This window comes from Anguilla rostrata, chromosome 11, assembly GCF_018555375.3.
Source record: "Anguilla rostrata isolate EN2019 chromosome 11, ASM1855537v3, whole genome shotgun sequence".
Lineage (NCBI taxonomy): Eukaryota > Metazoa > Chordata > Actinopteri > Anguilliformes > Anguillidae > Anguilla > Anguilla rostrata.
In genome coordinates this window covers 15,349,088-15,411,425 of record NC_057943.1, presented here as the reverse complement: position 1 = coordinate 15,411,425, position 62,338 = coordinate 15,349,088, and the positions used below count along the sequence as shown (strand labels likewise).

The following is a 62,338-nucleotide window of genomic DNA, read 5'->3' as shown; positions in this document are numbered from 1 at the left end:
GCGCTCTGTAGTGCTTTAAAATTGGCCCATAGTGTCTGCCCTGCCCCAACCCTAAGTCTTAATCAGTGAAGTGAATATGAAGCTGGATGCCAATGTATGAATCAAGCTGTGAAGGTGAACAGCATGCAGTGTGGAAAATGTCTTTCTTGGCCTGGGTTCAGTCCAGTAGTGGTTCATAATTAAATGGCTTCTTTTTCTTCTACTCAAGCACACACTGCCTTTTGGCAAGTTCAACGGTCACCAGAATCCATTTAAAAATTATTAGTTGCATTCACAACCTTCAGGTTTATATCTTCAGAGAACATAGTTTTATTAGGGCTTTTTAATCTCAATATAAGTGCTGAGCATTTACATCACAATATCTGTGACACCATATTCTGAACCAGGCGAGTACTCCTAAGATTCTGTAGTCATGTGTGACCATTCTATAAATAATCACAATAAGATACAATGCGGTTATTTATTTTTGTTGTTAGGCACTATTCTGCATATGGCCTCATGTTGAAGAATGTGCCGGAGGTGAAATTCACGGGCCCTGGTCTGTGAAATGAAAGTACAGTCTTTGTTTGAGAGATGTCTGGAGAGGAGGAGGAGTGTCAGTGAGAAGTTAAATGGGACAGTTGCACAGCAGGAGAGGAAGTGTGAACATAAGCAGCGGGACAGTTTCAGGGATAAATCCTTGGGGAGGGGGGCAGTTGAGCCAAGGTGATCTCCATGTAAATAGAGTGAGCCGGAAAAGGAGCGTTTTTGGGTTCGGTGCCGGGTGGAGGGGATTACCACGTCCATTATGAGTCTTCTTCTCCACATTCCCCCGTCTTTGACGCTGCGGAAGGTCCTAGAAGATTTACTCCTGACCTGGTGGTCCGCTTGTGATTTCAAAGCATTTGCTGTCACTGTTGTAAACAGTAAGGAAGTTTTTCATCATGCTCTGTAGTTCTATAAATGAGCTGGGAATCTGGGAGAGGCGGGCGAGCCGTTCAAGCTGCCGTGCGCCATCGTCATGGTGCTGGAGATGAGTGACAGTGCAGCTATTGGGGCCGCCGGGTGGTGTGCCGCTTGATCAAAGGCCAGTCATGTGAAGTTATGCAGCCAATGGGGCCAATCACACAATAACGGCCATTTCAGGAGACAGCGATAGGCTGCGGAACCATTCTCACCTAACCATTTTAATTATTTTCCTCTGCTGCACTAAACTGCCTCGCCTCCATCTCCTCTATGCCAGCCCCAAAAGAAAACTAAATTAACTCTTTTTAGCCTTCCAGTGAGGATGAGGTAATCCAGATGGAGGGACATTCATTTTCATTGTCTGGTCTTGGTCTTAAGACTGAGTATGGTAATCACCTTTCAGCTAAGTCTGGGATTTGAAATGGGCTGTAAGAGAGAACGGCTGTTTGTTCTACACGTTGAGTGTTAGGGGACAGAAGAGTAATTAAAAGGAAGGATGGAGAGGGAGGAGAGTTAGTTGGCCGAACAATGTAACACAGCACAGGAAATTGATTTAGGGGTGCCAGGGTGATCCTGGCTTGCCACCGAAGTGGCTGAAACCTTCATTTGTCGATGCAGGCTCACAAGACCCATTGTAAGGATTATTGAGGGGAATACTCCTGAACCCCTCCACCACCTTCCAACCAGGGCAGGTAACACAATATCCCAGGAGGAGGTTTGTGGGTTTAACCTCTGACCTCTGACCCTTCTCAGTGGCTGTTCAACTGGGTGTGAAATCATCAGATACCTGGGTTAAACTCAAAATCCCTGCTAACTATCTGCAGCATTACACACCACTGCAGGAAGGCCCTGGGAGTGCAGGGAATTCAGCTTTTCTTACCACCCTTCAGCTCTTCTGAAATCAAACATGGTGAAGGAGCTCTATGGTTATATAACTCACACTACAGAATAAGAATAGGTTCTGCATTTATCAGCGAGCCATCCTTGCTGGTAGGGCAGAAGTGGATTTAAGCAAAGTGGGGGGTGGAGAGCCCTGGCTGGAAGTATGTGATTGGATTAGTGAGTTTGGCCAGGGGGTAACCTGTTGGGCCCTGGGGAGTCTGCCGTTGCAGATGTGTGGATTACGTGGGAAAGGCTCACACGTGGGGCGTGTCCGCAGAGCGAGGGGGCTGCCACTGTTGCCGTGGCTGATCCGCACTATGCGCGCAACACCTCTGGGAGCCATTTGCGGAGCGTCGCTCACAGGGCTTAGGCCCAGGCGCCACATGGAAATGGGAAATTAGCTGGAGGCAGCGGGTGGGGGAGCGGCAGGCCGGGGGTTTTGGTGCTGTGAATGCTAGAATGTTTGTGCAGGCTTGAGGGGATTCTGATAGGAAACAGGCCGGAGGGGGGTGGAGGTGGGGGGATTGGTCCATTTTGGGTACTGGAGACTGATCCCAGAAGCCTGTGGGCCTGAGAAGTGAAGGGGGTTTGGTCGACCTGGTGTGGGAGCTGGAGGGACAAGGGGGTAAAGGTTGGGGGTCCATGAAAATATGAAGGGCTCTACTGGCATCTGGTTGTTATCCCTGCCTGAGGGGCGGCAGACTCTGGCAGCCCCATGGAGCAGAGCCATGGTTTAACCCTTCGCAGGTTGCCCCCAGCTGCCCTATGACCTCATGCTTCACCACCATGTTATTCTCATGCCCTCACTGTCCTGCCCCCACTGCTCTACTGCCCTGTTATTTTTACACCCCCACCCCCTGCCACTCCACAGCCCCTGGTCCATGGCTCTGCGATTCTTACGCCCCTACCCCCTGCTGTCCAACAGCCCTCGGACAGTTGGGCAATAGGATGCAGGCCAGAGAAGGGCACTGTCAAATTCTGGAGCCAAATAAAATCAAAAGGACTACTGTCCACCTGGCTTGCAGGAAGGAGACAGGAGAAATATTAAGCCATAGACTATATTCTGAATTTACACAAAGAAGCCAAAAACTAAGACCTGTTCTTAATCTGTTCTCTTACTAGCAGTGATGTTGATCGGATTTCACTGGAGTGAAATGTTGGTCAGTCTGAGATAAATTGTTCTGAGAAAGCTAAGACAAGGAGTCTGAGAGTCTGAAGTTGTAAATTTTGAAGCTTTGATGATTGCTTTTTTGGAATCAAAGTCACACAAAAAATTAGCATTTGAATTTGAAGCAAAAAGCACTTACTGCTATGAGCACAGAAATATTATACAGTATTCATACATTCATTTTTTTTTCCATTTTAAGCGTCCCAGTAAATTTTATTAATGAAGTATTTCAAGTGGTCTTATTTTTGATGACTACCATAAAGTGAGCTACACGTCCATTTTTATGGGTCTGTAATTAAGTTGGCTTCAGGTGATAAATCGTTCAGGGTTTCTGAATGTGGGACTCCGTCACACAGAATATTGTCACGTTTAAAAGATTGTTAACATATGCAGCGGCTAGCCAAGTGCGTTGGGGGGGGGGGGGGGGGAGGTGGTGGAGTGTGTAACCATTCATACAGTACATGGCCTTTATAATCTGACACACAGTCTCCCATTCAGCAATTTAATACATGCACAGACCTTTATATACGGCCCAGTTTTATTTGTATAATAACATTTTGGCCAGGCTATTTTATGTGTTTTGCAAATTTGAGTATTTATTATCAAGCAAAGGCTCAGCAAGTTCCCCAGTGACCATGGGAACCCAAGCCACGCACATAAGAAGTGGAAGTATTTTGTACCTCAGGCCCAGTCAGGCTCTGGTCTGCACATTGAGTCAGGGAAGGTGACAGTGCCTGACAGACGTTCAGGCTAAAGCCAGGGAGGAGAGAGTAGCCTCTGATGGACACGCCGGGACCAAAGTGTTCAAGTGTTCTTCTCTCCTGTGAGAAATGAAGCGCAGGCCAGGGAAGCCCCGTGATGCTCCAGGGAAGCCCCGTGATGCTCCAGGGAAGTCGCTTATTAGTGCTAATCAGCCTGGCCATGTTTGTGTCATCACCAAGCAAGCAGTTGTGTCTCTGCCAGTATCCCCACCGAGAGTCAGCTCAGCGATCTCAGAGATGACTAGAACAGCGGGAACAAATCGAAGGATTCTCCTGATGCAAACATGTGGCTCCAGGCAGACCTCTGTTTGAAAACATATCTGTCAACCTTACAGAGAAAAATGCCTCTCAACTTTGCATGGAGACATATTTAATATGTAGAGAGGCATGCATAATAAGATTGCTTTCAGTTCTAGAAGCCTTCATCTCAGTTTCACATTTGTATAAACATACATGTTAGCTTAAATACTGTATGAAAATAACCATAGAAAAGTGATTTAAGCATGGTAATTTAAGATTTAAGAATGAGAAAACGATCTGTTGTCCTCTTGAGAGTTTAAGCATGGAATCCAGGACTAAGGTGCCGCATGAACAAATGTTGCTTAATGATGGAGAGAGACAGAGGAGAAATTTATCTAAATATGCTAAACAAGACCTGAACTGTAAAATGGGGCTTGTATACAGACTTTAAGGCATTCTTCTTGTCGATAAATATTTAAAAGATATTTTGAAGATAGTTAAAACAAAACATCTGCCTATCTCAGCTGTGTTAGCCTTCATTGTTTCACCCAGCCCTAATAGTGCTCTGTCTCTTTTCATTACCTGATTAATTTAGCATTTGGTTCTTACTCATGTCTGTGTCCCTCAGACGCATAATAACATCTCAGTGAATCCCAGCAACAGAGATGTCTGATATACAGTGAAATATGCACAGGCAGAGACAGAGAACTTGGCTACAGCATTACAATGTATTAAAAACAGAAACACTCCAGACACTGGCTTGGCATTGAAGGCATGATCGTATGCAGAACTCACTGTGCATGGCAGAGCAATCTATGGAGAGGGGAGGGGGCGGGGGTGGTTGGGCTGTGCATGACCACATTTCTGATGCGCTGTTTTGGAAGACTTCAGTAAATGGCAAGATCCGGGAGGGTAGAACCCAAAAACCTTGCCTCCTGCTCTGATTTTGATCACACTAGCTGATCAGAGCACAATACTCTCTTTGAGAGAAACATTCTCATAGGTTTCATGTTGTATTTGTTAAGATCTGATATTGGAATCAAAGCCAGGTCAGCCATCAGAAACCTACACATCTTCCGTGCACTTGAGAGAGAGAGAGAGAACCCGACCACACATTCCACCCAACCATCATCTGCTTTCAGGGGAAGGGGAGAAGGGGATGCTTGACTTCACTGCACTGAAGCAGAAAGATTTTTATATGCTGGTATATAACACAGGGGGCTCTTCCACGCCCCTCAGCTTGTGTGCACGCATAGCCCACAGCAGAAGCAGTTAGCAGATTAAACTGTTTGTGTGGGAAGTGAAATACACCGAGGTGAAGAAGGAAAGGGGCCACATGTTTTCTCTCCTCACCAGAACGCAATGTATTTACACCACCTCCGAGGAGGTCTGAAAGGTAGAGAAATTGTCGCTTAGCTGTTTTATGATTATTATTGTTGCACTTGATGATGAATGACTATGTTTGCTCAGGAATAGAATTTTTAAATGTCCCATAAACTTGGATTCAGTCTTTTCCTTTGGACTGTTAACACTCTGCGGCTGAAAATCATTACAGTGCATGGTAATATGAGCTTACATGAATCATTTTGTACTCATTCACTGCCTGCTTAGGCCTGGTAGTAGCTCCATGTGAGGTAGACTGTGTGTGCAGACTGTTACAGGTCAGCAGGGAGGGAAAACAGTGATAATGACACAAAAGCAATAACCCGACACGTGCCCCTTCGCTCCCATATGGACTCAAACACCTGATCTGGAGACACATCAACTCCCATATTCATTACAAGAGCATCAAAAGAAGATAACACACACTCGTTCTTTCTCTCTCTGTCTCTCTCTCTCTCATATACACACACACCATCTCTCTCTTTTTCTCTCTCTCTCTCATGCACACATACACACAAACACACTGGCATGCACGCGCACACACCAGGTTTAGTTGAACATAAACAGCATTGTGTATCGCATCCAGAATCATATGCTATGAATGGCCTGGGAGCTCCAGTCTTGCACAAACTTCTTAAAAGCCTAAGTCATTGATGTTCCGCCGGCTCACAGACCACCCATGCCTTACACTCACACACTCATAGACACAAATATTGAGACACAGTGGCACTCCCTCAGTACACAAAGAGAAAGTGAAATCAACACAGATAGACAAACCTCTGTCGTCCTTCGGCCACATTGATCAATGACTGTCAGGTTTAGGAGCGTACACAAATAAACATAGTTTAGGCTACTGTCTAACTGACTAACTAACTGTCTGTGGGTCACAGGCCCGAGTCGATGATAACTTGTGCTAAGGTAATGACCTCAAAGTGCCAGATGCACTGAAGCGTGGTGTCACTTCCTCCTGCTGGCCATTGGATTACCTGTGCTGTTTGTGTTCTTATTAGTCATTTTTCTATCATGTTTCGGGTTGTTATTGGTAGGTAGGTTTAGTAGTCCACATCATTCAGGGGACCCATAATTCAGTGAGTGATGAAACCATTTGTAATAGAAGTAGATTAATATGAAATGTCTTCCCCAGTGAGATAGCTCCAAACCTGGTTTCCAAGAAAAGTTTCCTTTGTCACAATCTTTTCGCAATTTTCTGGCAGGAATAGTGTCCTGGAGTGGGAAGTTACCATGGAGAAGCTCCAGGTCTTGTCTCACACACTTCCTGCTTCACTGAAAGCAGTAGAAATGAACAGAAGAGGGGAGCGGCAGGAGGGGTGTAGAGAGGGGGAGAGATGTGGCCAGCTGTACCCTGGAACACAACAGATTTCATGGAGAAAAAGCAGGGCACTCAGCATTTGAAGTATAAAACTATATTTGCAGAAACCCCCTATATTTTCTGCACATGCAAACTAATGTGTACATGCCTACAGAGAATGAGGATAACCTGAGTCAAATTATTCGGAAACCAGCTACCTACATTAATGATGATCCTTTTTCATTTTCTATCTTGCTGCTTAGGTGAGATTTTTAAAAATGATCCTATAACCTTTTGGATATTTGGTTATACATTGTTGCATAAACTATAACATAATACTGCACCTTGTGTCATCAATGCTTTTTTTTAAAAAACCATGCAGTAATAATTTTGTCATTCTTTCTTTTATACCTTCCATGTTAGATCGCTTCACCCAAAGGCCAATTAATGGCTTTGTGTATTCATTCATTGGGTCATTATTCACAGCTGAGTATCCTTTTGTGATTTTCCAGCAGCCTTCTGTACAAGTGGACTTAATCATGAATGCTTGCATAATGCCTTTTAAATATTCTGGGAAGATTCTGATTGTGTAAGCACTGATGAGATGAAAGGCAACACTGATTGTGTTTGAAACATTTGCTTTATTTGAGGTTTTCTCCCTTTTGTGCACCCTGCACTTGGGGCACTTAGTTATTTTTTTCCACTATGTCTGAATAATGTGTTTTTTTTATTGGCCATATGGTTTTCCAGTGAATTTATCCTGCTTTAACCTGTTTAATACAGGACTCTTATGTGTGAGAGAAATTGCAGCTTTGACAGTTTTCTGCAACAAGATTTTTTTTCACAACAATTGGATTCTGTGGTGAAGTATGAAAGACATAATGATAAGATAAATATAAAATAAAGAAGGACCCAAAGGGCAGGTATGTGTTTCAGAATAGTTGAGTTTTAGCCCTATTTATCACTTCAGGTAAATCGATATCCAGTCAGTGGGAGCAGAAGTGCTGAATGGCATCTCAGGACCGAGTTTCAGCACTGCAGATCGAGTTGTTGGAAGCGGTGGCAAGCGGTGCTTCTTCCCTCCCCCTGGATGAGAGAGTCTAAACTACCAGTGCTAGAGGGAGGGGGGGGGGGTCACTGCTGCCAGACAAATCTAACTGCCTGGCAGCCGGAGTGGTGTGGGCTGGCAGAGTTCTGTCTCCACAATGATGCAGAAGAAGAGTGAAAACGATCATTCTAATTTAACACGGGCCCCTGTGATCTAGTCCTCTTCTCTGGGACATGGAGGAAAACTCCTGTCACTGCATCTCAAAGGATCTGAGGTTACCATGAGATACACAGGCTAGAGCACAGGGTGTGGAGACTGCAATGATAATTACTGCAGAGCAGAAGTAACCAACCCCGTTCCTGGAGATCCACCGTCCTGCAGGTTTTCATTCCAACCCAAACAAAGCACACCTCATTCAACAGCTACATATCTTATTGAGCTGCTAATTAGTAGAGTCAGGTGTGCCAAATTAGGGTTGAAATAAAAACCGGACGGGACGGCAGATCTCCAGGAACAGGGTTGGTTACCACTGCTGTAGAGTAAAATAAAATATACACACACACACACACTGTACCTGCATATAAATGCATTTTTTAGTATCAGAGACCAGACCAGGGCCAGATGCTGTCTGTAGTTGTCTGCCAGGAACAGCGCTAGTTATCCATGAAGGATAACTTCCTCTGCTTTTCCCGCTGCAGTGCAGGATGTACACGCAAACATAGGCTCGTCTCAAGTGTTAATTACACCGCCCTTCCCTCTTCTCTCTCTTAGCATTAAAGCAGAACCAAAAACAGTCCTATTTGCTTTGGAAATCTTCCCACAGCAGGAACGTGGAGTGGACAGTCTTGCCTCCTCTCTTTGCTCCTGATGTACTTAATGCTTTTGGTTAAAGTGAAACATCTATTAGACCCACCAGCCCCCCACCCCAATGGCTTCCAGCTGGACATCCTGACATTGCATGACATTTTCCACTCATGGGAATAATTGAAACATATAGCTGACACCTATCGGTTATCTCTGCAGTTTGTGATAATTTTTATTACAAGTTGCTAAATTCTTATTACATTATTACAGTTATTACATTATGAAATTCCTGACAGTAAGTGTTTCTTGAGAGCCATGTTAGTTGTGGTAGTCACGTTCATGTTTAAATGGACATGTTTTATTCCCCAAACCCACAGCTGTGTAACCACAGTCAGTCCGCTAGAAGGTGAGTCGAGGCCAAGCGGACGCTGGACAGGCCGGGCCAGAGAGAGGTCAGACCCACATGGAGAGACTCCTGAGTGAAAAAGAATGATATATTACGGCCTCAGTTGCTCTAAAGCACACAAGCACTGCCCCGGTCAAAGCCACCTGCTGAGCTGCATTCAGACTTCTGGCAGCAGTGACCAGAGGAAAGGTCAGCTCACTGGGCTCCCCAGTCAAAAGGGTGGCAGGACGTCAAGCGCTTCCAGCGCTCACTACTGCCCACCTTTGTGCACATAAAGTCTGTGATACTTTAGCTGGAGAGACATTCCTGCTCAGTGACCATTATGGCAAGAGATATTACAGCATTATTAGATAAAGATTTTTGGACATTAATGTTTATTTATGATGCAAGATTTCAAGAGGGGGTTCATATGGTTTACATGAATTTAATATCATTTAGGATATAAATTAATAAAGTATAATTCAGGATTCGGGGCACAATGAATACGCATAAACACAACCCACTTAAAGATGCGGAGAGGCAGAGCACATTTGAGAAAACTGATGCATTGAGACTTAAATATACTTAGACTGTGCCCCACATCCACCCCTCTTGGTACATACAAACAAAAACAGAGAATATTACACATTTTGTAAGCTGAACTTTTGACTAATATTTGAATTTGTGTAATAACAAAAAGTGAACCAAGCCAGCTGGTAAAAACAGCTGGTAACAATTAACCCAATTTCTGAGCAATCACTGGACTTGAACATCATTGGAATGTTGACATTCTTGATTTCTCTGTAGCTCTTAATTTAACATTCTCTTTTTGAGAAAATATCTATGTCAGCACTCTACCAAATCTGGTGTTCTGTTAAACATTGCAAATCACTTTTATTATTATATTATTATTATTTTAATGATTAAAATAAAATAATAATTTATTTTTATTATGATGATGATGATGATGATGATTATTATTATTATCAAATAGTGCGTGCGTGCGTGCATATTTCCTCCTTTGTTGGAGGCGGGTCTCGCTTTAGAGTTCTTTGCGCTGCTAAAGAAAGGCGGGGTGGGTCTTTCTGAAGCTCTGACTAAAAACGGACTTCGGTATCAGGGACTGAAAATCTACTGGGTAGGGGTAGGGATCGCTTAGTGTGGGAAATAAAATCACGCTGTCAAGGCCGTCGGAGAACAGAAAACTGGTCCTGGGTCTAGTCAACGACAGGGACATTGAAAACCGGTCATACTATAAAGCTTTTCTCTTTATTGCAGGGGGAAATCTGAGTCCGCTCATATTATAACTTTGATATTAGTTAAACGGAAGATCCGAATTTGGAGAGGATGAAAGAATTATCACCTATCTCCAAGAATATGATTCTGTTTGCTCTACTTGCGATGACTGCCTCTGCGTCCAAGATGAATGTACCGCGACTACGGCTGTCTTACAAAGGTAGTTTTTTTTAAAAATCAACTATTATGTGTTGTACTGTCTGACAACATAAATAACGCATGAGGGTGTTCAGTAAATGTGACGGTAAAGGAATGCTGAAATTGTTACCTTGACAAAGTTACTCTGAACAATACATTCTGCATGTAGTAAACAGTACAGTAGATGCTCTGCATTTCACACCCGGGTTAACCCTATTGAATGGCACGTTTGAACCAATGTAACATGCAAGGCTATACAAAATTATAATAACTTCATATTGTGCTCTTCATGACCTAACAAATCAAACAGATGCACAGTCATCAGGATTATACCATAAACCAGAGCTGAAAACCAAAGGCAAATTATATGGCATCTGTCGTGGTCTGTGAAATAACAAATTTGAATTATTACCATTAAGAATCTACAGAAATCTACAGATCAGGACATTTAATGCTGCTTTTCATATATGTTCAAACATGCATATTATAGTTAATCACTCTTGAAACAATAGCCTAGAAAGACGAATGCGAGATGAAAAGCTTAGGAAAGAGGAAATGATAGAAAATGAAATGAAATGAGTGTGAGACCGAAAGATTCATGTTAAATTCGGCCAGCGCGGCGCCAGGTAGTAGGGAACTCCGCGCTCCGACTGTGGAGTATCCTTCCCTTCTTGGCACGTGCCAAAATTATTCGACCTGTAGCGCAGCTAAAGTTTGAATGGGATGCAGCCAATTTACATGTTATTTTTCCTATTTCTATTTTTTGTCGTTATTTTATGATCATATACCATAGGCTATATATTTAATATATTTCATTTCATCCATGTATTTAAAAGTAGCCTAGTACAATATAAGAGGTTAACCTACTAAACAATATTTATAAGCTATTTATTTAATTGGGCACATATGTAGGCTATTTCTTTATTTGTGTACGAACAAAATGTCCTACTTGCTAATAATTATAATTAAACAATTGTTCAATACGAAGCAGTCGCATCCAATTAAATGATATGGCCTCGAACCTGGAAAGTAACCCTTCAATCAAAGTCTATTCTTCTTGTTCTTTTTCATTGTTATAGAGATTGTTGAATCGAAATAATATTTCAGTTTCAGCGCGACTGTAGGCCAACCATCTTAAATAGATTCCTTTGATGATTTATTGTCTGCACTTATTCATTTTATGCATCTTCGTCTTATATCAATGTGCCAGTTGTCGGGCATTTTTAAATTTTATTAAGCATCCTAAGGTTCATACGTGTTTGATTCCCTGGTAAATATTGTAGCCTGCGTGGTGAAATAGCTAGGCTAGGCTACGCTTCTGCCTCGCATTTTTTGTGCCACTTTAGCTGGCAGCGTGTCTCTTTTCCTTTGGGGTATTTTGGCATGTTTTCACCGTTCCGTGGTTAGATTGACCGCGGTTCTCGAGATGTTTATTCCCCTCCTGTGCAGTAATTATGTTTTATGGAGCAGAGGGAAAACTCTGTTGCCACTTGATAGTTGTAACTGACAGTTAAACGGCAGCTTCGGCTTCTGTGGTTGTGAAGTCTACAGACTCTACACCCTCACATATTTTTCTCAAAATATGCAATCATTATTTTATAACGCTGAATAATGGATGAGCTACTGCTGCGGAATTGGTTGTGTGAGAGTATCGCTGGGCTGTGAGTAATTGAAATTTACCTGAGTTGTTTCTTCTGGGTTTCCTGATTCCTTAAAATTGTATTTGCATTCTATATGACTATACCAAAGAATTTGAACATTTAACTTTTTGTGCGCTTTGGGTGGTTGTGTTATTTTTTGCTAATTTAGCTTGCTTTTGATTGAACCTGTACTGTAATTCTAGGTGTGCTATGGCCTGGAAGTCTCTGACAGCAAATTGTTTTACTCATTTCAATGATCAATTTACAAAAACAATTAAGCCATACTTTTTAAACAAAGTTGGCTAATACAACATGATAAATCTTACAGACTTCTATATATCCCCTGCATCAACCAGCTTGACCTCAGTCATCTGCTTTAGAGAGAGACCTGGTTGCGTCGTCAAGCCCTCAACACACCCGGACCCCTACCTTCACAACACTGTCATAACACAGCCTCAGGGCATCTCCATGTTTAAAGGATCTTTTAAAAGCAAAAACAAACAACAAAAATGATCCAAATTAATCAATTTGTAATGGACAACAACTGAGGGGTTGAGGGCCCCTTGCCCATTGGGGAGATAAACATTGGTCCATTTGGCCCCAGATCTGTTCTTCTGACCCTAGTTAAAGTGAGTGACAGCATCGTCCCATGTCCCGCTTAATCACTGCGCAGATGCCTATCCCTCACTGATTTAACAGCATGTCGAGGTTTGGATGGATGGTCCATGTGGGAGGTAGCTGTGTTTGAAATAGGAAGTGGGAAATGGCTCTTTAAAACCTTGCGGTGGGCTTGTAAAGTGCACCGTCTGGAATCCCGGGGTTTTTGTCGCTGTGGTCTGCGTGGTGCGTGCTTCGGTGTGTTTGTGGAGGGAATGGGCAATACCCATGCTGATTTCAGTGGCATAAATCAGACTGGAGGAACAACAGCCTTGCAAAAAAAGACCTGATGCTGCATTAAATTCTCCTCAGTCAGTTTGTGCTTCTAAAGTAAAGAAAAACAGACGAGGGAAGGGCTTGTTGTCCTTTATATCAATGAATCAATTAAGGTGTGTTTTTTATAGGGGTGCCCAGGTGTTAAATGAGGTTTATTAAGTGGCAAATAAATAGTCGGCTGAATGAGGGGTGAGAGTTGCGGGTCGTGAGACTGCTTTATTGGATGTTTCCATCATGATTACAATGCTCACAGGCTTTTTGGAGAAGAAAAAGCAGCCTCAAAATGAGTCCATGCCAACTGGCCCATCACACAATCTCCAAGCAGAACCTCAAGTGACTGAGAAAAGAGTATTCGAGAGAACAAAGGGAGGGAGGGAGGGAGGGGGAGAGAGAGACAGACAGACAGACCGTCCGAAAACTTGGACACATTTTGCCAGGAGCGCCTTCTAGCTGTTTAAATGTGAATTGTGTCTCAGCCTCTTTGGGCTGGATGTGCACATAGTGTTGGTTGACTGAGTGGCTTTTCCAGCTCACTGAGGTTAAGAAACACGTTTTTTGACCCCTTGGGGCTGATAATCCTGGTGATATCTGGTGCCCCGCTCATGCATGCTGACCTCTTTAAGGGTTCTGACATATTTCTCAGTCTGACACTCTGTTAGGAGAACAGCAGTCCTGTCCTCTCTCAGATCCCTATGTTAAGAGCGTAGTGCGCATCACAAGCTTCTGTGGGCCTGTAAGAGAAGGGGGGCTCACTAAAATAAAACAGTGAGAGCCTGTTGAGCTGGGAAGGCATCACCAGTAGTAGGGGGGGGGGGGGGGGTATCCAAGAGTGTTCCCAGCCTGCCCATCTCTTCCACTTAAATATGAGTAATCCGTTTATGGAGAAAAGTATCCATAAATATTGTACGGACATTTCCTTCTGTAGTAAAGGTTCTTTAGAATTTGAGTCACTCTAGGGTAGTTCTCATATATTCCACACTAGGATTCACACGGAACCCTTGTTTGCTACCCCAGGAATCAGCAGAACTTGAAACATTTAATCCCTGCCTGAAAATGTTGAACCTGCCTTGTGAGAGGGTGAGCTGAGCAATGACTGAGATGACAAGTAGTGTTAAGAGAGGGAGGGAATGGTGGGAGTGAATAAGAGAAGGGAGTATAGAGTGAGAGAGGGAGAAGGAATTAGGCACAATCAGAAAGGAAGGATCTCACAGTCTGCATTTGAAATCAAACAGGAAGGTGGGTCTTGTGTGTCCTTTCCAGTAATACTGAAAGCGGGTGGACAGGCAAAGTCTGCACTTCACTGCACTAAAATGCACATTCTCCGAGGGCCTCCACATCTTCCTCGCCTGTCCCATTAAGAGGGAGTGTTTTTTATTCCAGAGAACCCCGAAAGGAGAATACAGAACAATGCATCATTGTGTTAACTTCCTCGAGTGGTGGCTCCTTGTTGAGAAATATTTTGCCTCCAAATAGGCAATAAGCTTTGGTATAAGAGAGTGAGTGCTAAATCGTCTTTCTCCTCTACCCTCTTCTTAGTTGCCTCATCTGGTGGAAATGTGTTTTTGGTACTGGCTGCTAGGCCATTCTATATATAGAGCGGTTTACAAATGATCTGATTAAACCCCCCAAGCTGCTCTGAATTCTGCCCTGTGAAGTTTTATCAGAAGGAGATCGACACGGTAAAGGGTCTTTCTTATCAGCCGCACAGCACCGTCACAGTGAGAGGAAATGCTGAGACATCAGTGTTCTGCAGCTGTTCCTTTCTTGGCCTGAACTTGGTGTAATTAGCTGGGTGATGCAGTTTCCTTGTTGTCTCACGGCTCCCTTTTATGCACCTTTGCTTTGCACTTACGTGAGTTACTGCATGACTGCTTTTAGCGAAGCGGGCCGATCTTTAGTCTGTTTTTAAAAAACGTCCGCCGGGTGATGTCATAAGGCTTGTTACAATCTGCCCCAAGCAGCCTGAAACAAATGCTCCACCTCCCGCCTTACTAAAAAAAGATACAAATGATTGCTGGTCTTTAGGGCCTGGATCTCTAAAAGGGATTGATGGTAGAAGCATGTAAGCAAGTAAGATTCTCATGCTGAGGGTCAGATCGGTCCCATTCAACGCTTAGGGTTTAGGAACGTACAAAGTAACATTGACTGTCTGTCATTTGGATTAGTTTTCCCTAGTTTGGTGTTGAGTGGAAGTGTCACTACTTGTTTACCAATGACAAGTTGAAATGGCCCAATCTCTTTCTCCTGCGTGTCTGTGGGTTTTTAAAATGTTTCGTTCTGCTTGATCACGGTGTCTGGGCGAAACGTTGATGGTAAATCTTTGTGAAGAGATAGCCTAAATAAACCCCAGTGGCCAAAGCAATGGTACGGACTTAATGAGCGTAACAAATGACACAAATGGCTATGGTCCAGGGGTCAAACCTCTATGAAACTATTTGTCTGAACTTTTCTCACCCCCCTGACCCCACCCCCACCCCCAAACCCCACTCCACCCTAAAGTTCCTTCCTCAGAATTGCATTTAATAACTCATGTTGTGAGTTACTTGTCACCGTACACTAAAATGTAATCAAACAATGATGGATGTCAGTGTTTTGAAGTTCATACCCTGTGCGTATTTCCTTCGTAAATGTCTTTCATTACTCTCTATCATGTGTAAACAGCCTGGGCCTGCTATATATTTTACTGTAGAGAGAGTACTTCAGGCTGTCGGGCCATGCCAGGAAAAAAAGGGGAATTTGGGGAAGCAAGTATTTATTTTACAGTTTGAAAAGCTATACCTCAAACAATGTCTGCCCCCACGGTTACTATATTAACAAAGGGATTCATTTCTCTGGTAGATCTTCCAGCCTGTCACAGCACTTAGCATACAAACAGATTTTCAAAATATGTATGTACACAGATTCAAACAAAGCCCTGGCTATTTTATAGTGAGTTTTTAATATAAAAATCCCTTTGAATGGCCACAGAGGACCCTTCCAAGTAGTAATCACTATAATTTTGCTGTCAATACCTATGCTGGATAATGTATATTTAAAAGACAAGAAAAAAGACAATTGATGTTTAACTTTCTGAACACACACACACAAAAGCCTCATTACTCTAACTGAAACAATACACCACTGCTTCATTCCAGTCCGGGGAAAGCAGACCCAGCCACAGCCCCTTGCTCTGTCCCACCCAGATTATCAGATATTGCCTCTCACCATTTCTGTCCCTCTTTCTATGCTGTGTTGTGTTTGTGTGTGTGTGTGCGCGCTCGTGTGTTTGGGTGTGCGAGTGTGTGTGTGTGTTTTTGTGTTTGCGTGTGTCTGTGTCTGTGTGTGTGTGTGTGTGTCTGTTTGCGTATATTTGTGTGCATATAGCTGTGTACATGCATGTCTGTTTGCATTTGTGTTAGAGGTTGTGTCTTTCAATCTGGCTGGCCGTGTTGGTGGATGAGCTCAGTGCCAGTGGAAGGTGTGTGAGAAAGTTCAGGGTGGGAACCCCTGCTGAGTGTTTTCACAAGGGCGAGGGAACGCAGTGCGTGTCCGTCACAGTGATGTGCTCTTATGTGAAAAATTCCCTCATTGGCTCACCAGCCCTGCAATCAATTGGTTCCACCCAGAAGCTGCTGACAGTGCGCTCCAAAAGCAACCGTGCCCGCAGCTTATGATATATGTATTAAAGGGAGTGGAGCCAACATACACACCGGTGCACACACGCACACTCACACGTGTGTATACACATACCGCCGTGCACAGACCCGGCCCTGCCTGCTTCAGCATTCCTGCTCATAATTAAGGCTGAAGATCTGGGGGCCTGAACAAACCCATTCCAAAACAAATGGAGGCTCACTAGAGGGTTGTTAATAAGCAGAGTTCTTTAAAACAGGGAGCTGCCACTGAATGGGAAAACCAGCTGGCCCCCATAGGCTGGCAGTGTTTATGAGGGCAATTTTTTAATTATTGAGAGAGGAAAGGAGGGGCTTTATCCTCAAAGGCAGACGAGACTATGCTGTGCTTGTTGGCCTGTTGCTGAGACATGGGTCTTCGCGCAATATCCTGATTAGAATTTATTTTGGAAAAGGAACTGGAGCATGCTGACAAATCTGGAAATGGGTGCATCAAGGACTTTCATTGCATTAATACTCACTTCTGCTTCAAGTTCCTCATGTTCTGATTTCAAAAGCAAATCCCCTTAATTACAGAAGATTAGTGCACGCTGTGAGTGTGCAATTGAGTTTGTCCATATGGACAAACAATGTCAGTTTTTAGAACATCGCAGAATTGATGGTACTGTAAGCTCCTTGGAAGTTTAGTGTGATTAAGAGCCAAGTTCAAGACTTGCTCCTTCCTCTCACTGCTGTCAGACTTTGACCCGGTTTGGACTGTGTCACTTAACTGAGATACACATCTTTGCCTTGTGATAAGGAAGTGGTTTCTCCCCGCATCAGGCCAATTTCTCCAGACAGTGGCCTGGTGGGAGTGCTGGGAGTCAGGGCTAAATTAATCATAGCCCTGCCCCTGGAGCCCTGCAATGACAGGACCCTGCTGGAAGGGGGATGCACACATCCCAAAAGCTCCCTGATCCCCAGGGGTCCCAGAGTGTGATCCTCTGCCAGCCGCACGCCTCCACCATCGCACTCCCTCGGTGGGCTCCTTCTGCAGGGATGACAGAAGCCCGTGTGAAGAAGGGCCACATCTCCACGCAAGTGAGCACATGACCGGTGTGCTAATTGACATGGAGGGAGGGGAGAGTCCTGGGCCAAGAAAAACACCAGCACATTGTCTGCTTACGCACTCAGCTGCCCCAAATCAAATTACTTATTGTATAAAAATAGACAAAAAAACAAAACAAGGACAGAGGCTATGCTTGTACACCCTGTTTTGTGTGGAACTATTAATCACCCAGCGATTGTCCTGAGATTTAAATAGCTAGGGAAAACATCCCTTAAACGCTGTGACAAACAGCACATATCTTGATTAAGAGGCATCTGTATTAGTGTGGCACAAGGCCCCGCGTGCCGGGTCCGGAGACGGAAGGGAACACATGGGCAGGAACTGGAGGCCTTTCCGTTGGCGCGCGCATCTGTTGTGGACGCAGGTGGACACAGTCAACGGCAACGGAGTGATTGGCCAGCTCCCTTGGGTCCCGGGGCGGAACGGGGGCTGGAAGCATTCGTGCGCCATGCAGAATTCCCAGCATTCCTGCCACGCAGCGGTAATATTCAGCGCCCCTAACGAGGGAGATTACCCTGGGAAGCCTGGGTATCGCGGCAAGCGTGCGCCAGCGGGACGGGCCGGCGGCTTCCAGCCCCGGCCTGGTATGTGCGCTGTGGTCTGGGGGTCTAATTCAGTTCAGATGTGCCGGAGACCCTGCGCCGTACGCCCAGAATAACAAAAGCGAGCAGTAAGTTACACCACTTACCTTGGGGCTCAATTTGTACAAGGTTACAGATGATACGATCAGCGCTTAGTCTCACCCTCTTGGCCAAATACCACACAGGCAGTGGTGTGCCTGTGCTTCCAGATCTGGGAACTGTAGTGTACACGGTATTTAATGCTGTGAGGGTGTGGTGTGGTGTGGTGTGTGGTACCCTGAAATTCTGGGTGCTGGTCATGGGAACAGTAGGACTGTTGGGTTGGTATAATGGGGTACGTGTAGAGGGGAGTAGGATTTATGTGTTTTTGTCACAGTGACAAAACTTTGGAACTTTGGATTCATGGCCGCAAGGTTGTGTTAGGTTTTTGCCCTTAGGGGAAAATGGCACATGAAGACGAAGGAGGTATACACAGGGCTTAAGTGTGGTACTGTATCCAGGGAACAGAAAGGCTAGGCAGTTTGGAGGTTAGGCAGGATGATGTGGTGAACAGATATGCGGAGTATAAACTAGAAATAATCTGTTTGCATAGCTCACTGGGAGGACTATGTTGGTCTGTAATGAAACACTGCATGCCAGTTTCCCAGTTCCTAGATGGTAATCCTTTATCTAATCCTGTTTGGAAGTTGTTCTTTGGCTCTCATCATCATGAGGTATGCAAAATATTCAGAACTGTGCATATGCTGGAAAGTGTCTTAAAATTACGTTTTGTGGTTATACATGCTTTACTGTGCTAAACATTTGTACTAATTGTCATCGTTTCTGTTATGTACCGAAACCACAGTTTCTGTGATGGTGGCTATATTCATTGTGTATCAATGCATTTGGAGGTTGTGCTGTCTCTGTGTATTCAAACACTCTGTGTTGGGTTTGTGTTGTTTGGGTGTACTTGTGACTTAGAAAATCTGTTTGTGGTGTGCCACTGACCCTCTCTGTTGGTGGCTCAGTATGTTTGGGGAGAGGGAGAGCCAGGAGGCTGGCCAGGGGTAATGACTCTGTAGTCGGGACCCTGAGATGATCTGGGCCTCCCTGTTGGTGGCTGATGTCCTCCTGCTGAGTCAATATTGTCCCTGGGCTTTGGTTTCAGTGCTGGGGATGAGCTGGAAGACAGAACAGCGCAAATGAGGGCTTTACAGGGCATTAGCCGGCAGGGTGCCATTACTGCATCAGAGGAGGATGAGACTCGGGCGAGATGTTTTCACTACCAATTATGTGGCCAAACAGACAGGCTAATCAAGGAGGAGCAGACCGGGACCCTGGGGAGATGATTCAAGGCCGGACGTCCCCTGTGGTCGTCCAGATCAGACGCTGGTCATGTTGGTGTACCAGTTCTGTTTTGCCGCTTGTCTCTCATCCATGGGGTTTGTGTCAGGTCTGTGCATGTATTGATTGTGTGCTACATGCTTACACTGCACTATAAGAAGGGTCTTATTTAAAGGGTCTTGAAAGCTTGGTTTGCGTATGAAGAAGCTAGTAAAAAATACAGAACCAAAAAAAGCAGTTGAATGGAAAACTGGCTTCTACCTAAAACATTTCCCACGACTTATTGGCACTGAATTGGCAACTGATGGTCATCATTTATTTTTTACTGTTCCATTTTTACAACATTCAGAAATGTTATGTAAAGGAATGAATGTTAATTTCATGAAATTCTTACAGTACAAAGTGCAAATTCAGTCCAGTTCTCTTAAAAAAGATGAAACACCAAACCAAATAGAAGTACCAATTCAATATCAGTACAGAATGAAATATTTTTAGATGTTGCTTATTTTTTTTCTTATGTAGGCTTAATTATACCCATTTTCATATCCACCTGTATATTAAAAGTTTACTGGCAGTGGACTGATTATTTGCTAAGCATCTACTGTATCTTTTTGAAGCAGTGACACATTTCATTACATGTGTCCCCTTAGATGGACAGACAGTCACAGAGGCAGAAAGTGTGTGTGTGTGTGTGTGTGTGTGTGTGTGTGTGTGCATATTGTGCGTGCCTATGTGTGTGCGAGCGTGTGTGTGTGTGTGTGTGTGTTCGTGAGAGAGACAAAGTGAAGGAAGGCTTCTGACGCATGGTGTCACAGTCACAGAAACTTCCTGCCAGGCGTCAGACAGTGGCAGACTCCAGATGAGCTGTGAGACGCACGTGCTTGTCTGCGCCTCCGTGTCTGCGTCTCCTCCAGGAGAGGCGGGAGATACGGGACGTGCGGGGTGAAGGGGGAGCCGTGCGGCTGACAGAGCCTGTTCTCCTCAGGATTGAGGAGGTGTGACCGTAAATCCCGCTGCTTAGCTTTCCTGAGCCCCTGCACTCGTGTGCGGTGGGTCAGGCTCCTGTTAAAGTGTGTGCTGTCTGAAGCATGCCACATGCAATGCTTGTAAAGTGCCCAACACAATCTTTCAAAACCGCTACAAATTAAATTTTATGTGAAGATTTTTAACAGGCAGCCAATTTGTTAAGAGGGTGCTGCAGCAATTGCTTCAGCCTCACTTTATGGTTTGACTTGTTCCACCTCTGCTTTCCCTTCATCTTAGTTATATTTCCATTTTGTTCCCAATTATAAAGAATAAAAGGGGAACATGAGGAAAAATGTTGCATAACAATGGGAGAGTCATCCAAGTACATTGGTGCTGTTAAGGAGTGGGATGGTTGGGCCAGGGATCTGTACAAACATATAGGTGCACACGTGCGTGCGCGGGAGTACATACACACACACAATTGTCTGAAGTAGATACAGCTTGTGAAAGTGGTCTAATACTAGGATTACTTTATGACAAAAAGTGAGAACAAAGAGACAAAAACTGCATTGCTGGATACTGGCCTCAGGTTTAGCACTCCACCTTCTAACCACACAGCTATAATTCTGCAGCTATCTCCAGTGGCTTGGGAACAGAGGAACCGACTGATTCATTCTGGACTGGCAGCACATCACACAGTCAGGAAGACCACTGCGACAGTCAGGCTCTCACAGACACAAACACAGACAAACAGACACACGCGCACACACATACACACACGCACACACACTCAAAAGGCAAAGAGAGAATGTACTACCCAAAACAAGCACAGAAGCATGGACACACAAACACCGTCACGCACAATGCTACCACACCCCTGCATGCACCAATGAATGGAATAGCTTTCCAGTCCTGAACTCTCTCCAGCCTCGGAGGTCAGAACCTTCCTCAGCCCCACTGCCTTACTTTATAACAAGCAATTTCCCATTCCTACTGCCATATTTAATGTATGCTAACGTACATACCATACGTCAAAGAGACAGGCTGAGCTTGTCTACTGTGCTTGCAATTTAATAAGTGCACACTCGATCGATTTGGCTTGCGTTGTAAAAGAGATTTACGGGAAAGGGGATGAAGGAGCTTTGTTAATGGGTATTGAACTTGTGTAAGCTACGTGTTGTTTTAAGGCATGAAGCCAAGTTGGGAAAAGCAAGACTGGCCCACTGAGCCCACTAAAGTGCATCAGAGTTGAGTGGATTGGAGTGGTGTGTTCCTGCCGGCACTGGGCCTGGGAGTTTATCACTGAACTGACCTGAGAACAGTCTAGACTGTGATTCTTGCCAGCCGTGGGCCTGGAGTTCTCTCACAGGACTGACCAGAGAACAGTCTCCACGGTGCTGAGGGAGGCACCCACTTGTCAGCTAATTTGTCTAACCTCCTGATGAGTGTCACAGCCCCAAGTGACCTCTGTGGCTATTCATAAAAACCTCTTGGTGTCATGGCACGTTTTTGGACTTCGTGTTTTCTGAATCTCATTGCTTCAGGGTTAGACTGTCCTCAAAACATCGGAGTAATAACAGTGGTGTGTTTAGGAGAACATACCACGGGCCAGTGTGTCACTCTCTGCAAGTCATTTCCTTTGATGTGTCTGGCTTCTGTGTGCACACAGAACAGTGGAGCGGAGGCTGGATAAATCCATCTGTCACCAGCCCTGGCTTTTACAGTGGATTTATAACCTAATGAATGGTTCAGTTTTCTATTTGATTTACGTTACAGTGGCTATCCAATATGGCATCTGGAAAGATGCAGCACTGTGGAAGAGCTACTTATCTTATGCTTTGTCTGATATGTAGTCATAGAGTTTCTTCTGAATATGTTTAAATGTAAGATTCTCTTTCTATGAGTTGTGATTGTTATCTGTGGGTTTGCTGTTTACCAGTCATGCTGTGTGCCAGGAGAAAGTTGTCTCTGTTGACAACATTGTGGACATAATCAGCACATCATTGAAATGGATAGTATGATAGAAAGGTTGGTACGTGAAAAATGAATTTTAAAAATGAAATGTTAACCTTTGGCTATTATGCACATTCATTATGGTTCATTTCTCATGCTCAGCCTTTTGTGATGACATGAAGGAGCTGTTGAACAAGCTGATAAAAAGGTTGATTACACTCAGCCATGATTGATGGGAGACACTAGGAGTAAAGGGGAAATTAACACCAGTTGTTTTATTCATAGGGCTCAGATAAGTAAAAAATATTCTTTCTTAAATCCTGAGTCAATACAAGGGCTGATTCTGATCCAGGAGCGATAGCTGCCATGTGATCTCACCTACACACACCCTTTGAAAGCTGTGGTGATGATGGATTTGCAGTGCCCTGGGGAATCAATTCTTAGCCAAGGCTGGAGTTTTAATCCATAGATGCACTCTGACAATGAATATCGAGTGGGGGCAGATTGGGGTTAGGGGGTAGTTTCAGCTAAGGGCTTGTTTGTTGGTGTATCCGTTTTACTGCCAGAGCCAGAGGTCCATTGAGCAGTCTTGAAACAACTTGGTATTCTTGCCTTATGTGGGGATGGATGGTTTAGCTTTCTGGACTACTAGCAGGCAATTAAACATTTTAGACCTGAACTGGATGTTCAAACCCTATAGCATTCTGTTGTGTGTCCCCAGTGTTCCAGGACTTGCCTAGATGTTTTAGCCTTCTGGACATCCTCTGGGCATTCAAGTTTTTTAGAACTCCGCTAAATAATCCAGTGCTTCAAAAGTTGTTTTGGAAATGATAGCATTTTGAAATGCACTTTGGAGTACAGAAAATCAGGAACTGAAGTTCCCTGGAGCACTGGTTGGTTTTTCCAGTTGTCAAGGACAGAACTAGGTGTTCTGGTTTTTTGATAATATCCTGGTTATTCCAATCTTCTACTACATCCTCTAGTTATTAAAAACACTGCTCTCAAAATTGTTTGTGAATTATAGTATATCAGACTGCACTTGAAACTTAACCTCTGTATGCACCGTGACATAATTTAAAACAAGCTGGTTGCAACTAAATTATAAAATGATTTTTGCCAACCAAATCAAGCAATTTATTATACTCATATTGACTTATATTATATTGCATTTTTTTTTGCGTTGACTACATCACTATTCCCCACCATTTTGGTCTCTCACACTTGTGTCCTGCTTCCCCTCTCAGATCTCCTGGCCACGAACAGGTCCTCTATCTTCAGTGGTCACCACGGGCTCCTCAGCTTGACCAGCGTTTTCTTGGATGAGTACCACGACAGGCTGTTTCTGGGAGGCAAAGATGTGCTGTACTCTCTGCGCCTGGACCACACCCACTCAGACTCCAAAGAGGTAAGCACTTCCCCCACACTCTGCCTCGTTCTTAGTCAGACTCATGCTTCTGTCCGTCCTCTATTTTTTTCTAAAATGATTAATGTGAAGGTTGATGCTTTATAAGATGTTAGGTTCTCACTACTATCTGACATTTAAATCTGTCTCCTGCTTATTAAAAATCTTTTCTAAGCCTTCATTCATGTTGACAATTTCCACAGAAATTTCTCTGATTAACCGTTTTGCTCTGATAAATTCTGAACAATTCATCATCTGAGAAAAGTGTCCAGAGCCAGAGTCCTCTTTCCATTGAAATGGTGTTCTTTGAAATACTGGCCTTTCCTTTCACCATTGTAATAGTGTAGAATAGTGTAATGTTTCCATTAAGCTGAGAGGCTTTAATGCTTCCCAGGTTATCAGAGCTCCATAGCTTCTCCACCTAATATGGAGGGGGGACATTCCAAGGGCCAGGATTCATAGGCATTCTCACTGCTTCTAGCATCAGTCATAAACCCCGAGCACCTTAAATCTCCTGCGGTTCACACTCGCCGTTGTGTCCCTCCCTCAGCTTTGCCAAGAGCCCGCTCTTATAAATCTGCCCTATCTGTGTTTCGTTCACATGGTTCTAATAACATTTGAGGGGATTTTATCCACCCTGGGCCTAGCTTCAATAGGATGGGATTCTAAGGAGCTCTGCCTTGGGCCTACCAGGGCTTTCCGGCTCTTAGGCATGAAAAATAAGACCGTGAAACCCAGCCAACCGAGTGGCAAAGTGTGGCGCAAAAGGCAGAGGAGTCCAGAGAGAATGGGGCAGAAAGCGTTGCTAGAGAGCTCAAGGGCATTGGAAAAGCCTGAGGAACAAGTCTCCAAGCAGCCGCTTCTTAGATATGCAACCATATTTTATCTCTGCATTCATTTCTAAGGAGGTGGTTAATTCCTCATCCCTGGGTTATTTTAAATACCGTCTGGTTGGAACCACTCCTTGTGCTTTCTTTTCCAGAAGGGACTAGACTATAATTTCCTACCTGGAAAAACATTACCTCTCTCAAGCGGCTTGTAGAGGGGTTACCATAATTATAGGACGAAAAAAAGAAATTGCGGAATGGCTTAAGAAATTAGGTAAATACTGTTTTTAACCACTTCTGTAAAATATGTAGACATAACTGGCAGACTTGTTTGGGAGCTCTCACTTCAATGAAGTCTTTGAATTACACATAAAATCATATTTGTTATAACTGTGTTGGCCCCATGAGACATGGCTTTTAAACTGGTGTTATGATCAAGGGTACTGTGTTCTCGTGGTGGCTGGGTGGATTTATGCTGAGGTTGGGCCCAGTATCTCTGGGTGGGCCAGAGCAAGGGGCTGTGGCTGGGTCTGCATTCCCAGAACTGGAACGAAGCAGTCGCTATCTGTATTGTTTCAGATAAAGTAATGAGGTTTTTGTGTGCATTCTATATATATATATATATATGTGTGTATATATATATATATATATATCCCTCTAACCCAGGAATCCCATCAGCTACCTGAACAGATTGCATTTTAATAGCTTTCCTAAGAATTATTTCAAGTGATGTTCAGAGCAGGCTATTATAGGACCCTAGTTGCTCATAAAAGTGCTGGTCTATTTCCTATCAGTTGTTTTTAGTACATAAACTTACTATTCTTCTGTGTATCCCACCATTTTCCACGAGTTCAGCTTTAATAGCCTTTTAAGGGATCAGGGAACATTTTCAGTTTTTCCCATATTGGCTGAATTTTTTCCCATTTAAATGGGTATTCTCTCTGGATCCGGTTCATTGTGAAGTTATGTGTTGCATTAATTCAAAATGAAGCTAAATAAATAAAATTGATTGCATTATTGTGTCATGTCTACCCAGATAGGTAGCACCTCTTTCAGAATTCAGTGTATAGAATTAGGTTCCAATTTACTCAGTCTCGTATTCTATATTATCCAGTCATTCTGGGGCAATTGATGCGCATTCCAATACGGAGACTACATGTGTAAAGGTTCACAGTGACCCTGTCACTGCACAAGCGCATTTCTGTTTAAAAGGAATTTCTGTGCAAAGACTACAGTAGCATGGCCATACTATGCCATGTTTTTGATGGACTGTTTTTGATGACACAGTTGGCAAGTGTAAAGTACACAGTCCTTCTTGTGGCATATAATGGCTGCCGACATGTTCCCCAGGCAGTGATCTTTGCTGTTGTCAGCAACCATCCCCCGTTCTGTTAGTGTTTTTAAATAGAGCTGGAAAACCAGTTCGACTGCTGGTCTTCATTACCACTCAGTAATTTTAACTTATACTTGAATGTGGGACTGGGATAAGAGGAAGAATGCCGGGAAGTTTTGCTTATTACACAGCTGAAGACTACGAGTTTGACAGAGTGAGGAAAACCATGGTGGATGAATAGATTTGCTGATTCCCCACTGGGCACTGTACATTGTTCTGAAATGCAAAATACACAGATTTTCCTAAGCAGAATCATTTTAGGTGGTTGTAGATGTAATATTTAAAAAGATAAAAATCCCACTCATCTTAACCAGTAGATATTACCACATTTAGGAATTTAGGATGCAATTTGTGATGGAAGCAATCCCTAGGGCAAACAAACAAGGGCACACTTTCCTGTCAGTTATTGGAATTTAGGTGGGAGTAACAGGAAAGAAATTAATTCATAATCATTAAATATCTGACTACAGTTGGGTGAGTCTTTGTGTAATAAATCTTTGTGTAATAAATCTAGATCATAGGTTACCAAAGTTTAGGCAATTTATAGTCAGCAGGCTATACCAGGTGAATTGCACGGAGGTCATTGGTGAGATATAATGAATCCTAAGAGCAGTGTATACATAGTTTATATGTAGGGCATTGAAAGTGGACACATCCCCAAGCGTAAAACATCAAAGGAGTGGCCTCACAATAGTCTGTGCGTCTTTCCCAATATAAAATGATTGACATTGTCACTACGTTTATTATCCTTGGCCTGGGGAAGCACCCTACCCCTTCCTTCAATACATGCAGTTTGTGATACTGAAAGAATTTAAATTAACTTATTAAATTAAATTGGAAATGTATGTCTTTTACTAAACATTTCCAGTTGCTCCAAAATTATACCCAAATGTTCACGTCTTTCCCCCTACCCATCTCTTTCCCCCTCTCTTTGCAGATCTATTGGCCTCCATTGCCTGGGAATAGGGAGGAGTGTGTGCTCAAGGGCAAGGATCCCCAGGTGAGTGATGCACAGGTTCTTCCAGTGTGTGCTTTTAGCTTGAGTCTCTAGACAATTCAAAACCTTCCGTTTAAGTTTCAATCTGTGCTTAGCTCAGTGTTCCAGTGTACTTATACTGTGGACAGGGTTCTCTGTTCCAGAGTCACTCAGATGAACTGAACTGATGTTCAAGATACTGCTGATGGGAATTAACTGGTGCTTTAGAATATCTTAATGGGAGTGAAACAATTTCACGCATGGAATGACCTATGCTGTTCTACATGAGATGGAGCTATTATTCTGGATTTCTAGAATGGAATGAAATTGGAGCATCAGATATTCTCCATTAAATGTGGTCCTTCATCTTTCACCCTTTGCTGAATCGCATCTTTAACAATCAGTGCTTTTCTTCTTTAGGACTGCAGATCAGCTGCCATTTTAATGAAGATCTGCAGGAATCCTAATAAAGTATTTCCTTTGATCCATTAAGCACAATTAAGATCCCTGTAACATTTTGATCCGTGAAAAATTGAGTTCAGACACCATTAAAACTTGTAAGGGCTCATTTAATGAGGAGATGCTGGAGGCCAAAGACAGATATCCCCTCTTTGTCATCGTAAATAAAGACACTTTTGAGCTCCATTTTAATTTTCAGTCCCCAAGCTTCCATTAACAATGGAAAGTAAAACCTTCTGGCCATCTGTTATCGTTTACATTTTTCTCGTAATATAAAGGAGTTCATCCGTCTCACTGGATGGGAGCTGAGTTTTAAAACCCCTGTGTCAGACCATGGTACGAGCAGAAGGCAATTAGTGTGTTTGAAGTGGCAGGTGAGGCGAGACATTTAATATCGGCAGTTATTACGTGTTTCCGTGGCTGTCGCTGAAAGAAATATCATAAACAGAGATAGTTATACGAGTCCTCTTCCACAGGGAGTGCAGAAAAGCCATTATGTGGCATCACACAAGTCTTAAATTCTGCATGTTGTAACTCAATCTAACCTGTGCACAGGGAAACTGGCCTGCTGTGTGCCTCTGTGCCTGCTATCTGCTCAGGTTAGCTGCCCCTAGGGCTGATACCCCACGATACAGGCTAGCGTGCCCTTTACCCCCCCTGCTCCAAGACTCACACCCCAAGACACAGTCCAGCAGGTTCATCTCTATGCTTCACCAGTTAAATGAGTCAGACATATACTCAGAAATTCAGCCCTAATGTTACAAACAGATGGATGGAGCTTTGAGGGGCCTTGGGGTGGGGGCTGTTTTTTTAAGGAAAGAATTGGGCCTACACCTTTAGCTGGCATGCTTTCATTCTGTGTTCTTGGAGTGTGTTTATCTTTTGAAATGCAATAGCCTTATTGAAGAGCATGAATGTGCTAATGGCTATAGTCGAGCACCATAAGGTGAAGCAGTGCAGCTGTAGTTTCATGGTTATGGGTTTAAAATGGTATCAAGGAATGTGTCAGCTTCACTACCACAGTTTCATTATCCCTTGCTGTTACTTGATGACTTGCTTTTGGTGTCTTTCATTGAGTAAAAGCTCTGGGCTTTATTCCCTTGCAGTGTTGCTTAGTTGCATAGTCTAGTCCTTGATTGTCCTCTCCTAAATTGTGAATTAGCCATGATTGGGGACATTCATTGTCTTTTCTTAACCTTGCACACAAAGGGTGGTCGGTGCTTCACCCCAATGCGTGGCAAAACCACGCCCCGGAAAGACGGTCATTGGTCACGCTGGCGCAAGTTTGTTTGGCCGGCCATTCCCCCGAAATCCTCAGCTTCATTTCAATGAGAACAAAAGTGAGAACGCCGAGTGTCTCCCCTTTCCGGGTGGACATTGCTTGGGTGAAGTGAAGCAAAACGAGACCTTTTTCACTGCTCCTGGACCGAGCAATGCCCTCTTGTGTAGCTGGATACCAATCGGATGCAGGCTGGCAGGCTGACGATTGAGTACTGCCAATCACAGGGAGATCAAAGGGTGATCCTGTTTGCCTCCATGCTTTAAGGTCACTGTGAATGGAGTTACCATTGCTTCTGCTCTGACAGAATTGCAAATGGAAACCATTAAAAAAGAAAGTGCCATTTCAATGACTTAATCTATTTTAATTGCCTGTTGTAAGCTGGACCCAAAGTGCTTTTTAATTTGTTTGTTATGACAAGGACATGTGTTCTGTTCAGCTGTAAATACTTTACCCTTAGTCTCTCTTGGACAAGAGTAGCGACTGCTATGCACTGCCTCTTCCCTGTGCAAGATTCTGTGACCAAAGTCTGGACCATGTCCTGATCTCATAAAGAGAGGGGCTTTTGTTAACTCTCATGTAGGATGTTAATATGCTGAAGTACTGTAAGTCTGTTTTATATTTGAACATACTTGAAACGTAATTAAATTTATGTAATTATACTTCATGTGTGCTGAAGAATGCTTTTTTCCGCATGGGATGGGATGCTTGCTCTTCTGTGTGATCCGAGTCGACCCCCAGTATGTTTGCTTTACAATGGCTATCCTCCCAGGTCATGACCTCACTCCCTAGGATTCATTAACCTCGGTGGTGTTTTAGGTCTCTCACCTGAGTGAAACTGTGATTGTGGGTTGGTTGGGAGGAGGAGTGGAATCATGTTGAGTCTAAGATTTAACAGACAAGTAGCCTTGTGAGTCAACAAGTTTAGTCACGGGCTATTGTGCCAACAGGAGTGCCGTAATGAGCTGTAGATTGCACTGGGTTGTAGGTTCAAGGACGGGGTCACTATTGCTGTACGCCAGGTCTAAAGTGTTCATTTGCACTTGAAATTCTTCAGCGAAACATACGGGCATGTGAAGGGAAGTATGTAGTGAGTAAAAGCATGGTGGAGGTTAGAATATATGGGACAAATGACCATTTAACACACAGCTGTTCTCCATCCCTGTTCCGCTTCATTTACCGACGGCACCCAGCAGAGCGGTGTGTTCGTCCTGTGCAGAGTGCAGATGCTCGCACGGTGGCCAGCAGCTGGGGGGGGGGGGGGGGCAGGCTTCGGTGGGGGGCAGGCAGGCTTGGGTTCTCCTTTTCACCGGGAGTCTTGGCTCTCTGCCGCAGGTGGTCTAATCTTGTTTCCTTTGGAGGGCTCTCTTCAGATACAGCTGTGGTGCCTACAGACTTATTTTACCAATTCACTCATTCTATGCAAGTTTCCAAATGTCTGTAACACTCTGAAATGTGTTTTTTTCCCTTGTCAGTTTTATTTCCTGTTAGTGCTAAAAAAGATGATGGTATTTGCCTGTTTACAGTGGATGTGATTTGCAGAATAGTTCCAGCTCAAAGTATAATCATTTTAAAACATTTTGTTATTTCTAAACTCAGGGCCTGTCAACTACAAACTATAACATACATTTTATTTGCTTTTATAGATCTTATCTATCACTAATTTAGCATATGATTGACACTGTAGTTATCTTGCTATATCATAATTATGTGTAAAAAGCTAACAGTAGACGAGGAATTAAACGAAACTGAGCTTACTGAAAGATAACAGACAGACAGATGGCATGAACTATGTAATTCAAAGAACAAACAGACTTGTGATGTCATATCGAAGTCAATTCAGTTTTGTCCCTTGCTCTCAGACACTCATGGGGTCAGAGACAGATTAGTGTTCATTAATGCCCACTGCCACCTGTTCAGCAGTGTTGGGAGGTGTTCTGAGGCTGGGGCTCCTAGTGATGTCTCTGTCTCTCACTCTGTAGTTTTCCAGGAAGCAATCGCTGTGCCCTCAGTTACTGCAGTCTCTTAAATGCCTGACCCCTTGTCTCCCGCTCTCCAGTGAATGACTTTGACCCCGTCACCTTCTGGAATGACACTCAGGGCTAATTTCCGTTTGCCCAACCTGATCTCGCCATTTCTATTGTGGTTGTTTTAGAACAGGAAGCCTTACTCCAGTCTGCCTGTATGACTTTTAACTTGGTTGCTCATGGCATTTCTCTCTCTCTCTCTTTCTCTCTCTTTCTCTCTCTCTCTCTCTCTTTCTCTCTCTCTCCCTCTCAGGGGCTCTGTCTCTTACCCTCTCTCACCGTACCTCTTTCATCATCATCTGTTCTCTTGGTCTGGGAAAATGTTTTTGGAAAGAAAGGGGCTTTTTCAGTAGTTTATTTTATCAATCCTTTAAGCACTTTTTTCTTGGCCCTCTTTGTTAACGTGGAATCAATGGCCTGTATGAGGAAATCATTTTTATTTGGACTGGAGTTAAATTATCATAAACCTATGGTAGTTTCTTCTGTGCTCCGTGTCGATGAATGTTTATCCGGCCTGTGTCTGTATGTCTTTCAGAGCGAGTGTGCCAACTTTGTGCGCTTGCTGCAGCCCTACAACCGTACCCACCTGCTGGCCTGCGGCACTGGCGCTTTCCAGCCCATGTGTGCCTTCATCAACGTGGGCCACCGAGGGGAGGTAAGAGGCTGGGGCCATGGAGCATCGGCTAACCCACTGCCTTTCATTTCACCCTGACTGAGAGCAGCAGCCCGTAGTGGCTGAGAATGGGGATGACTGTTAATCACAGGTTCTCTACCTCGGCCCATGGCATGCAGAGCTATTTCTGACATAATGTGGCTTAAGAGGGTATATGATCCCCCTGAAGATGAAAAGAACCTAATTGAGAAAAAATTAACAGCCTGTTAAAATTCTGGGATTGCAATTGTGGCTGGAATGAAAACCAGCGTACGGAGGGGGCCCCCAGGACCGAGTTTGAGAACCACCGCTGTAAATCACTGATGCTTTTTTGGCCTACAGCAGGCCTCGGCCGTTTCAGAGCCAGTCATATCTTCACAGTAAACAAATGCTGCCCGCTGCTGCTTCCATTTACCTTCCTCATATGGCTTTTCTTTTTTTTAACCACGTAAAGCTTTTCCCAGTCCAAAATCGGGCGGCTTGCTGCCTTCAGAACATTTGACTTTTGTTGAAAATAACATGGCCGCTAACGCTCATGTTGCATTAATCTTCTCAACGCGTGCAACCGATACAGTGTTCGTACTGTGCTTGCCCAGTCCGTGAACCTCCGCCATGTCACCACGCACGAGGACTGACGTGCGCTGTGGTTTGGAGTTTTAACATGTTGAAAGAGCTGGGGCTGCCCACTGGTCTGCCACCCGTGCCGCTGTGACTGGGCCGACGGGATTGGCCAGACCTGACACAGAGGGGGAGGAGCTTGGCTGCATGTTGCCTCATTCATGTGTGAATGAGGCAACATGTGTGAGGCTTGCCTGTATTTTATTTTATTTTATTGCCAGTCCCTCTGTGAAGTGAATGGGGCCATTTAAAGCAGAACAGTGACTATATCATAGTCCAGTCTGGGTTTTGGATAGATTCTGCACTCCTGTTGCGTTGGGGTGAGGGAGGGGGTCACAGTCTGCAGTCATGGGGCCCTCAGATTGTTCTAAAATCAGTTTGTGGTTGGGAGCTGGAGAAACTAGGGGTGGTGGTGAGGTTATGGGGCTGATATGGAGGAGGGGCAGGGTATCAGTGGCCTACCCTGCCATGTCTGCTTGCTCTGTGCATTAATCACTAGCACTGGTGTAATGGCCATGTCTATATAACATACACTCTCATAAAGAAACACATTACAGCACTGTGCAATACAATATTTAATAAACGTCACAGTACAATATTTAATAATGTCACTATACTTCTATTATGCCAATGAAAGACAATAGTTATCTGGCATAAGTAGTGGTAAGGAGAGGTGTGGAATTACCTCTGCCCTGAAGTGATTCTGCCTGTGGAGTTGTGAGAGTTATTAAGATCACCAGCAGTAGTACAGACCCTGACACGGGCCTAGCCACTCCCCTAAACAGTGTTCTCACCCGCTGAGCTTTGACTAAAGAAAAGAGGCTACCATCCCATTTCAGAGGGTTTGTTAGTGCTGGCCACCTTGAACAAAACCAGGGGTAAGAGGGCATGGGGTCAGGGGGCATCCCACCCACAGCACAGCCCGAAGGTCATGACCTCATATGTCAGTTACGGGTGTTGGTGGTGAAGAACAGCAAATAAATGACTAACTAAACAGGTTTAGTGACTGACTAAATAAATGATGAGGTCCCATATATATGTACCCACAGATAGATGGTATGGGCTCTCATGCAGCAGTATTGGAAGGGAGAACCTGGAGGTCTAGCTTTGACCAACTTCTTCAAGTTTGGCTGGGGTGGTGGGGGAGGGGGGCAGGGGGTATTGTGAGGGAAGGAAAATAAACAAGACCAGAGGAATGGAAAACACCGGAGCTCCAAAACCACAAAATGCTTTTTGTTGTTATGACGTTCGACTAAGGGGAGGCGGAGGCCTTGGGGCCATGATCAGAGTCCAACATCTTTCCAGTTGTGGTTCACGTTCATCCTCTTTTGTACCTCTGTGTGGAGGCCCGAGAGAGACAGGAGGGAGGTGGGAGGAAGTGTCCCCCTCCACTATCATCTCACCGGATCAGCTGCAGGGATGGAAAGAGAAACATATTGTGGCCAGTGCAGGATCTGGGCCCTCAGTCCCTTTCAGAGACCCAGGGACAGCTGTTGAATTGCCTGATCACAACGTCCTACATTTTAATCAACAGCAGGCTTGTTCAAGCTTCCTCTGCACTGCTGCCAGAGAGCAAATGCAGGAAATGTTTTTTTTTTGTTGTAAGTTTAGAAGCACAGGGAGAGGGACAAAATAAGGAAATGCGGAGAAAAAGAGAGGGAGAAAGTAAAGAAATTCATAGAAAAAGAGAGAGATGTGTTAAGGAAATGAGCACTGAAGAGGGGAAAAGTCATTTAAACTTGTTAAGTTGTGAAATAAAATACTTGAGACTTAGTAGAGGAAAGAGAGGGAGAGAGAAAGAGAGAGGGGTGCAGGTCTCTCAGAAGAAGGGAAATGACTCCCTGTTCAAGGTGGAAGTGGATTTGGATGTCAGGACTATGCTGAATATTGAAAAAGCATTCTAAGGGTGCCAGGTGATTTTATCCGCTAATATTTCCTCTGTTATTCTAACATGGGAGCTGTGTCTGCTGCTGGGACCCTTAAAAAGACCAGATGGCAGAATCGGCACATCTGGTGTATTTAACACGGAGCGTTGAGGAGAAGGGTCATCTTGCGTGCCAAAGCCTGCTGTTCTTTGCCGCTTTAACTGGCTGAAGGGGTGCACGGCAAGCCCTGCCAAACTATAATCATGGACCCCTATCTCAGACACCTTGGGGCTTTTTTGTTGTCCCTTAACGACACCCTTTGGTTCTGCGCTGTGTAATAAGTGGCATATGTCTTGAAGGAGGGACCTCAGCACAATGGAGAGTTCCTGTAATGAGGCAGGATGCAAAAAAAAAGAGTTCCTGTAATGAGTCCAACACAAAAAGTCCCATCTCACTCTGTCTGACTAACCGCATATGCCAGCCATTAGGAAGGTTTTCTGGGAAACGTCATACTACCTTGTGCATTCAGTTCTCAGGCTTTGTGTGGATTTATGTGTGTGTGTGTGTGTGTGTGTGTGTGCGTACTTTTCAGGGGTAGAGAGAGGGGGGACATATTTTACTGGGAATATCAGAAAGATCTCAGGAAGTCAGTCTTTACTGACAAGAGCGGAAGCAATTAAATGTGTTTTTAATCTCTCTATTTTTCATTTCTTCTGTCTCTCATTTATATTGTAATTCATGCAAACCCACAATGCACCATTGTAATAAAGAGGAACTGAGACCAATAACAGCCATAGTTCTCAAAGAATGCGTTCATTTGTGTGTTTGAGCTGCATGCTGTGCTATTAGACATCATACAGCTCAAACACACAAGTGCACTTCCACTAGAAATAAACCCCCTAGAGTACGGTTTCCCAGCCCTGTTCCTGGAGATCTACCATCCTATAGGTTTTCATTTTAAACCCTAATTTAGCACATCTGATTTGACTAATTAGCAGCTCAATGAGATCTCTAGCTGTTGAATGGGATGTACTTTGTAAGGGCTGGAGTGAAAACCTAAAGGTTAGTAGATCTCCGGGAACCTTTTATTGGAGTTATTCCTTGCGTCCCAGAGCTATAAAGCCAGCATGTATTTTTATACTGCGTGGTTTAGGAACATTGTCATGTGACATATTTTATATGAATAAAAATATAATTTAGCATGCCCATTAAAATATGTTTAAACATTTATATTTATGCCTTTTTCCCTGAAATAGCACGTATTCTCAATGGACCCAACCAACGTGGAGAATGGCCGGGGCAAATGCCCTCATGACCCCAGCCAACCCTTTGCCAGCACCTTCATTGGTATGTCCTATTCACCCAAAGTTTGCTGACTTTACATTTACACCATAATGTGTAATCTTTTCTGTTTTCTCAAAACATGCTCGTAAATGTGTGTTAAAATTGGCATACTTTTCTTTTACTTAATAGACCATTGTTTATTTCAAGGGTGTAGCTGTTTTATTGTCTTCAGACATTGCAGTTGTTGGAGCTTTGATTCATTGCACTGGCAGGCTCGTTTGGGGGGGACGCAGGGGAGCTGTCCTGTGATAGGCTGAGTGTGTGGTGAGCTCTTTCTGTCACAGTGACCGTAATAAAGCACGCTGGAGCTGAGTGGATTGTCGTTCTCTGTTGTTCATTCCCCTGGGGCCTGTGGAGAGGTCTACATCACTATCCCTATTCCCCACCCTCGCTGCTCTCTGCTGCAGCTGAGCTGTACAGAGGCCATCCAGATCCCCGCTCCAACAATACACTGTTGCTGGCAGACAGACACAGTGGAACAGCCAAAATCCCAGCAATCTGCGCATAGCCACACACACACGCGCGCACACGCACACACACTCACACACACACACACACACTCGTTCTCACTCAGCGCACAAACTTCCTCCATCTCACGTCTCACATTCACATACTAACAGCTTCACACTTCTAACCAGAGGAGCGATCTGTCAGATTCTCACCCAGTCAGGAGGTAAGCGTGAAGCCTGTCACACAGACAGATGGAAACAGCACTCACTGGGATGTTGCAAAAGGATGTTGTTTACCATCCAATGAAAAGGAGAGGCAAGAAGCAGGGAAGGGAGAGAAAAGGGGATTAAGAGGGTGAAGACCGATTTTAGTATGCGTATCGTCCCATTGTAAAGTGAGCGCTTCATCACGTGGGAGCCACAGGTTTATGACCCAAATTCCCTGTCCTCGCTCGCTGTTTCCATTGCAATCGAATTATCACAAGATTGATATTGTCCTGGGAGGTGTCTAATAAACGTGATTTTGTTTTGAGGGAGAGAGCTGGAGATGCAGTGTCCAGATTAATAATGTCCTGCGGTACCTGATGGATCCATTGGAAGCCCTCCCACACATTCCCCTTATCCCCACAGAGCAGTCTGCCCTGTTTGGAACCGTTCCTCAGACTATCTATTCCCGCTTGTTGTAGGTATAATAGGATCCTTCTGCGGTGCTGAGCTCTCTATTCTCTCACGGGCTGCTGATCCCGTGACCATAATCTTGGGAGTTTCAGCCGAAGGCTCGCAGACGACATGCAGCTGGAAACTCGTGCCCTCCCCCCACACCTGTTCAGCTTACAGGGCCGTCAGTCACACGGCTGATCGCTTTGCCTTTGGGAAGTCTCTGGGATTTCATTAAGTAACTGTGACAATTACAGTAGATTTATCCTGTTAGCTTTTCCTATCCATTCTTTCTCTCTTTTCTAATTCTCCCTCTCTCTTGCTCTCTCCCCCCCCCCTCTCTCTTTCTCTCTCTCTCCCCGCCCCCCTCTCCCCCCTCTCTCTCTCTCTCCTTGCTCAGGTGGAGAGCTCTACACCGGTCTCACGGCTGACTTCCTGGGCCGTGATGCTGTGGTCTTCCGCAGCCTGGGCAGCCGCTCCACCATGAGGACTGAAACTGATCAGCGCCTGCTGCATGGTACTGCCCCGCCCCAACAAGCCACGCCCACCCCTGCACTGTCCCACTATACACACATGCACACATGCATGCATGCACACACAGTCAGACACGCACGCACACAGACAGACTCAGACACCACGCACACACACAGACAGACACTCAGACACCACACTCACACATGCACACACACACACACAGACAGACACTCAGACACCACACTCACACATGCACACGCACACACACAGACAGACACTCAGACACCACACACACACACACTAATTAAAGCAACATACTTTTGCTATGTGTGAGTATCTCGTAGGCCTGAGCTTATGTAACTGGTCTGTTATTTTGTGTGTCCCTGCCTGTGCTCCCACTGTCAGACCCTAAGTTTGTGGCAGCCCACCTCATCCCTGACAATGATGACCATGACAATGACAAAGTGTACTTCTTCTTCACGGAGAAGGCCATGGAAGCAGGGGACGGCAAGGGGGCCATTCACAGCAGAGTAGGCCGTGTGTGTGCGGTAAGTGAGTGTCCAAGGATGCTCTTCGTCGCTTCTCCTCCTCCTCACTCATCACTCTCGCAGCCTCACGAGTCTTCGCTGGAATGTTTGGTCTTCTGGATTCTTCATTTGTTTTATTCATGATTTTTCTTGTAGTTTCCCTCATTCTTCACGAATCCTTGTGAACCCTCCTTGCTGTTAATCATAGTATCATTATCAAAGTATCACACTATTTATGTCAACACTTCTCACTGTTGGCGAGCTGCCATTATTTGGCCCAATGTAAAGATCATTTCTCACAGGCATGACTTCACTTACCAGCCAGGGCTTTAATTGTATTTATAGCCTTCAATTTATCAACCTCCTCCATGTTCTGTGTTCAAATACCTGGACAGCCACCAGGTAAACTGTAACACCACTTGACATGTTGTTGCTTCTTGTTGACTGCACCTTGTCATTCCAATTTGTTTACGCTGCACAGTTTCCTTATGGCCCCTCTACCACCAACGCATTAGAACATGTATTTCGTTACTGTTTCTTCAGATGGAGTGAATCACTGAGCTACATCACCGCCATTTGTTATTTTCTGTGGGAGCCTACTGCTGGAAATATTTTGATTAGGAAAAATACTTCTTCATGTCTGCTTACATGGAGTTTAACCATTTAGCCTGGCTAACAGGGGATGAAATCAGTGGGGGGAAAGAGTGAGAGAGAGAAAGGGCGTCTGTGTGAAACAGCCTTTCAGGAACAATCAGTGTCTTTATTCCAACAAGCACAGCTGTCGCGTTTATTCTGTTATGGCCTTGCACACTGCGGCCTCCCTTAACACACACATTCTCTCAGACTGAATGTGCAGACACGCACACACACACACACACACACACACATACGCACACGCACACATACATTCACGCAATGTTTCTTGCTGGTATTCCCAGAGCTGTGTAATTGGAAGAATGGGTGTCTGAGGACCCAGAGGTCACTGTAACATGCACATGGCCACAGGGACCTCCAGCCTGTTGAGAAAGGCTGGCCTTACAGCAGGTGTCCTTTAAAGAGATACTTTTTCTCCCTCAAAGACAGTAAATACAGCCTTTTATTGTCCTTTCTCAACTGCCAAGAAGACCTTACTCAGCCAAGAACTCAGTCATCCCAAATCACCCATCTTTTAATGAATCTCTGCATGGGATATTACCTTCAGGGAGGGAGGTCTTGACCTTGCAGTCACATTCTATAGCTGCCTTTTCAGCCATAGCACGCAACATGTAGATGGATTATTATTATTATTATTATTATCATTATTGTTATTTCCCCATGTAATTTGCTGTATATGATTACGGTCTAAATGTATGTAATAATATTGATTAGGTACAAAATGAATGTTTCTGGTAGAGGCACACATATTCCGCTATCCAGATTTCTCATTCTGACAACGGGGTGTCTTCAGCTGATTGGCTAGGAGAAGGTTTTTAGATTTTTCCCTCTTTTTCCCCCTGGATCTCATTGCAAATGAAGAATTAAATGAGTGGCAGGAGAGGTGGATGTTGAACTGCATGGATCTGTCTGTTTCCTGAGCAGAATGATGCGGGTGGGCAGCGGGTGCTGGTGAACAAGTGGAGCACCTTCATCAAGACTAGGCTGGTGTGTTCTGTACCAGGACCCCATGGCATCGACACACACTTCGATGAGCTGGGTGAGTCAATGTGCGCGTGCGCAATTCACACACTCACATACACGCACACACACACAACCACACTCACACATGCACACATAAACACACACAAACATGTAATTTCTCCTTTGTCTCCTTTCTAAATGTTATGCAGAGGATGTGTTCCTATTGAGGACCAAGGATGAGAAGAACCCAGACGTGTATGCCATTTTCAGCACTATCAGGTAAGATGGGCCGTTCTTTATATTATTAATAAGGCTGTACTGCTGTACTGTAGTGTATCTGTATATTGTACTGGAAGCAGAGCTCCTGCTGAAGTTTGAAACCCTCCTCCCTCAGCAACGTGTTCCAGGGGTTCGCGGTGTGTGTGTATCGCATGGCAGACATCCGCGAGGCCTTCAACGGGCCCTTTGCTCACAAGGAGGGGCCCGACTACCAGTGGGGTGCCTACGAGGGCCGGGTCCCCTACCCGAGGCCTGGGGTGGTAAGTACGAGCAAATGCAGTGCTCACCATCTGTTTATTTTTGAGTCAGGCTTTATAGAGCATGAGCCCTCTGGGGTTAGAGCGAGAGAGGGGATTTGGAGCTAACTGAAGGAAGAATGTGTGTTGTGAGCTGGCGATTCTGCAGGTCGTTCCTGAAGACTGTGATTGCGGGGAGTGCCCCAGTTCAACCAAATTAACCCCTGCCTCCTCTCTATTTTGCAAGGAGAGGCTTGTGTCTGGGGAGGTTGTTTGGCTGGGAGAGGGGCTTTTGAAATCGCACACTGTCTCATTGTGAGGGGATTAGCCGCGGGAGCACTCTGTGCGTTACGCTGGCGGCCTCCCACTCTCCCCACTCGCCAACACTGGGAATTTCCACCCCGGTCTGACACGAGTCCCGCCCGCTCTCGTCTGCTCCCTGATTGATGGCTGACTTCACTGCTCTGCACTGCGAGAGGCAACATGACCCCGCCTCTCTAAACCGCTACAGAGTGGGGACCGGGCCCAGTGCTACGCCACTCCTGGCTGCCGTTACTTGGAGCCTTTCCCTGGCTGCAGCTGCTCACGCTGAAATCGGCAACACGCATCAGCATATACTCCACCGAGCCGCTGTCATGCTAAGCCTAATGACGGCTATTTAAACCCTCCCATGTTAACTTCAACCAGATGCATTCCCACTGCAGCTGCGAACCCAAACTCTGTCTGTTTCCACATTATTTACAGTTCCCCAGCACTGTCACCACTGCTCTAGCACATACTGTATTTGGGAAAAAAATGGAAAGTAGGTCGAAGGGGGCTCTGCTTCAGATCTGTTCCCTTTCTGCGCGTTCACACGCGTTCTAGCACAGCGTGCGGTTCGTCCATCAGCGCCCCTCTCCTCCCTCTCCTCCCTCCCCGCTGCAGTGTCCCAGTAAGATCATCAACCAGCCCGGCCGGCAGTTTGCCAGCACCAAGGACTTCCCGGACTCGGTGCTGCAGTTCGCCCGCAGCCACCCCCTCATGTGGCGCCAGGTGTACCCTGCGATGCGCCAGCCCGTGCTGGTCAAGACCAACGTGCACTACCGGCTGCGGCAGATCGTGGTGGACCGCGTGCAGGCCGAGGACGGCCAGTACGACGTCATGTTCATCGGCACCGGTGAGAGCCGCCGGACTTCCTCTCCGCCTCTCGCCTACAGCACACATCTGTCTGCATGCAGTCAACCCAACTCCTGACTCTTCTGTTCTGTGCATTTGGCCTGTCTCATCGTACTGTTCGATATTTGCTAACTCTACATAACTTAGCCTTGGGCCAATTAGATGTTATGTGTGCATTCCTTATTCCCCAATGTTCATTAAAAAGTTCTTAATAGTGAAGTTAAAGGAGCAAAAGTAAAAATCACAAGAAAGATTTGTGTCACATTTAATCTTCAGTGTGCTGTCCAGTGTTAATAGCATGTGCTGTAAGTGAAGAGAGTGAATATAAGTTAGTGTTTTATTGTTTTAATCTCTAGGTGATTGATTCAGGATTAACGATTTGGCCTTCCAGGTGTGGACTTTCCATACTTGGCACGTTATTCATAAGGGTTTGTAAGATAAGGCCTAACCAGTCTTGGGTATTTTATTCTGTCCTCATATAGTCAGTGTTCTGAAGGGTTCAGTAGAATAGTAGGCTGATGCCCCACATGCTCTGTACAGCGAGTGCGGTCTCACGCTTAGGGCTCACGCAGGCTGCTCAGACTCACGCTGACCTCTGACCCCTGTGCCTGCCGCAGACGTCGGCACGGTGCTGAAGGTCATCGCCTTGCGCAGCGGGAACTCCCTGGACACGGAGGAGGTCACCCTGGAGGAGCTGCAGATTTTCAAGGTGCTGTACAGTCTCACCTCCTCCCCCTTCGCACCTCCTCGGTTCACCTCCGCCTTCACTCTCCTCAGGCGTCACTCACGACTGGAGGCGTCTCTCCTCGCCATCTCCACATGACTGATTGCCTAACTGCTGTCATAGCTGTTGTTTTATCCGCAATGACCATGGACATGAACACACTAAGTAATAGCAGACTTGGGTCAAATACCATATGTATCTTATCTCTTTAGATGCCAGTGAAATTTGAAAACATTTCTGCAGAACGCTGATGATTTTCTGTTATAATAAACATGTTACTGACAAAAATGTACAATCCTAAATTGTGAATATTGGTGATAAGTTGTTTTTTTTTTTAATTCAGTAATAAGGAAGAATATCTGCGTGTGTAGATTTTTAAAGTGCTTCACATTCAATATTTGACCTGGGGGATACTGAGGGATACATACATCAATATTTGAAGTATAATTGACTGGGTTGACTTTCGGTGTGTAAAGTACTTTTATTTTATTACTAAGCAGTTTTATTATCGATAAAAGTAAGTGGACGTCTTATTTAAACATGTTGTGACAATCTATATTTTTTTGTCAAGGTGCCAACACCCATCACGTCTATGGATATATCAGTAAAGCGGGTGAGCATGATCACTTTTTTCACATTTTTCAGCTCAGCTTTGATCTGTACAAATGCAGTATGCCAAATCATATAGCGTCGGTTTTTAGTGACATGTGGTACGTGACTCCGCCCCACCAGCAAGCGCTGTACGTGGGCTCGCCGCTGGGCGTGGCCCAGGTCAGGCTGCATCGCTGCGAGACGTACGGCAAGGCCTGCGCCGAATGCTGCCTGGCTCGCGACCCCTACTGCGCCTGGGACGGGACGTCCTGCACCCGCTACGCCCCCCACAGCAAGCGCCGCTTCCGTCGCCAGGACATTCTCCACGGCAACCCCGCCCTGCAGTGCGTTGACCAGAACCTCAGTGGTAAGAGAGACAGGAAGACGGGGGATTGGGATGGAGAGGAGGGAAAGTACACACATTAGCAGAAGACAGGGTTACTTTAGGCTGAGAGTCAAGAGAGAGGCAAGTGAACCAACAGAGACATTGCTGGCAGTACATTTTGTATTTGCAATTCTCATCTGATTCTAATATAAGATTTTTAAAAATGCATTTCTTCTGCGTTTTTCCTGTATGTACTTCCTTCCTGTCTACAAGTATAAACTGTTTACAGTAGAAATGTCTACTGATTTACATTTCCAGACTTTGTTATTTACAAAATAGAAGCCTGTGGCAAGCTGTTATCAGATAAAATACAATCTTTGTTGTGCTGGAACTGTCATGTACATCCCACTCACTCACTTAATTACTTTTAAATGTGCTGTTCTGAAGCCTGGGAGAGATAGTACCGTACAATGTGTGCATACACACACACTCACGCGCGCACACGCACACACACTCACACACACACACGCACACACGCACACATGTGCGCACACACACACACACACAGCTGTATGTTCAGGGTTCCCCATGCCAAACAGGGACATGTCACATATATACTACATCTCTCATGCGTATGACATGCACATGACAGGCATGTCCCAGGCACGGCATAGTTATGAGGCATGCCAGATGCAGAAGGGCCAAAAGTGGGTCACACTGCTGGAAAGAAAAGCATACCAGCCTGCTGTAACACAAGCAGAGTCTGGCAGGACCGGACATATACAGATCTCCCTCAGTCTGTCGTCGGCTGAGAGGAGAGAGGGGGGAAGAAAGAAGGGAGTGAGGAGAGAGGAGTGGACGTGTGTTTGCTCGTCTGAGGGCGGGGATGAGTGATGGTGAAAGGGTCATGCGATGCTCCGCTGAGTCCTCACCTCTCAGAAGAGCAGCCCGTTGTGCTGAGCTGACAGGAGAGCAGCAACAGCAGCACCTGAGCCAAGGGGGAGGGCCTCGCCTGGCAGGTGAAGACAAACGCTGTGACAGCCTGAGCAAAGGCTCACCGCGGAGCTCCACGCATTCCCACTGAGGCTTTAACACAAACACCCATCGCTATGGAGACAGAACAATCGGGCCCCGCTGTTCTCAGCCATCCCTACCCCTTTCTGGAATGCCGGCTGTTTTTCCGATAGGCCGTTTTTGGCTGGAAATCTCAATGTGTGATGTGCGCCATCTCAAATAGAAAAATGCTGCAGATGCAGATTGCAGTGCGGGTCATTCAGTCAAAAACCCAACCAATCGCAACAAATGTATTCTTTGTGTGCGTGTGCGTGTGTGCATGCGTATGTGTGTGTGTGCGTGTGTGTGTGTGTGTGTGCATGTGTGTGTGTGTGTGTGTGTGTGTGTGCGTGCGTGTGTGCATGAACAGTAGAGGAGCTGGACATGAGCGAGGACAGGGTGGTGTACGGCACAGAGAACAACAGCACCTTCCTGGAGTGTATCCCACGCTCCCCCCAGGCCACCGTCACCTGGCTGGTACAGAGGGATGACCGCAAGGAGGAGGTGAGAAAAGGACCATGTGAAAAATGGAGGGAGGGAAAGGTGTGTGGGGAAGATAGGGGGACAACTTTGTGTGTGTGTGTATGTGTATGTTTCTTTCTGACAAGGAAAACAGTGAGATGGATATGTTGAGAAATGGAGTGAAGGAGAATGAGAGAGAGTGAGGGAAAGAGTTAATAAAAGTGAGAACGAGGGTGAATGACCTGTTTGTTGTTCTAGTTTTTTGCATAGTACTTTGTTTGGGCCATTTAGGTAAATAGTGCATTATTGCAGCAATTTATTTTCCCACCATGTAAACGATTTAGTTCCTTAGGTGCACCTCTGAGAATAAATACTGTATTTTGTGGAGGACTATTCAGCGATTTGGAGTTAGAGAATTTTGTGAAAACTGGGAGTAATAAGGTTCCACCGTCTTTTTGTCTCTCCCCTCCTCCCTCAGGTGAAGACGGACGAGCGGGTGATGCGCACGGAGCAGGGCCTCCTGTTCCGCAGGCTGTTCCGGCAGGACGAGGGCCTGTACGTCTGCCGGTCGCGGGAGCACGGCTTCTCCCAGACGCTCGCGCGCGTGTCCCTGGAGGTCCTGCGGGGGGAGACGCTGAGCGAGCTGCTGGCCCGCGAGGAGGCGGGGTCAGAGTTCACGGGCAAGGACAGGGGAGGATACAAGGCAGGGGCCCCCTGCCACGCCCACAGGGGCCCCAGCATCCCCAGCCACAGCCGGTCCTGGTTCAAGGACATCATGCAGCTGATCGGGCCGTCCAACCTGCCGCACGTGGAGGAGTACTGCGAGCGGGTGTGGTGCAGCGACAAGCTCCGCCGCAAGCACAAAGCCATGATGGACAAGTACCGGCTGGCCCAGGAGAGCGCGCGCAAGGCCCGGAGCAAGGTGTCCGGCGAGCGGAACCGGACCCCGCGGGACACCCGTGCGCGCGAGTGACCGCGCGGAGAGGACGGGGGGGCGGAGGGGCGGAGAAAGACTGAGCTGGCTCGCAATGTAAGAAGGCAGAGGTGAGATGCTGGAGAGCGGATGGGGTCGGGGAGTACTGCAGAGCTGGGTGCGTATCTGACCCTGTGTCTGAGTCTCCAGGGCTACTCACTCACTTTGGCTCCATCAAGTGACGCAGTTCCATTCTTCCGCAGCAAACCCAACTCCCAGCAGCCTCCTTTGACCCTGCCTGCCAGGACCTGTGCCCTCTGTCCTTCTCCGTACTGCATGACTTGTATGATGCTGTAAATAGGGGCTGGGTGGCAGTGCCCCTCGTGTACCCAGAACCACACCCACCCAGCCAAGCCCAGCCCAGCAGACCCCTCCCTCCCCACCCCAGCTCCCCTTGTTTCCCACAGCTGCCTCACAGTGTTGACAGCCCCCCCCGCCCCCCATAGGCCTGTGTTTGTCACCCTGTACCCTTTTCACCGTCGCGTCTTACACAGCAAAGTCTTTCACCACACCAGCCCACCCCCACGCCCCCCCCCCCCTCCACCCCCCCGCAGTGCCCCACCCTCCTAATCCTGTGGGGTATAAAAAAGACAAACAAAAGAAGGTCGCTTCACTTAAAGAAACTGATTCAAGCTGCTCTTGAGACTGCATCACAGATGAACTGAATGTGGAACTGAGTTAATTAACAGGAGTTGTGCGGCAAAATTAATAGAAAATGCTGTTTTTTTTTAAATAATTGGAATTCCAGCTCCCACAATTCCTTTGTCCGCTGTAACACGCCTGAAAAATAATAAAAAGGGGGGTCATTAGTGTTGGAGGAATGTTCCAGTTTGCTTTGTAAACACTACTTCATTATTTAAATGGCAGATTACTGTGATGTTTTCTTTACTGTTTAACTATATTCCTTTTAGTGACAAACTACAAAGCCCTCCCGGTGGGGAAGGGTAGAGTTGTAGAGGACAGGTCCAGTTTCTCATTCACTCGTTCCCTCACTCTTTCCTGCCCATAAAGACATAGAGCACATGGAGGAAGAGGAGCCTTGGGGAACATGGCCACTCGTGCCAGAACAAACACCACACCAAACCGCTCCCACTTTAAAAATAAAAAGAATGCTCCCAGTTCTCCAGAATACGATCGTCATGACAATTTCCAAATGCACTATGACATACTTCCCCCCACATATGTGCAATGATACTGCATTAAAACCATACACAGTCCTCACTCCACGTGTGGAGAGGAGGCCCAAGTTACTTATATTGACAACTTACAAGATAAGCAGTGCAAATATTGCCATTGGTCCAATCGGTGTGTAATGGTACGGCGATTCAGTATGGCCTCTAAATGATGAGAGTGTTTTATAATACACACACATTTTATAGTGCTTCTAGTGTGAACGGACAAGCAGAGGATAACCCATCTAACATGCAGATTCTGCATCTGCAAATGTTTCTAGAGTTTGGTCAGTTTAATTTCAATCCAGTCAGTTCAGGAGCATAATTCCTTTTGAAAAAACCTCACAGAACACTGGGAATTTTTCAATTCACAAACTGGATTTTGTTTAAATGGAATTGACCACAGTTCTGTCCAAGACAGAGAAAGCTATTGTACGTGGCCTTGACTACTCATTATTTGCTGCCAGGATATTTGAATGCAAAGCATGTGGTGTAAACCCTGTTCTGACAAGGGCTGAAAAAGCCTCAGCCTTCCTGTCTGTAAGTTAGATTTTCTTACTTTGTAAAATAACTGTAAATGTCATGAGGGAATTGAACGGAATTCATTTCCTTGCATGTGAGGTTCTGCCATAGGACTGTCATCAGAATTTTTAACGATAGTGTGCTAACATCATTTATGAGTCTGCACCATGTGCTGTGTGTACTGTGTCTGTGTTTATTTTGTATTATTTTTGTGTTTTTGCTGTTTTCTGTTGAGTAGAATCTGGGTGTTAGTTAGCGGATATGAGTCTGTGTGTAACATGTTAAGGCAACACTTATGAAGCAATGAGTATAATTTAATGTGTAATGTATTTGTGTTTTATTTAAGGACCTGTTTTTGTGCATGCCATGTCAGTTTGTGTTTTTCTTTTTGCTGTTGTTTTTTTTTAAAGAAAACAAGCAATTAAAATATAAAAGGTTATTTTTTTTCTGTTAACGCAGCTCAGAACTTTAGTCTTTTTTGGCATGCGTGCCGTGCCTTTGAAGCTGCAGAACCCCACTGCGTCTTAGCGAGAGCACTGTGTAAAAACCCCTGCCAAGGCACTGGGAGCATTGGCCCGCGCTGCGGAACAGGGCTGGTGCTGACACGGAGAGAGGCTTGCTGATCGGGAGCAGGGATTCTGAGCTCGCGAGACGCCTTTCATCCTCACAGAGGATCGATCCCGCGTTCCCACGCCCGCCCAGCGCCTTCTCCGTGCCCTTGTCAGCGTCGCCCCGTCTCTCTGCGCTCTCAGCTGCCTAATGGAGCTTTTCAAACCTCGGCAAACAATATCCCATTCCTGAAATAAACTGACGAATAAAACGCAAGTCATGTCTTTTCTGCTAGGTGAAGTGTCAATTTTCCTGTGTCTGTAATAGTGCTTGCCTTGGGCTTTATGAGGAATAAAGGCTAAAGCTAATAACCATAAAACCAGCTCTGCAATACACTGTTAAAAGGATTTATCCAACCAACTGGAAGCACACTTTCAAATGCATATTAAATGCTGAACCAGTATCCTCACTGGCAGATGGTAGCATAATTGTAAATCTAAGTTCAAGTTAGAGAAGCTGCTCATCTTCCTGTATCTGTTGCTATAAAACTTTTGTGATGTCAAAGTAAGGTCTTTATTGCATTTAGTACCACTATTAATGTAAGTGGAAAGGATATGTATATGAATAAATGCAGTGATCCATGAAACTACAACAGTATAACTGCATTGCCGTAATATTCTTTTTATTTCGTAATATTACGTGCTTGAGCTCACAGATTTAAATAATCATACATCATCTCATTAACCTTATTTCTACCTCATTACTGAACCCTATGCTTCAAAACAACTGATCCCTGCCCCATAACACACCCCAATTCCCTGCTCCGAACAGCTGTGTAATTACACATTAACTCAGTGGTTGCATACTTCATATGCATGCAATTAATGTGTTCATTGTCCACTTCATTTTAAGCGAAAGTCTTTGTTCAGTGAAGGTGAAAGTAGATTACAATTGTGTGTAAGATTATGCTTCTATTGCATCATTCAGTACTTTCTTTACATATCAAATGATATTGTTTCACGGTAAATTAAGCCAAGAATAAGGGCAGTTGGACGTCTATGATGAACACAGTTATTTCACACATACTTGTCTGACTGTTGTCAATGGTGGTATTTACTAATCCACTAAAAAGTGTGTATTATGTTAGAGGAGCTATAGGTATCTCAGTGTTCCAGCGGAAAATTGGTTTATCCCCTTGTTCATGAAGGGGATAAACCTAATTTTCCCCTGGCACCCTGAGATACCCATAGCACATCTACCATAATAGAAACTCATGAGAAAATCAGTGAGGGTGTAAGAGGCATTTGGTTCTACATAGCAATTCCCATATAGTATTGAAACATGTATCAATAAAGCAATGCATTAATAAATTGCATAAGAACGTGGCATAGACGCAGGGTAGTGCTTGACCTAAACACGCCCACCACTGTGAGAGCTGCATTATAAAAAGAGAGACAATGCTTCCAACTGAACGACCCCTTGATCTTGGTTTCATTAAGACTATGAATGCACTCATTTACTTTTGCTGCCCAGGAATTATACTGACTTATAAACTCTAATTGAATGCAAGCTTTATACAATAAACCGCGATTCTGAAGCTCCAAAGTATGCAATCCATTTTAAAATAAGTTATATCATGCAACCCTTAAACAGTAGGATTTAGTTTTTATTTGGTTTTAATTAAAGGATTGAACTGACAGTTATTTTAATGCATTTATTAACATGATTTATTTGGTCATTGGATTTTTGTTTTGATTTTGTTTCAATTAACTTTTCATAAATCTTTCATAGATTTTGGTGGCTTTAGAACCTTTTAGCCGTGAAATGTGTATTATTCATCGAAGTGAATTAGAAAATGGCATTTAATTTAATTTAAAAAGAGTTTTATGTCATTGCTACATTTTATAAAATGAAATTCATGGAACTCATTGTATAGCATTTCATTTATTTTTATGCATGCATGACTCTATTGGATATATCTTGGACTTGCACTTGATATATTGTTTTTTGACAGACTTTTGAAAATGCCACTGGGAATTAAAATTCTCTTGTTTTATGATAAATTATCTATTTCTGTCATAAATCTTTTTATTATTAAACTATTACATGTATTTTTCCATGGTTAGCATTTAAAATGTAAAATTATTTTTTACTTTTGAAATACCCAATATTTGTTTTTCTTTTGAAACAAAATGCATGTATGCCACTCAAAACATATATATTCATATATATATATATATAGGTGTGTCTTATAATACAGTCTCTATTGTTGGGTAATGTGGGGTTTTGTTGAAAATGTAGGAAAGTATGCTTTTCTTGTTTGTATGCATGTTTCTCCGTGTGTTCCTGAGGATGGAAGTCTACATTATGTAGGTTATGCTTATATGTGTACATTGTCACAGGAAAAAATATTTATGTTCTTTTCGGCAATAAAATGGAAGAAGACGACAACAGGCAAACCTGAGTCTCCAATTACTTAAGATGTAGATATCTTAAATGGCAATATAGCATGGCATGGCAATTACTTAAAGAAGCTGTTTATCATGGGACAGATGACTCCAGTCACATCAGTACAGTATTCACACACACACGCACACACACATGCATGCACACACACACACACACACACGCATGCAGTGTTTTGTGCTGGTATTCCCAGAGCTGTGTAATTTGAAGAATGGGTGTCTGAGGACACAGAGATCACTGTAACATATACATGGCCACAGGGCCCTCCAGCCTGTTGAGAAAGGCTGGCCTTACAGCAGGTGTCCTTTAAAGAGGTACTTTTTCTCCCTCAAAGACAATAAATACATCCATTCTCAACTGCCAGGAAGACAGTCGTCCCAATTCTCCCATCTTTTAATCAACCTCTGTATGGGATATTACCTTCAGGGAGGGAGGTCTTGACCTTGCAGTCACATTGTATAGCAGCCTTTTCAGCCACAGCACGCAACATGTAAATGGATTATTATTATATTGTTGTTAGCATTATTGTTATTTTCCCATGTAATATGACTGTAAATGATTACAGTCTAACACACACGCACACGTGCGCACACACACACCCACACAAATCCCTTGGGGGTGTACACCACTGGAGGACCCTCTTAGCGCAAAGCCCCTAGTGGTCAGCACGCCGGGATGCCGAGATTACTGAACTCAGACATTCGGTGCTACTGCAACCAAAGTATGAGTTAAAAATAGAAACGCGTTGTTTTAGTTTCATTAGTAGACGATACACAACTATGATGAATACGGAGCTTCGCAGCGCCACCATTGCCGCTGTGGTCGTTCATTTAACACACACCCCCTCCCTGCAGTCTCATCTACAACTACACCCCCACCCATGCCATAATGGACAATATTGTCAAACTTGGCATTCATAAAAATATTCTTTCACCACTAAGAAATCGTATTCCATCATAGCAACAAGATAAACCCGACAATGGCCCTAAGATATGCCAGTACAGCAGTGAAAACGCTGCTCAGTGAATAACAAAATAAACGAGAATAAGTTTTTTTTAAATGATACCGTATCATTCTACAGTCAATATCTTGGACTAAATATTGAATAAATATGCAACCTTACTGTTGGTTTTACGCATAGAGATGTCCCTTTTGAGACTGAGTGGTCACATATTGTCGTAGACAATCCGTGTGGGAAATATACACGCATTTGTGATGCCTGTGTACCTTCCAAAATAGCTGTGCCTAATACCACATGTGTTGTTTACGGCGTTGTCGCCCTTTTTAGTACAGTCTGGCTTGATTGACAATTCATTTATTCAGTAGGTGAGAGTATAATCTTTCTAACGACGTATAGCATGTCTAGTTTTGCTTTTGGAATAGCGTTTTATAGGTCAGCGTAACCGAAAATTTTCTTATCATGGCATTCAATTACGCATTCACTCTGTGGTAGCAGTAAAAGACACTGCACCTAACGAATCCTGGTCAACAATTTTTTGTAATTTCTTGGAAAATACTATTATTATTGAGGAATTCTGGGCATAGCTAAGCCATATGTTTGCTGATAGACCTAGCTGACATCGTTTTCTGGAGCAAAACAGAAGTGAATAGAACAGTATCATTGATTTACTGTCTGTCTCCATCTACTGAACATAGATAAGATTTCATCATTGCTATGTAAGTATTACTGCTCAAAATATTTCGGTTATATACGTTATTTTTGAAATTGAGTGTCTTTAAATATGTTAGTGGTATTATATAATGTGGATATTTCACACTGTAATGTAAGTGTTAGTTAGTAGTGTAATAGATTATGTGAAGCATGCAACAGTGATGAAGTGAAAGTTGTAACATTGCCAAAACGTGGTGGATGGTTGAAAATTGTTTTCATGTCCCATCCCCATACAAGAAAACATACAATAGTACAGAGTATAGAAATACATACAAGAGTTAAATATTACACATTTAGGTACTGTACCGCAGTGTGTGACAATATTTTTGCATTATTTGTTTAATCAGATAGCAATGTTTCATCTTAAACCTTCGTAAGGGGCTCATTTATATGTGTTATAATGGACAATAAAGCATTTTATTCAATTTTGGAGAGATTTTGGATATGTTTCTGGACTCCTAGATATTTTAAACCACTGTACTGACTGGAAGCTTGTAATTCCCACTTGAAAATTATGCAACAGTGAGTATCTTGAGTCAAAACAATTGATTTGAAGTGAAATACGTGAATATGTTGTGATTTACAGCAATGCATAATTTAGACATTTTGGATAGATTTGGAGACGCTGGGTACACTGCTTAGTTTTTGCTTCATACGTCTATAGTCTACATATCCACCCTTAGATTTTATGAACTTGTGGTCAATAAGTTTTTGATCCAGCATGTATAGTTTAACCTGCTGTATATATGCAATCTCTCAGTATGTCTAGATAATTGCATTTGTGGCACTTTATTTCTTCCAAAATTATGAATATAAACTAATCTGTGTTGGTATTGTAAATTGTACAAATGTCTTGCTTTTAAGCATTTAATGCATTTAAGCCATTTTTCAAGTCTCTGTGGTGTTCACATCTGGAGTTATAAAGCTTTAAATAGGGTACCCCATAAATGGGCAAGAATTGGCAAGATTTGGCATGTGCGCTAAGGGGTTAAGGAAATGGTATTGGCCCTGATGAGATGGTGAATGTGTATGAGATGTTCACTGGGAGAGGGGAGCAGAGGTAAATATATTGATGTGTTTGGTAAATGTACAGGCGGAGAGAGCCTGTAACATACGCCACACAGTAACACAAGCTCTATAAAACACCACACACAGCACACAGCAGCTGGAGTACCATACACACAAAAGCTCTGAGATATGACATCACGTTTCTGAGGAGTAACATGGCTTGGCTTGGACTGCTGGCTGGGACCAGCTGGACCCCTGGAGCGCCAGTGCAGCCAATTCATCAGACTTGTTATTCAGCTACACGCCCTGGTGCAATCCGTTCAGATGCTGGGAAATACACAGCCCTTTACACACCTTTATCTATAATGACAGTACTGCAGCAGCATCACCGCAGTGAGGTCATTGAAGTTCAACAGCCTCTCAAGCCTTGTCCAACATTTTAATATGTGCATGTGTGAGAGAGAAACTGAGTGCATTAAACTCATGGATTGTTTTCCACATTGAAATTAAGTGAAATTTAAGGCATGACCGTGGTCCCATTTGAAAAATGAAAGTGGAAATAATCATGGAGTTAGTGCCAGTTTGTGTGAACACTTGTGCCAACAGCCATAACTTTCCACTGTAAGCTCCAAGAAGCTGTGCGTGTCTATGCATTGCCTGTGATGTAAAATGGGGGAAACATGTTTCTGAAACAGGTTTGTCTCACTATGCTCAACTACAGTAACAGCAACACTGAGCTAGAGGCATAGTCCATTAAATATAAACACAACCCTGACAGTTTGTGGTTATTGCAGTTAATTTCTCATCCACAGTTTCTCATTCTGGCCACCCAAATATCCATCATTACAAATAGCACTGGTTCCCCACATCACCTGACGTCTGGTGAACTATTGCTTGTAAAATCAGGTTAATGTTTGGAATATTTGTCATGGTTTTGGGCGATAACACCAATTTCTTTTCAATTCTGCGTCATTCTTTCGTTATTACGGCCATTGGTTTTTTAAATGCGCATTTTCTTCAGATATTACGGCCATTCAGCTTTCTTCATTTCCCTGATTGAATTATACACGTGCAAATCTCTGTTTACAATTTGCACCTGTTAGCTTTCTATTTAAACCCCTAGCAAGCCGATGTGCTTTGCTTCAGTGTCATTTATGTTACACGAGAGCCGGTAATCTGTCAGGTGTGGTAAAGGTATAGGATTGAGTTTTTGCGGTATTGGATTGTTGTAGCTGCAAAGTTAGCACAACGGTCTTTAGCTTAATGGGTTGTTGGCAACAAGTTAGTGCCACAACCTACGCTCAGAATTCTTCTTTTAGGCTGTTACTTTCTCCGCCTCGGTTCGAGGTATGTTTTCTTTGAGTTACCTCGTTTTCTGCACCGGCAGTTCAGTTTTATTTTCAGAGTTCATACTCCTTAAGCTTGTTGTTTTACCCAGTACGCGGGTTGTTTAGAGCTTTTCTTTGGGATATCCTCCCTTCGGAGTATTTTTTTCGTTCTTTTTCCCCCTGTCCTTGTCTCTTTCGAGACTTAGTGGTTATTCTACCTCAGGTGAATAGCTTAAAGAATCCCTGTTCAGTCGCGTTTGGTCTCCCTTCATCAGAGGATGATGTGATGCATCAGCTATACCTTCATGAATGGTGGATTGCTAACTACTGCACTCGAACTGTTTGAGTATGACTGATTCAACTGAGAAATTTCCCTTCTGTACAAGAACATGGCTCACACAATCAGTTCATATCTGGCCTATAGCTGAAATCCAGACAAAGTGGAATGATGTAATGGCTTTCTGTGCTGTTTGTTATTTCTCAATCGAGGGGCCTGATCCTACCAGAAACCGAGAAACTCCCCTGGGGTTGTTTTTGTTATCCTGGTGTATTGAAAACCCTGGAATATTTTATTTTCAGGCTACAACTAAGTTTAGAAGAAAGTCAAATAGAGAAATCCCTTGACAAACGATTTGTTGCCAGCCAAAGGGAACTGTTGCATATGTCTGCCACATATAGAGGCCTGGTGGAGGTGTGATGAAGATTAAACACCAGGGAAGAGTGGGGTGGCAAGTGGGGGGGCAAATAACTCATCTAATAGGGCTGCTGGGCTGGGCTTCCCTCTGGGGTTAAGATGGCAATGAGAGAGCATTTCTCTTGCGTCATACACAGAGGGACTGCTGCTCACCTCAACTCCGTTCTAAACCTCACGGTCACCACTGCTCTTGAATCCATAGCAACCTGAGGTCACAACCCCAGCGATCACTTGCACTTTCAAACTCATGGCCACCTCCACGTCGGTAACCTGCTCTGTGAGCACCTAACCCCCATGTGGGGGACTTGCTTTCATGTGTTCCTCAGAAAGCTTCTCACTTTCCCCTGAAGTCATACCTCTGCATGCCTTTGTATTAAGGTGCACTGTACAAACTTATTAATCTGTTGATTGGGTCAGAGTTTTTGAGAGTAGAGAATGGTGTAACCTGACTGAAAATGGCATGAGCAGTTTTTGAAAGTTCCAGATATTCTACATGACATCTTAAGATATCCCAGAGGCTGAAAGAACAGGAGACCTTATATTAAGTCAGATTTCAGCTAGAAGTGGTGTTTATTGGCAAGTGGAGAGAATTATTTCTTTTGATGTAACCTCTTTGCAAAAATCTCATACAGGGTTTACATGCAACTGTTTCTCCACGCAATCCGACTCTATGATCTATGAATGCTTGACTAATTGAAAACATTCCAGCCCCACCTTGAATTCCAATATCAACAGAATTAGATAAATAGTAGATTACAAAGGAATGTTTTAGTTAAATAAGGATATGTATATAAATTACACCTATCAAATGCAATGCAGATCAAATTGCTAATTAAGCAGTTTTTTGTGAAAAGGACAAATAAGGAATATGAGAGGTCTGTTGTTGGTGAAAGAAGCTGATTAAAGGAATGAGCAGGAAGCTGAGTAATGGACAGGATGTTATGACTTGTTTACTGTTCCGTACTAAAGCAGCATTCTTGTTTTTTCCTTTTTATAAATCTCTGGTTTTTTAGAGATTTCCTCAGGAGGAAGGCTGAGGGTGGAACACTGGAGCACAGGCCACTTTACAGCCCACTGCCTCATTGGAATGACACACCTGAGAAATACGCACACACACACATGCTCAGGTGCGCACACACACTCAAACACACATGGACGTGCACACACACACACACACACAGCTGCAGAGGTTATAACAGCTCTTTTGTCTGCAATGACAGACAGGCCTGCCTGTTTTAAAATAGATGGGGAGAAGAATTCTCAGCTGGAGTAACCAGTACAGAATAACATAGTGAACATTAGCATGCACATTCAGCGAAAGCACTGAGGGAGGCTGAGAGAGACAGATGTGCCTAGCGCCTTAGTGGAAAACCGAAAGGAAGGGATAAGGCAAAGAGCTGGTGATGGAGAGGGGAGAAGAAGGAATAGAGATATACTTAGAGAGAGAAAGAAAGAAAGGATACTGAATAAATGGGACACCGTGCAAGAATGTGTTACTTATTTTGTCTATTATTCTTATTGACCACATATTTGTTTCATTTCTTTGTAATTTTTTTTCTAAAGGAAAGCAGACAGATCCACCTTCTTTTCATATTTTGTGCTTTATTCAGACAGGAAGAAATCAGAGAGGGTAACAGATAAAGAGAGCTACAGTGAGAGAGGAAGGGCATAGTGTATAATTTTACAATAATACACACTGTCGTCAAGGTTTACTCACTGTTCTTTAACTCATTCATTGTGTGCACAGGAAGTGACCAAAGCTAACTGCCCTATTCTCACTCCTGCTTCCTTCCTATATGTACCACCCTGCCGATTGTTCCTATTGTACCCATGAGCCCCACCCCCTGGCAAAGCTGTGCTGCATGGAAGAGCACCTGGAGTGCTCTGCTCTCTCTCATACAGCTATGACCTCATACAGCTATGCTCTCTCTCTCATACAGCTATGACCTCACACAGTTATGATCTCTCTCTCATACAGCTATGACCTCTCATACAGCTATGCTCTCTCTGTCATACAGCTATGACCTCATACAGCTATGATCTCTCTCATACAGCTATGACCTCTCATACAGCTATGCTCTCTCTGTCATACAGCTATGACCTCATACAGCTATGCTCTCCCTCATACAGCTATGACCTCTCATACAGCTATGCTCTCTCTGTCATACAGCTATGCTCTCTCTCTCATACAGCTATGACCTCATACAGCTATGCTCTCTCTCTCATACAACTATGACCTCATACAGCTATGCTCTCTCTGTCGTACAGCTATGACCTCATACAGCTACGCTCTCTTACAGCTCTTCAGTCCCTCACACCTCAGCTCTCCATTGGCTCCCTTCCATAGGCTCTTAACTCTCAACTCTCTGCAGCTAAGTTAAGAGACTGTGCCAAGGGGAGGGATCACTCATCAGCCCCTCTTTACCCAATTTCCTTCGCTGCTCCCCTTTGAGGAACCCAAATCCTGTTTTTTCCTGACCCCCCCGCTATCAGAAGTCCCCAGGTGCCGAGGTGTGTCAAAAAGTCTGGTCCTGGATCTCAGTCTGCCAGTTAGATCACCATACCCAAGTACAGTTCCCTACAGTTTCTGATGTCTAGGAATGGCAGAATGGAAATGGCCTTTAAGATCATTTTGTGAAGAGCTAGGAATCTATCCTTTCTTGTAATTTTGTGATTTGCTCCATCTTTTCATCTGCTTTGTTAGAGTGAGGACAGAGTCCACAGACAGCATCCCCCCACCCTCACCCCCACCCCCTCTAGATGGCCTACACACTCAATGCATTGTTCTGGCTTCAACTCACTCATTACAGACTGTTTGTTTTCAAAAGCACTGTTATGGTTATCTAGCGTTTCCAGCGTACTGTGCCACTCTGTTTTGCGTGCTGCTAAAGTGTTTGCCTTACGAGTCGGTCCCGCCCACACCAGGGACTTCCTGCCATCCGTCAGTAAACACAGGGCCCAAGAAAAAGAGCGAGGCTGAAATTCTGCCTCCTTTACATCAACAAGTCCTTGTGACCCCCGGGTTAATTGCTTAAACGAGCGGGAGGTAATTAGGGCTAATTGGAACCATTAATCATTAGACCTGTCTTTGTTTCATTTTTGGGGAGGGGGTGTTTCAGTCATGAGGAGTATGATAAGTACAGTTTCCCAGGTCTGGGAGCAATAGGGCACATAAACCCCACCCCCACCCCCCATTTAGTAATGGGAATTTAGTAATAGAAAGGGGGGGGGGGGGCTTGAGTAACACCTTCCTGCTTAAAAAATGGCAGACACCATGCAATGACAGAAATTCCTGCATTTCTAAAGAAAGCGTAAATCTTCACTTGAACCTGTTAATCACAGGTTAGACTGGCACACAGTCCCATCTCTCTCTCTTTTTTTTTTTTAACCACAATAGAGGCACATGTCTTTCATTCCCCACCACACCTCACAAGCATTCAGTCACAACAGTAACAGCAGCAGATGCAACCACTTAACAGGTACAAACGCTCATGAAGAGGAAAGCACTGTGATTCTATTTAGGATTGTGAGATATTACCCCCTTGGGGTCTGCCTGTGATCTGAAATTCAGAAGTGTCTTGTCATTTTTTATTTTTTATTTTTTAGGGAAAATGGTTTGCTTGAATGGTTAAACAGGAAGCTTTCTGATTCCTCCATGATTAGAGTGTTGGTGCCTGGCGGGCTTTCTAGGGGAAAGAGGGCTTTTTTGGCCCTTGGAGGACCTATATTTCCCCATCCATTCTCTGTGTTACTTCCTATTTAGAGAGGTTCACGGTCATAAATAATTGGGGGTCTGTGCAATTACCTCCGGCTGGAACAGACACCATCACCCGTGGCAAGCGTCACTCTGGTCTACAGATACCATTTGCCTGATCAATTATGACTGAAGTTTGCTTTTAATTCTTAATCACAAAGAATGATTCACTGTGGGCCAACATGAAAACCTCACAACTCTGTATACCCTCCCTATTAATTTATAAAAGCCTAAAGACTGTAATGCAAAGAGAAAATGAAAATGCTACAGCAGAATCTATTAGCAGTCTGACACTTGGGTGTGTGATTTACTGTGTGCTCACTCTCCCTGCGCCTGCATATGTGTGTGATTGCGTGCTCTAGTTATACACGCTGTATTAGTGAGGTGAGGTCTGGTGTCCGAGCCTAAAGGGAAGCTGACATTTAGCCAGCTACTCCGTCCACAATCTGGTCCTTGTTCACACCCCCTGTGCAGCTGTACCTGTATGGAGCTGTGCGTGGCTCACTTTCATGTGACACTCCCTCTGTGCCTCCCTTCTCACGTCTCTGTCTGTACTTTTCCCTTGTGTGTCCTTGTAAGTGTCTGCTCCACTTTGTGTTTGTGTAACTGTGTCTCCCCTGCTTTGTTTGAGTAACTGAATCTGCCCCACTTTGTTTTGTGTGTAACTGTGTCCTTCCTGCTTTGTTTGTGAGTAGCTGCTCTTTGCGCGTGTCTCTCACCAGCAGCAGCAGAAGAAGGCCTGTCTCTGTTCATGACCAGTTCAACAGCTTTCACTGGCACCGCAGGCTTCAGGAAATGGCTCCTCAATTAGGCCTGCTGGTCCCAGGACCCCATGGCCCCAAACCCCTCAGCCCTCTCAAAGGGATGGGAGGAGGGTGGGGGGCCACTAAGACTAATTGGTTGCCAGCATGATTAATTATTCTCTCAGTTTAATATCTCTGCTGTCACTAGCTGTGTGTGAGTACAGCGTATGAAACTAAATAAGGGGGTGCTGGCGGCAGGTTATATTAAGGGAGCAATGAGGGATGTAAAGTAAGTCATAATGTTTAAGTGAGACCTGTGAAACAAAAGGACCCCCCCTCCCAATTTCCTTGAGTAGGTGAGAGAAGCATTGCACACGCATGAAGGGGTGTCATTGTGCTTTTATTGTGTTCTGGTAAAATCGAGTGGCTAGGGAGGGGACAGGGAGGGGCATTAAAGGAAATGAGTTGTGTGGTTTCCTTACATTCTGCACTGTGCTCAACGCTGTGGCAGAGTGAAAATAGAACAGAATCCAATGAAGCAAAGGAACAGAATTCTGGCTGTGAAAAACTTCAACAATGCTTCCACTACTGATCACGGGCGCCCTCCTGTGTTCTTACTGTGAAACGGATCGTTTTTTCTGTGAATATAGTTCACTGATTAGGCAATCGTACCCTCCAGCATTCTTAACTGGACCGCATAAGTAATGTTTACAAGCAAACACAGCACAAACACCTGAATTAAAAATCATTATAGTAAGCTTAATTCAAATAATATTGACAATAATATTAAAATAAACCACATTGATTCAGGAGCGAAGCCAATAAAGTAACTGTTTGTTTATTGTGTTAATCAAATACATCTCAATCTGACACAACAATTCACAATGAAGTACGGAATTATTACAGTGTGCCACATCAACTTTGGCCTTTGACCTTTCACCCTCTCCTACACAGAGAACACTATTTTCTATCTCCCTTGACATACTGCAGGTATAGAAATACCCTTTCTCCCCAGGAACCAATTATGCATCAGTCAGTATAAAACTTTTACACATAATGGTTGAGAAGCTATGGGGTGAGTAAGATGGTCATGGAGTGTGTCTGGGGTGTAAATACATAGAACCACACTGTATAGAACTCTTCCCCAGCAGTACACACAAATACACGCTCAGATAGTACCACTGGAACAGAACAGGACTATATCTGTCTTCCATTTCAGCATGAGGTGTGAGCTGTGTCAGATGGGCATTGGGTGACAAAAGGAACTCCCCAGCTGATTGGATATTGATGGCACTGGAGCCACTGCTGATTGGATGGTAGGGGGAATTCCATCAGTGTTTTCCCAAACAGGCAGATTCAACACCGTATTGAGGAATATCAGAAGTTTAATACCTACTTTTAATTTCACTTCAACAGTACTAAATAAAGAAATTAGAAATAATGTTTTCTACTAAAAAAAAGTTTCTTTTTTCTTCTAGCAGAATGCCGACAGTACAAATGTAAGTCTACATTAAACAATCCACCACAACATATTAGCTTATCTTTTCACATAAATATTTCTATAACCTTGTTAATAGTTGTGCTTTCTTCACCAAGTCTTGTACACTCCACTGTCCCATGCTTAATCACAACTGTTTGGCAGCAATTTATGAGCACTATGGAAAATACCCATTCAACTACTGTAGTCTAGGAGTAAATTACAACATGACACAAGTATAAATAGCAAACAGTATTCCATACATCAAAATACACTGTTAGATGCATTTATGTAGGTTTTACAAAGCCACGTCACTCTAACAAAAGACATTCACAGCATTCCACAGAAGGGACAGTCACACGCACCAGGCCTGTACTGGCAGTGGCCACCAGATGGCGCTCTATTCACACATTTCACACAGTGGATATGGTATACCCCCACCACTCTGTATAACAGACACAGTGGCATTTTCTGGGAAAAGGGAAGCCAGGCTTGTGAAAGTCTTTTGCCCACTGCTGTGAAAAAAAGAGCTTTTCTCTTCTCAATGGGAATGTCACTGATGGGAAGTCTCTATACATCTTTGTTCCAGACTACACAGCAGATATTCAGGCCTGGGCAGTTAGTGATCATGACCATTATTACAGGTACTGTCGTTGATTTTCTTAAATAACCCAGTTGAAAATGTAACCTATACATTTATGGCATATTAATTTGTATCATATGTTTGTCATACATTCCAGGGATCAATCCAGGTAAATGTGGTGCACAGTTACAAATGAAATAGAAAAAAAAAAACATTTGAAAGAAATGCATCAAAAATATATCTATATAGAAATCAACTTGCACATAAAATGAGATCATTTTGGTAAAAATTCATTTGGTAAAAAAGGAGAAAAGAGAATTGAGTGTCAAGTTTATTGTCGTCCGTCTGTGCACTTTGTCAGTGGTTGCCTTTTCACCAGGTCTGTGGGACCTGGGAGTGGAAACTTAAATAAGCGACTTGAAGAGATGGTCACTTCCTGTATGCCCAGTGAGGACCAGTCAAAGCAGTGCACCAGTCAAAGATAAACACACTCGCCTGCACAGACACACATGCACATACACGCACACACACATTCACTTCAAACATACACTCAGTCGTTTTACAAATAGGAAGCAAGAAGACTGACAATAAGGTAATGGGGGAAGAAAATGCATAATTCTTACATAAATTAAATAGTTTGTCATAGAAAAGAAGGAGAAAATCCATAGATTTGTCTGAGAATGCAGTCCTCTTGACACTAATGTGAACACGGTCGTAAGACTTTCTAGCACACCAGCTATCCTAGCTATTATGTGAAAAGAAGGAACAAAAAGTATTCCCAGTCTTGTTTTCAGACAAAAGATAGAGGACCTCTTTCTGTGCTCCATCCCACGCTCATCCTCATCTCTAAAACATCCTTTGGCGCCCTCTTGTGCGGATGTTGTGTTACTAACTTGCCAGCCATTCTAGCCCTTGCTTTACCCAAAGAAAGCATGTCAACATTTAACACATATCAGTTTAAGCAAAATTAAAAAATAAAAATAATATTCTGATAATTGGAGAAAAAAATAAATAGAATATAGAAAAATTTTGTCTTGCCCAGTTGTGTGTACAATGCCTCCCACTTTTTGTACCTAGCTTCAGTTTGTCATACATTTACAATAATGAACAAAAATGTTTTTTCATGGAACATACTCAGATTATTAATGTTCCTTGTCTAAAGCTCCTAATTCCCTGTAACGGAAGAGCACTCTATCTCTCAGCAGGTCTGCTAGGTGCACTGGAATGGCAGACATGGTCTTCAGTGGTTTAGGCCAAAGTTGGGAACAATATAAAACCTACACCTACAGCACAAGAGTACAGGGCAAGAGTATACATATAAAGTCTTATGTTTTAAGTAAAAGGCATAAAACCATGAACATATATTAAAGAATATATGCAAGGAGTCCACTTTTCATTATGAACTGAATAATGTAAATACACCATCATCATCATAAGCAACAACATTGTCACTGCCACAGATTATGTGCACGTGTGTGTGTCTGTATGTATGCGTGTTTGTGTGTGTTTCTGTGTGTGTGCATGCGTGCGTG

At 44.1% G+C, this 62,338-nt stretch overlaps 2 protein-coding genes across 4 annotated transcripts in view; one reads left to right on the top strand and one right to left on the bottom strand.

Moving 5' to 3' along the window:
• The first annotated feature begins 10,009 nt into the window (after positions 1–10,009).
• Positions 10,010–47,352, top strand: sema3bl (sema domain, immunoglobulin domain (Ig), short basic domain, secreted, (semaphorin) 3bl). The gene is made up of 16 exons (XM_064298193.1): positions 10,010–10,381; positions 23,719–23,879; positions 27,034–27,096; positions 31,373–31,492; positions 35,229–35,319; positions 36,823–36,939; positions 37,302–37,444; positions 39,002–39,116; positions 39,250–39,319; positions 39,435–39,579; positions 40,480–40,711; positions 41,328–41,419; positions 42,006–42,047; positions 42,167–42,392; positions 43,774–43,907; positions 44,344–47,352. Exons 1-16 carry the CDS (start codon positions 10,273–10,275, stop codon positions 44,836–44,838), a joined length of 2,355 nt encoding a protein of 784 aa, XP_064154263.1. The 5' UTR covers positions 10,010–10,272; the 3' UTR covers positions 44,839–47,352.
• Positions 47,353–59,568: 12,216 nt separating this feature from the next.
• sema3b (sema domain, immunoglobulin domain (Ig), short basic domain, secreted, (semaphorin) 3B) overlaps positions 59,569–62,338 on the bottom strand; it is a 68,236-nt gene continuing 65,466 nt past the window's right edge. For all 3 annotated transcript variants that reach the window (XM_064298192.1, XM_064298190.1, XM_064298191.1), the window contains one exon: positions 59,569–62,338. This exon is cut by the window's right edge and continues 1,218 nt beyond it. The gene's annotated coding sequence lies outside the window, so the exon portion shown is untranslated.

What these genes read in the sequence shown, in the direction of transcription:
- sema3bl (XM_064298193.1), top strand. Translation starts at nt 10,273, where the DNA reads ATGAAAGAATTATCACCTATCTCCAAGAATATGATTCTGTTTGCTCTA. An exon ending in GAGTAGGCCGTGTGTGTGCG is followed by an intron (nt 37,445 to 39,001) that starts GTAAGTGAGTGT and finishes TTTCCTGAGCAG; the next exon opens with AATGATGCGGGTGGGCAGCG. An exon ending in GCCATTTTCAGCACTATCAG is followed by an intron (nt 39,320 to 39,434) that starts GTAAGATGGGCC and finishes CTCCTCCCTCAG; the next exon opens with CAACGTGTTCCAGGGGTTCG.